This window comes from Bactrocera tryoni, chromosome 5, assembly GCF_016617805.1.
Source record: "Bactrocera tryoni isolate S06 chromosome 5, CSIRO_BtryS06_freeze2, whole genome shotgun sequence".
Lineage (NCBI taxonomy): Eukaryota > Metazoa > Arthropoda > Insecta > Diptera > Tephritidae > Bactrocera > Bactrocera tryoni.
Genome location: NC_052503.1, coordinates 19,787,603 through 19,859,691, shown reverse-complemented (window position 1 = coordinate 19,859,691; position 72,089 = coordinate 19,787,603). Strand labels below are relative to the sequence as shown.

The window sequence follows — 72,089 nt, the reverse complement described above, 5'->3', positions numbered from 1 at the left end:
AACAGAAATTCGCCGTTTGGACCACGCCAACAGAAGAAAGGCCGCGGCAGCATCATAAAAAAACCACAACAACAAGAATACATAGAACACTCGCGGAAATGCAGCCAACGGGACTACAGCCATTCGCTTATAATGTGACGCTAGCATTGTAGTGGGGAGTGGCCTGAAGGGAGCGCAACTTTATATTGCAGCATCTGAAATGGTATATGTCTGAGTAGTGTGTGTGTGTTGTTCGGAGGCCAGCATTGCGAAAAATTAGTTGCGCATGCGCATTGGATTATTGAATTAAAACTGGATATGTTTGAGTTTTAGAACACATATACCCATCTATATGTATGTATATACTTATATATTAAAATAAAATACATTTATATATGGTATATCCAAAATCAGCTCCCTGCATGCCTGGCATTCAAGAAACTTTGGAAAAGAAAAGTTGACAAATTTTTAAAAACGATAACTTCGGCTGCACTGGAGCGTGAATGCCCTTCACAGATGTATTTTTTATAGCATAAAAAGGTATGACAAGTTTTTTGTCTTGCTTTTTATCGGTGAGTTTGTATGGTAGCTATAAGTTATAGTAGTCCGATCTAAATAATTTTCTGGTAAATTATAGTACTCTTTTGGCCAATAGCTTGTGCCAACTTTCATGAATATATCTTGTCAAATAAAAAAGTTCACCATATAAGCACTTGATTTCGATGATTCGGTTTGTATGAGAGCTATATGCTATAATTGTCCAATCTGAACAATTTCTTCGGAGATTATATCTTTGCCTTGAGCAATAAGTGCTGCTAAATTTCTTTATAATATCTCTACAAATAAAAAAGTTTCCCATATAAGCACCTGACTTCGATCATTCGGTTTGTATGGCATCGATATGCTATAGTGCTTCGATATCGACGGGTCTGACAAATAAGCAGCCTCTTGGGGAAAGAACAACGTGTAGAAAATTGTAGAACGATATCTTGAAAACTGAGGGAATAAATAGACTCAGCTCGTCATAGTGAGCATTTACGACACACGATTTACTTTTAAGATCTCCGACATTTCGTCTGCTTTAATATGATATAATGTACCATATATGTATATAATATTTATTATAATCGTATAAAATGTGATTCACAGAGCTCGAAGCTTAAGAGTATCATAATAAAATATGCTATTGCCAAGTAATAATTTGCAAACAAACTTAGAACACATAACTACAATAGCATACATTATATACTTGTCATAGAAATGACCATAGAGTTGCTGGTTTACCGTAAATATTGTGAGAGAAGTTGAACGCTGAGCGCCAAATGCACCCATTGACCCATTTTTGGTTTATTTACCCCGGAAGAGGAGTTGCGCATGCGCAAACTGCAACACTTCGATAACGATGGAACGCTGACGGTGGCAGTGGCAGCAGCGCGAATGCAGCGCTTATAATGATAGTGGTTGGTAGCTAGAAAATTGCATGGTCCATGTTCTAAGCGTTCGGCAGAGGTATTTGTATATAAATAATAAGTACACAAATGTATATGTTAGACTGTGGCGTTTCGACGGTGGGGTTTTTGGGTGTCAAAACCCTCCTCGATCCGCCACTGATGTAAGATGTCTGTATGTACTTGTATTTATTATAAAATTTAGTTCAACGGAATATGCTATTATATTTTTTCAAAAAGTGACATCTACCTTTTCATTTATCTGCTTGCGACTAATAACTGTTCAAAAAGTAATCGATTTTTGTACTACTATCGATATTTTAGTTATGGTAATCTCTAAATGTCGGAAAAATAATGCATTTATGCTAGAAATATCTTCATATGATTCTTAAGTTTACAAAAAGACATCAATTTTAATTTTTGCTATCGATTTTTGTACTATTATCGATATTTTAGTTTTGGCAATCTCAGAAATATTACGCCTTTATGCTATAAATATCTACAAATGATTCTTAAGTCTTCTTAAGTTATTGATTTTTGTACTATAATCCATGTGTTAGTTCTGGTAAAATGTCGGAAAAATAACGCCTTTATGCTTAAATATTTTCACGTGATTCTTAAATCTTCAATAAGTGATCGATTTTAATTTCTGTTATCGATTAATTTACTATTATCGATATTACTGTTCGGGTAATCTTAAGACTTTGGAGAAATTATGTATAAAAATATTCATATAACTCTCAAATCTTCAAAAAGATATCGATTTAAATTTGTGTTATCGGTTTTTGTACTAATATTAGAGTAAAATATTTAGAAAATTAAACTCGTGATTTAGAAATAACTTCACAGCTCTAAAATATTAAATCAATATTAAATTTTTTTTTAACTCAACTTTTCAGGGACATTTTTTAGGGCATTTCCAAGGAAATTTCATGAGGAGATTAAAAAAAAAGTTAAAGAAAACACCCTTAACAATATATAATAAACACTTTTATATAAAAAAAATAAAATGAGATAAAAGTTTTTTGAGTTATCGATACTTTAGTTTTATAATTGATAACGTCTAAAAATTAATTGATTTTATTTATTTAGTCGAAAGTTTAGTAGTCGAAAGTTTAGTAATGTGGGTTCTAAAAAGTATAAAAAACATACGAATATATTGTAAATATATCGATTTTTATAGTAATGTTTTTGATATTTAAATGTCTTTTAGCATGTAAAACACAATATTATAAAATAAAACAATTTTTAACTGACTTATCGATACTTTAGTGAAGGTAGTCTCTATTCAAGAATTTTATAAATGTTTTCTTATAATTCATAATTGTTAAAAGATATATCGAGCTATCAGCTGAGTTATCGATAATTTAGTTAGAGTAGTATCAAATATAAAAAGTACTATACAAAAGTACCTTCTTGATAAGATTGATATCTGTTCGTAGAGTTTTCGATTTTTATTTTATTTACCGATTTTTATTTGAATTATCGATTTTTTTCGTAATGGTGGTCTAATTAGATTTACCAACATGTCATAAATATCTTTATATAATACAAAAGTGTTAAAAAAGTAATCGATTTTTATATTAGTTATTGATTATTTATTTGACTTATTTATATTTTAAAAAGTGTAGTAACAATGGAAGGTATGAAATTTAAAATGTTGAGTTTTAGAATATGATAAAATTATCTTTATGTACATACACATACTATGTCTACTTTATTTGTACCGGTGAATTTACAAAAATATGCATATAAACATAAGTACATAATATATTATTGTATATACTCCACTTCTACGAAAAGTTATGTAGAATTAAATTCATAAGCTATTTCATGCATACCATATATATAGACACACACACACAAGCATACATATGTTCAGTTAAATTTTTTGCCTTTTGAGTCTTTCGATTTGCTGCGCTCGCACGCCTACTGCAGTTTCGCGCCGCAATGCCACAGTCGCGCATTCTCAATAACTTCTAGCCATTTCTCAGTGTGATTTTGTTGTTTTTTTCTCAGTGTGATTCTATAACAGGAGTATTGTGTGCTGATCTAACGGCGCTTTGCACTGCCGCGCAGCTTCATTGCGACAACGCACACACCAACAACAACTACAACATATTTGCAGCACCACAACCATCAGCGAGCGCGCGGTGGCAGCTGTTACAACAACATTGCTCGCCGAAAACGGCAAACGGTCGGCGCAGTGAAATGGTGAGCGCATATAGATGCAATATAACGGTACATTTTCTATTGCAGTTGCAATTTATGGTATTTTTGCATTATGTCTACACTTTTCTGTTTGCTTTCCACCGATATTCGTTGCTTTCTTCGGCGTTTCTGCTTTCTCCGCTTATTCGCAATGCATTTTGGTGCGGTGCTCGTTTGGCTGCCGACGGAAAATCTGCACAGAGAAAGCAGTTCTTTTTGCTCGCTTGTAACGCGAACACAAACATGCACACACAGACACACATACACTTGCAAATATGATTGCATTCTCAGCGAATTTATTCTTACACAAGCACACCAGCAGCTGCTAAACACGCAGCACACCGAGCCGCATTTGTTGGTTGTTGCAATTGTTGTTGCATTTCTAAACTGGACAACAACAACAGTGGTGCGCTAGCAACAAGGTTGACTACAATTGCTTGGCAAAAGTGGGTGAATGTACAGTTTTGAATTGTTTAGTGATCGTTCACAGTTTTTTGTTGTTATTGGTGTTGTTGTCTGGTTGCCCGTTTGTTGCTGCAAATTGGCGAATCTAAAGTTTAGACAGTGCAGCCAGCCAATGCATACAAGTTTTAAGCTGGCTATATTTGATGTAGTGGCATTTAACTATGCATGTTTATGTACTACTGAGGGAAAAAAATAGTAAGACTTCAATTCAAATTTCGAAAACGCGAAAATCCTGTCATCGAAATTTTTTATTTTCTAGGTTGCTATTCGGCGATTTTTAGGATGAGTGAAGTTTTTCAACAAAGAAGTTATACTATATTTTGTATGTGGAATCACATTTCTGGTGCCGAAACGTTCAGAATGTTGGAAAAAGCCTTCGGTGATAATTGTTTGTCGCGAGCGAGTGTTTTTGATTGATATAGATTATTAGCAGAGGGTTGAGAATGCCATCAACTTCAACATCAATATGAAAAAAGAATTGGTCCTTGAGAATCGACGCTTAACAATCAGAGAACTTACTGGCATTGTTGGAATACTGAAAGTATGAGTGGAAACCATTTCGAAAGATTATTTGGGTCTAAGGGAATCGAAATCACTAAATTCTTTCGAAAAACTGATACCCATTAATGTCTCTAAATCAATGCTTTCCGACTACCAAGATGTCATGAAACGTATTATTACTAGGGATGAGTCTTGGATCTATGCTTCTGACCTTAACCAGACTATAAATAGACCGAATATTATAGCAAAGCGCTGAAGACTAAAAAACAAGTCAAAGCAGATCAAAAATTAAGTATTTTGACAGTTCTCTTCGATTATCGAGATGTGGTGCAGTCCGAATCCCTTCTAACTGACCAAAACTATTTAAGTGTTATGGGTCGTTTGCGCGAAGCTATTTGTGAAAAGAGCTTGGAATTATGAGCCTTACGATGTTTTGAAGTGTCTAATATCTCAGCTATCATGCGCATATTCGAATGGTGGTCTGTCCGTTTTAGTAGCAACAAGAAGTAGCTTATCAACAACCGTCTGGCGATCATATTGAAACTTTTGAAACTATTTTTAACGGTTGCCACTGACGAAGAAATAAAACAGCGCTGAGATGCGCACACGGTGACTATACATACTTATAGCTTTTAAACGCTCTTTGATTTCAATGCTTAGTTTTTCTTGAAGCAAGAATCGATTTACCAATTTTTCGTTTACCACATTTCTGAAATCCGCAGTGAAAACAAGGTCACGAGCTCAACTATAGAATACTTTTCCTTCTTTATGCTTCTAACAAGTCAATTGAAAAGTCCCCTACCTGACACATAGACGTGGTGAAATGAGCACCGAAGACGCTGAACGCAGTGGACGCCCAAAAGAGGCAGAAATTCACTAATTGGGCTTCGACTATTACCCGTTCTCAGATCTCAAAAGAATGCCTTCTGGGAAGAAATTTTTGTCGAACGAAGAGGTGATCGCTGAAACTGAGGCCTATTTTGAACCAAAGGACAAATTGTACTACAAAAAATTGGAGGGTCGCAATAATCAGTGTATTGCATTGATGAGAACAATGTTGAATAAAAAAAAGAATTTTTGCCAAAAAATTTGCTTTACTACTGTAGGCCGGGAAATTATTCAATCTTCTGATTGTTTTTTGTACATTTTTGGGTTCCACATAACTTCTAAGGAGCCAAACTAAGTAAAAATACCTAAAATACAAGTAAAAAGCAGTGTAAATAAGAAGAAATATATATGAATATTTACAGAGCAATACTTTTTGGTCACCGCGAGACGCAGAACAATATTATCGTACAATAAATTCTACTTAAAACTTAAAGTTAAGACAATGGCAAAGCTGAGTTGTAAAAAAATCAAATATGTTAAATTTAGTTCTCAACCTCTACATTGAGAGTATTTATTTCGTACTTCCAAACATAAAGGAACAAAAATACCCGCAGGTAACTCTCAGCTTTAACCCAGAAGTTAGCCTGCGCAGAGTCAGTTAGCTGCCTTGAGCTGGCCATTCTTTTTGTTGCTTGTTGTGCGCTTTAATCGTTGCATAACTTTCATTCGCTTAAACTACATTTGAGTTCGCAGCGCCGTCCTTTGCAAAGAAGCCGAAGAAAAAACAGAAACCACGATCAAACCCGTCATGCTGTGGCTCGATTGAACAACTGGTTGACGTTTGCTGTGCCGATCACTTTTTTTCTTCGTTCTTTATGGGGTCTGCCGTTCTCGCCTTTCGCTGCACACAGCAGCTCTGCAGCACCACAGCCTCAGAGTTCATTCGCCTTTTGCACTCCACATGAGCTGTGCCTCTACGGCGGATGCGCGACTGCTGCGCCGCCTGCGCGCAGCGCTATGATGCCGTTTTCTTAACGCTTTCGCATTTTGACCAACCAGTTCATGGCTGCTCTGCCCCGGCTGTCAGTTGACTCTTCGGTGTTCTTCAGATGTTGCAATGGATTCTCTTTTACTCTGATTTGGCCGCTTTGATATCTCCTTTTGCTTTCTTCTTTAATCTAAACTCTATTCTTCAGCTCTTTGGCTCTTGCTCAACTCTTAATTGCACTTTTCTCGCGTTCGTTGCGACTTGAGATTTTAGAAAGCAAAGCAATCTCGAGAAGTTTGTTCACTGGTTCGTTTTTGCTGCTTTCTTTGTGCCATACACCTTCCCTGTGGTTGTTGTTGTTGCATTAAATATTGCTCAACCACTTTGCAACTGAGTTCGCTGGCTGCGCGCTGCTTAGACGTCAAACACCAATCGATGTTGCATTGTATAGGTCAGTTTCCTGCATCGATGCTAATGAAGCCGACAGAAGGCAGCAGCGGCCGCTGCAATGCGTGTCTGGGCAATTGCTCGAGTAAATATTCACACTAACTAACTAAAATTGAGCTTGTAATTAGGTTAAATAAACATTTGGTACTTACTACCATTTTTTGTTTTTGTTATTGGCTTTATGGTTCTAAAAGCTTAAAATTTATCTTTCGATGGGTAATGCTATTTACAGCGCAAGATAAGTTAGGTTAGGTTTTCACCAGATAAATTTCGAACTTTATGTTGATAACTGTTTTATGAAGCCGGAAAGCTGGTTTGTTTTGAAGAGCTTTGAACAGTTCTAACTCTAGTTTGCGTTCTTCACAGCTTTTTATTATGAAACCAGACAAAGGCGTAACAGTGTTTCAAAGACTTAATCTTGGTGGAGTCTGAAGTCTTTGAGTCGTCATATATATTATTCTAGCGTATAAAGGTTATTCCAAAAATTAGTCTAAGAGATTCATTTTAATTTTGAAACCGAATTCCGAATTCAATAAAATAGGTGAAAAACTGGACATAATTCAGCGAGTCAAAGTCTAAGTTTCACGATTTGACTAGAAGATATGATTAGATATTTTATAACTTCGGTCTAAAGCATAAAGCTCTGATGCTCAGTAGAATCAATCGTATTCCGAAAAGAACAGAAAATAAATGTAAGAAAGGAGTTTGTTTATATATTATGTCTAATTAAAATGTGGATCTAGGACTTTGAACACAGCATGTTGAAAATTTAGTTTAAAAAAGTGGAAAATTTTTAAATAGTCTGAACTGACACATAATCTAAGTAAGATTCTGATCCTGAAGGGTCGAAGTTTGTCTGTGAACATCCCTAGAAATGATCAAGATTTTGGCAGAAAAAGACGGAAGCAGAGAAAGAACTTTTCTGAACTGCACCAACTCATATCTTATATTAGTAGAAATTTTTAACAACTAATTTTGAAACTTAGCCTCGTTACTTAAAACAATTGAACTCAATTTTCGGAACGTAAAGTCATCTGAATTCGAACCGTAAAACAATGTTTAATTTAGCAGAGAAAAAGAGGAGATAAGGTGAATTCAAGTAAATGTGAGATTAGGTAAAGAAATAACAAGTGTGGTGAATTTGTGTTTTACAAGTATTTTAAAAATAGTTTATTTAAGATGAGATGATAACCAGAGTGCAGAGTTTTATCCCTGAGAAAAAAGTGCTTTTAGATTACGATGAAGTGATTAGTGCCTTTTTTTTAAATAATTGATTTAAGGTGCGGTGATAACCATTGTGGTGAGTTTAATTGAAAAATATATTTTACGTTGGTTATGGTGGGGTAATATCTAATTTCTGCTAGTTATTGCGTGTTTCTCAACGGCTGAGTAAAATACACTGAGGTGGGTTCATACATGAGTGAAAAAATTGAAGTGAAGTACACGGCATGTTGTGTCTATTTTGAGTAAATTATTTAACAAATGATAAAACCATATAATGTAACTTAAATTCTTATCATTACGAAACTTGTCTTCACTGTAAAAACTTAACATATAGAAATTTGTTTAGAAGAAACATCATTTATCATTGATCAGTTAGACTTAGTATCCACATGAAGGACATTTAGTTCATCTCATATGAGAATCAGAGTGTACGACCAATATTTTTGGTACCTTTTGAGTCGAATGAATTTATTGCAGTAAATATATGTGTCCAGGATTTGGATTTATTAAATCAACCTAATTAAATATTCTGGTATGTTTCTTGGAAATTTACTCAGACTCAGTTATAATGTAGCCTCAACAGGGTATCTAAGTTCTGTTGTGATGCTTGTAGCACTTGGAACAAAACGTCGGGGAATTTATAAAATATATATTTTCACCTAAAAATTGAAACAACGAATCGTCAAAAAAATCGAAATTGAGTTTTTTGTTGCATACGATTCACTTCATCATATTACACATAGTATATATAGCATAAAATTTTATACAACGTTCGTCGGTTCGTTTGTTTGTATGTATATACGCAAACTAGTTCCTCGCTTTTTTAAATATCAATCTGAAATTTTGCGTACGTCCTTTTCTCTCCAATAAGCTGCTCCTTTATCATTACCGCCGATATTGGATCACTATAGTTCACGAAACCAAATAATTTTTCAAATCAGAGATAGAATCTCTGAATAAATTGTCGAGATAGCATTACTATAACCATACAAAGTGATTGCTCAAAATAAATTCTTTTATGAAATTGTAATTAATTTAATTTCTTTACTTGACGAGATATCTTCAAAAAACTTGGCAAAAATTATTTTCCAGAGCTACTCTTTAATCTTCGAATGAATTGTTCAGATCGGATCGCTGTAGCGTACGGATGCCATACAAACGGACCGAACAAAATGAAGATAAAGATCTTTTTATGCCATTTTATGTCAAAAGAGATGCACCAGGAAAAAATATTATAGCTCTGCGGTAGCCGTTTTTATGCTCTTGTAACATGTTGCTACAGAGTATAATAGTTCTTTGTTAATATATTCAAATATATCCCTCGTAATGACTAAACGATCGGAAAAGTATTTTATTTTTAGCTTTAGAAAGGTGCCTAAAAGAGCAAAGCTCAGTAAATGCAATGAAAAATATTAATAAATATTATTCTGAATGATCATATTAGTAATTATATGTATTTCTACCTAATTCCAACCACCCACTCATCTACTAATTTATTGCCCATTTATACATTAGGCAGTGCAGTGTAATTGGTGTCATACTTACATACATACACTATACAAACGCTTACGCATTGACTCATAACTAAAATACAAATATAAATAAATATGAATACTGAAGCGCTGATAGCAACGCAACAATGTTGCTAATCGAATAAATAAATAAATATATGTATGTATATACAAGCAAACATATGTATGCTAATATGCAGTGCAATAATAAATTAAATTTCAACAGAAAATGCATGCAATGAAATGTACAAAATATAAAACAAATTAAAAAAAAAAAAATTGCACAAAACGCAAAAAGTCACAACAACAAGCACACAAAAAAGCGCAGCACTCACGCTGATAGCCAGCGAAACACATAACATGCATCTATGACGACAACAACAACTTACATACATTACAACAAAAAGCACGACAACGACATTCAACTTGAACTTTTCCATTGCTGCGCTAAATCGACACACACACACGCGCGCAATGATAACAAATTGTCTATTACACATACGTTGCTCTCTTACTCTCCAACGCTCGCACACTCACTCGTTTCGCTTCACATACATATACATATTGCAAGCTCAAGATCAAGTTTCTTCCGCATTTTTTCGCTACACAATTCTATTAGCTTGCTCAATGCTTTTTGCTGTGCGCTCATTGCAGTTGTTACTCATACGACATGGTGCCGCTATTTTGGAGAGCAGCTGCAGAGTGCGAACTCAAAAGCTTAGTGTTGAGTGAAATGTGTAAATTTGTATTCACAAACACTTGTAGAACATGCCTAGTACAGGTGATGAACATAGAAAGAAGATTCTATGAGCAAAATTAGTTGCCTGCATTGAGTTTTCTCTATTTGAGTGAAGAGTGATATGCAAGTATAATACATATTTACATATATGGAGCGAAAGAGTACAGTATAATTGTTAAATAAAGAGTGAGTTTTTAGGAAAAAATATATGCATCTAAGTTTGTATTTATATGGTAGTGTAGAGCCGTTAGTGTAACTAACTATTTTTTCCTAGCCAATCACTCAATTTCCATTATTTTCCTCATTACAATGACAAAAGCAACAATTCGTGGATACAATATATCAGAAAAGTGTGAACTAATAATGTCTAACGGAAATTTGCATTTTAAAAAATCAGCTCAAATTGATGATGCATGATAAGCTCATTTAGCGCACTTTTCCAGAAAGAGTTTGAAAATTCAAAGTTGCTTCAGTAAAATAAATTTATGGTGTCAAAGTATGCTTTTAATTTGAAAATCCATGAAATTTTAATTTATAAATTTAAAAATATTTATTTATTTGCTACTTCTTTTGTTTACAGTTTTTGATTACTATTCGTTTTTATGTCAACGTAAAGGCAATGTAGGCAAGAGTAGATAATTTTTGACAAAAAAAAACCAAAACTTAGTTATTTGAATTTTTCGCTTACATTTTGATGTTATGTGGAAAAAGTCTATGTACAAGAGTTACAGCTCATTTAGTTATCTACAATATTGCCATACAATGTTTTTTTATAGATCTCGCAGTTTTGTCGGAATTCCAGATAAATCATTCTTGAGCATTAAAAATTCAAACACACCCTTCCTCTTCATTTTTCCGACCACCGATCGACCGTAAATTATTTTCCCTAATATCTGCTATTTTAACTTTCGTCTCCGATGGATTTCAATCTACTAGGAATTTCCCTCTTTTTATCGTTTTCAAAAGCGTCGGCACTAGTCTAGTAGTTTAGTATTTTCATGCTAAATAACAATTTTCTTTTATCGACAATTTTTCTCGTGATACGGAAGTTGAAGCGACTTCTCGTTTGCTAGATATATTTCTTCAAAAACGATGCCAGTAAAAACGTAACCGTCAAGGGCGACCGTTATCCCGCCATGATAGTCAACTATTTGATGTCTGAAATTGAAGCTCGTGATCTCGGCGAAATGTGGTTTCAAAACAACCGCGCCCACACATCTCATCAATCAATTGGTTTATTGAGGAAAGCCTTCGGTGAGCAGATAATTTCACGTTTTGGATCGGTCGATAGGCCACCAAGATCGTATGATATCACACCGTTAGACTTTTTTCTGTGGGTTTATGTAAAGTCTAAAGTGTATGCGAACAATCCCACTTTGCTTCAGGCCTTGGAGCCACACATCATGTGTGTCATTCGCCAGTTACCAGTCAAAATGCTCGAACGAGTCATCGAAAATTGGACTCAATGGAAAGACCATTTAAGACGTAGCCGTGCCCAACATTAGAATGAGATAATCTTCAAAAAATGAATGTCAAACAATGTTCTTTGGAATGATAATAGGAATCCCCATTAAATTTGAAGTTTCTGTGTTTTTTCTTAAAAAAAAGTAGGGAAAACTTTTTGCGCTCAGAAAGCAACGTCAGAGACTAAAGTATACATATATATAAATAATCAGTATGGCGAACTGTATCGATTTTTCCATGTTTCTCAGTCTGACTGTATAAACGCGAAATAATCCCTTAGCTTTTGAGATATCGAGCTAAAGTTTCGCATGGATGGTTTTTCCTCAAGAAGTTACTCATCTGTCGGAACTACCGATATCGGACTACTATAGCATATAGCTGCCACAAAAACTGATAGATCAAACTCAATATATTTTATTACCCTTTTCTTATATAAGAAATATCCCGAAGTTTACGGTTTTTCTTGTTATAAATATTAGTTCATTTTTTTCTGCAAATCTTTATGATTTTTTTTTTTAATTTTAAGAATTTTTTTATTTTAACCATTTCATTACATCAAAAATTACATTACGTATGGGTGTATGTATTTATTTTTGCATAACATGGAATGTCATATTTACTTTTCTCTTCAGCTGTGCTCTTGACGTTTATTTTAATTTACCATTCTCTTTTGGCAGTCTACTTTTATCGGCGAGGTCAATAAACTTTTTCGTCTGTTGTTACAATTTGCAAACTGGTTATATATGTATATATATGTATATATATGTACATTCAAAAATATATCTATTATATATAAACTGAAAGAGTATAAATTAATATGGAAATTATTTTAGAATTATTTTAAAGAAAAAGTAATTCATTTCTTAATTGAAGAATTTTTTTTTAATTTTTTTATTTAATAAATTGGAAGAGTATTTGAAACAATAATGGCAGTTATTTCAGCATTATTTCAAGCAACATAAAGTAGTTGAAAAAATTTAAAAAATACAAGAGAAGTAAAAAAAATTAACAGAAAACTACAAATGTTGAATATTAATCTTAGTTTTTTCCATACTTTTTTGTTTTGATATTTTTTCATTACAATCTTGAAAATATTGATATAAATTACCAATATTTGATTATTTTAAACCTCGTAGTTCTTCGACGCTTGCAGTCGCACGCACGTAAATGTGTCCGCCAACTCCGACGCTGCAGAAGTGAATGCGTCTGTGACTCTGTGGTGCTGGCGGTCGTTGGCCTACATTCGTCGGTTTCGTAACATTAAAGTTTATGAGCCAAAGAAATAGCACTGGAGCGCAAAATGGCAACAAAAGCTCCAACAGAGCCAACATTTGAGACTGAGCGTAAAAGTATAAAGAGCAGAAGCTTTTGTTCTCTAAGAGAAGCAATAAAAATGAGTGCAGAAAGGATGCTTTAAATTATGCATTATACAAAAAATTATCAAACTTAAAGCAAATAAAAATTTTAGAAAATTAAATTTTTTTTTCGAAATTTAACAAATGAAAACCGAATTTTTTTAAACACAAAATTTCTTTTAAAAACTATTAATATGATATATTACATCTCTGTTATGTATCAATGGAATTTAGTTCGAAATTATTTCAAACTAGCTAAGAATTTTGGAAATCCTAACTGGTCGCAATAAATTAAAAGTAATTATTTGTATTCTGCCATTCGTTGCAACAATTAAAAAAAATTACGAAATGCAGCAAAAGTGAAATTTTTCTTGGAACCCGAGTGAAGATTTCGCAGTGAAGTGCAAACATTGAACTCGATTTCCTTTTCTTTACGCAAACACGAATCGCCGAATGCACTTACACATGACAATCGAATGCATTGCACATGTTTATTAATTACAAGCGCGTAAGCCAGCGCAACTTGCGCTTGGAACCGAATGATAAATTTATTTGTAATTTAAGTTCCAGTGAAAAAGCTGTAAAAAACAAAAGTTTGTTTGTTAAAATTGATAAAATAATCTGTCTTTGACATTTATCGATTTTTTTGGATAGTAATTTTTCGATAATAAATGAACGGTTTCAGGATTGCTCAATATAAAAATGAAGAAAATGAAAAGATTGAAATATAATTTTTTCTTTAATTATTATCGATTTATATTTATTTCGATAAAAAGTAATCGACTAAAAATATACAGAAAAAATAATAATAATATTAATAATATTAACTGCAGAAAAATAAAAGATTGAAAAATTATTCTCTTTAATATTTATCGATTTTTATCGAATAATTAATTTTTTAGATAAAAAATAATCGATTACAAATTATTTTATGCTTATAATAACCAAAATAAATCGGCTAAAATCGCGTAAGCCGTGTCTACGCCAATTAAGAAGAAGAAGAACCAAGAAAAACAAAATGTTGTAAAGTGAGTTTATCTTTCATATTTATCGATAATAAGTTTTTAAATAATCGGCAACAAGTATATTCGTTATAACAACTGTAGAAAAGGAAATAATTGGAAAATTAATTTTTTTTTATTATTTATCGATTTTGGTATAATATTTTTTGGATAACAAATAATCAATTACAATTTTATTCGTTCGACAAGTCAAGAAAAACAAAAATTTGATTTTTTGTCATATTTATCGATAATAATATTTTTTCGTTAACAAATAATCGATTTCAAGCTTAATCATTGTAAAAGTTATTGAAAAAGTAGGATTACAAAAAGGTATTTTTCGATTTTTCGAATAATATTTTTTCGATTACAAATAATTCACTGTGAAATGTAATGGAAAAATTGATTGAACAATTAATTTTATATTTAATAATAAATTTAACATTTATCGATTTTTGTAATGCTATTTTTTTGATAACAAATAATCGATGCAATTTTTTTTTCATTGTGAGAGTTATGAAAAATGAAAATTGGAAATTTAATAATTTTTGTTCATATTTATCGATTATAAATTTTATTTTCGTTTTCAAACAATCGATTTCTAGCTTATTCATTATAAAAATTGCGAAAAAAGTGAGATTAGAAAATGTATTTTTTTCACATACTACTATCAGGAAAGGATTCCCTCTGAATTTTAATTATAAATCAATTTTAATTATATATCAATATTTTCAGTCAAAAGTAAGCTGAATGTATTGAGTTCCAAACATTTTTTTCGCCAAGGAACTGGCATATGAAAATTCGTCAAAATATCTCAACCTTTACTCAAGTAACATGGACAGACAGACAGACAGTCATCCGGATTTAAAATTTTTCGTCATCCTGAACATTTAAATTTATTGGTTGTCAAAAAAGTCTTGCGGTATTTTCGCTAGTTGGCGCTGAAAGCCCATAGTTCTAGTTTTATTCGTCGCATCGGGTCATGCTACACCTTTTTGGAAAGCACATTTCAAGGGCACACGTGTTTAATTGATTGTCGTTTCTTTTAAGTCGTTCGTGAGTTATAGCGTCGCACACATGGAGCAAAATAAAGAGAAAATACGGCATATTTTACAGTACTACTAAGATAAAGGCAAAAATGCAGCAGCCAATAAAATTTGTGCAGTTTATGGACCTGATACAGTTTCCATTTCCACCGCAAATGGAAGGCCTGTCGTCGAATATTGCGATAAAATCGCTGAATTGGTCGAAAGAGACCGGCATGGTAGCAGCCGTAGCATCGGTCAAGAGCTGGGCATGATTTATCAAAAATTCATTTCAATTTCAATAAAAAAAAATTCAATAAAAGTACCGCAAGACTTTTTTGACAACCCACTATATATACCCTATTTTTATGAGTTTTAGATAATGCGTACAACCGTTAGATGAACAAAGCTGTCATATTCTGTAAGAAATTGAAGAAACTTCTACTAAAAGTATACTATCGTGAAAACTAACCCCCCTTAAAATTATGAACTATGTTGAGCAACTAAATATATTAACCTAATGAGAATTACAAACTGAAATTATACACGAATGTAGCAATACAAAAATGTAAATATATTGATTTTCAACTTATAACTCCTTCTGAGCTTATTTCTAAAGCCAAATACCGATAGTCTAATGCTGCCCGAATCGCTGTAGCCAGCACAACAAACAGAGTCATTGGCGCATGCGTAGAATGAAAGTTTGCGCAAATGCACAATCGACGTAGCGCTGCATGCGCCAAAGTGAATGACATAAATGGCGCATGCTGCAGTCAGCACATACAAATGTATATAGATATAGTGTCTGTATATATATACATAGCTTTATATGTGTAGACATAAGTGTGTGTATTAAAGTGTGTGAAGAAAATCTAATAGAAAAGTCAACGCATTTGCAACTGCTAAGCTGTTGATGATTTATATGTGTGTGTGTATAAATACAAGTATATATATGTATATGCATGTATGCATGCTGTCAGTGGCAAGTTAGACTGCCTTGACTTTCCGTTTGTGGTGGTTTTGTTCGTCTTTAGCATTTTTATACCCTGAACACGGTATATTAAGCATGTCACGAAGATTGTCACACATAATAAATGATAAGCTCGTCTCCAGGGTTGATTTAGCCAAGACCCTCAAGTACCACTGACGGTATATACGCGAACTAGTCCTTCAGTTTTCAAGATATCGCACGGAAATTTTCAACACGTTCTTTTCCCTCTAGGAAGATCGTAATCAAATGCTTGTACGGAAAAGTTTTTCATTTTATGAGATATCGCTACGAAAATTAGCATACATTATTATTCAAATCAACGCTATAATACCCAAAAAAAAATTCCAAATCGGTTCACTATAGCATATAGCTGCCATACAAACTGACCAATCAAATTCGAGTTCTAGTATAGAAAACCTTTTTATTTGTGAAGGGTATTACAGCCTTTTATTGTTTTTGCATTTTTTTTTTTATTGCATAGTGTGCAAACAAAGGCAATGCACGAAAGCGCGACACAGAAGCGTTGAAGCGGTCACCGCGCACAAAATGACTTGCCTTGCACTTCATTTCATTTTCTAAATTCTTATGGCCGTTTGTCGTCTCCGCCATAAATAGCAAGCGAGCGGCAAGTGTTGACTAGCTGCCATATGCACACACTCACTCACACGCAAAGAAAAGCTGCTTGCTATTCGCTAGCACTTGCTAAATGCAGCGCACTTGCAGTTAGTTGCCTCCTTTCTTCTTTGATTTACTTTTATTTGGAGTTTTGTTTGCATTTTCTTGTTGTGATTGTTGTTGCAAATATCATTTTCAAGCTCAAATCAGTTTCGCTTGCAGACACCGACATATTTAGAAATGCTTGCAAATGAAAGTTTGCTTTGCTTTCTTTTCGATTTTTCAGCAGCGCCGACTTTTCTATTTGCCACAGTTTAGCCGTTTTTCCAAGACATTCTTGCTTGCCACAAACAAAAACCATAGCACACACTCACGCATACACACATATGCACATATGTGCGCAGTTTGGAGAAATTTCCGTCTCTCAACGTCTGCGGCTTCATAAGAAAGTAGCATTGCAGTTGCTTACTTTCTTCCTGCGACGAGCAGACGAAGAAGAAGCAGCAGCAGCAGCGACGACTCATTCCGTTGACTTGATCAGGCAGCACCCGCTCAGCGGTGGGCTACGCTGTTGAGGCTGATGATTTTCCAATGGCAAGTTTATTGACCGAATAAAAAGCGAAACGTACAAAGACAGGCATCCACATGCACATATGTGTGTGTGGAGACGTATGTGAATATAGATATGCTTAAGTGTGTCCGTGTGTAAAGCGAAATCATGAAAATTTGTTAGACATGCTATTATAAAGGAAAAGTTATTAGCGTTAATTAATCAATAGAAGTGTAAATTTATGATTTTTTGTATGTAAAGAATGAGTGTTCTTTCTAGATTTTTTCGGTGAGAAGATCATAAGCATTCAAAGAGTAGACTAAAAATCATTAGCAAATGCATTGTTTATGGTTACTATGTATAATAGTTCAGTTCCGTATCGCATCATAATACATAACGACTCACAAAAAGACTCTTTTTCGAAAAAATGGATATCGTCGATTTTCAAAAGCTTCATCTAAGGCGAATTTTTCACCACAAATTTATACAACAAAGCGAGGAACATGCATAAATCACTTGGTTCCAAATCTCGACTATATGGTGGATGAATAGGAACCTGAATACCAAGCTTGCAGAACAACTACTGGAACACTATCCTTCTTCCATTGGCCAAAGCTGACCGCTTTTGGGCGATTGCTCCTTCAGACAGTTCAATTGTTGACAGCATTGAAATTGAGCAGTATAAAGTGAATGATTCCTTACCAATCCCACCAAACTCTTAGAAAAAGTATCCTAATAGTCTATCCTGATTTGACCGTTGTTTGTGCCGACTCATCTGCATTCGAGCACGTAAAATACAGACTCTCGACAAAAAATATTGCTTGTGTTGAACACTAAAACTGATACCTGCAACGGTTACGCGATCTTTTCGGATGCCGAAATATTTAGGGATGGATGGCGAACTTTCACATATCAACTAAGGGCTTTGAGTCCATTAAAAATATTGCTAGTCTACACATTTCGACTCCAGTTGGGACATGTATGAATAAAGTCGAAAGAAATTCTAAACAAAATTTTGGTTTTCAATAGATTTCTTGCGCTCTACTCTAAGCCGGGATGGCCTTACAAGAACGCAGTGATTTCATGAAATACATCCATTCAATAGTAAGCCTCGTGAAGTTTTTCACAAAGTAGTTCGGTATAATTTTTAATGATACCAAGCGCTTCATAATCATAGTTGTATTTGATGAAGGTTCTCTTTAGAATCCAATAATCCTATTGGGTTATGCATTATTATGAGCGGGTAGCAGCACTTTTATACCCAAAAATAACGAGGAAAAGAAGGGGGTTTTCTTGAGATAATATTCATATTTTGGTTCCACAAAAAGATTTCTCTAAGCTACCAGCCACCAATTCTATTATGGAATCATAGTTTTATCAACAAATTTTCGCTCATAATTTGTATTTATTTTCTATAATATAATAAGTCTTCCAGTAGCTGCTTGAGTCGGTACACCTTAGTAGTGCGTTGAGATTTTCACTATGGATAAAAATATGGAGCACAGAGTTTATGTAAAATTTTGTATTTCTAACCGAATTTTGTATGCGGAATAGTTGCGCATTTTGGAAAAGGCTTACCGTGATTCAGTTTTATCAAATACACAAGCCTACGAGTGGTACAAAGCCTTGAAACACGATCGAGAGGTCGGCAGACATGCCTAGTTTTAGACAACTTTCAACTTTTTCAACTGATGAAAATATTTAAAAAGTGAAGAATATGGTGTTTGAAAATCGTCAGACAAGTATTAAAGATATAGCAAGAGAGCTCGACATCTCTCGCTAGTGTATAAAACGCGTTCTTGGTTGACTCATTCCGACGAAGTTGAATTTTTTTCAAAAATACTACCCTAAACAGGTCTATTTGGACATACTTGATCGTTCGAAATCCGATCCCATAATGCTGGAGAGCATTATAACTGCCGATGAGACATGGATTTATGAGTTTGATATACATATAAACACGTCAACAATCATCGGAATGGAGTGAAAAAATCGAATCGAATCCAAAAAACCGCACCAAAGTCCTCAAAAATAAAGGTGAGGCTCATTTTTTTTTTGATACTCACGGTTTGATGCATCATGAATTTGCGCCGGAGGGACAAACGGTCAATAAGGAATTCTATTTGGCCATATTTGAAGAACAATTCATGAATATTATACGAAGATAATGCACTATCGTATCGAGCCACGATTAAGACAGAATTCAAAGCGAAAAACGCAATGAATACCATCGATCAACCACCTATTGACCAGATTTAGCTCCGTGTGATTTTTTCTTGTTCTCCAAACTGAAATTGCCGCTCCATGGAACCTCATTTCAGTCGATCGAAGAAATTAAACAAAATTCGCTGAAGGAGCAGAAGGCCACCGCAAAAATTGCTTATGAAAAGTGTTGCGACGACTAGAAAAATCGTTCGAATAAGTGTGGCGGGTGAGAATCGCGTTTTATTTTCAATTTCCGTTTTTGTTTTGTCAATAATATGTATATAATGGTTTGTCAAAAAAGTCTTGCGGTATTTTTATTGATTTTGTTTTTATTGAAATAGAAATGAATTTTTGATGACTCATGCTCAGCTCTTGACTGATGCTACGGCTGCTACTATGCCGGTCTCTTTCGACCAATTCAGCGATTTTATCGCAATTTTCGTCGACAGGCCTTCCGGAGCGTGGCGCATCTTCGACCACCTCTACACCAGAACGAAAACGTTGAAACCATCGTTGTGCGGTGGAAATTTAAACTGTATCGGGTCCATAAACTGCACAAATTTTATTGGCGGCTTGAGATACACTTTTGCCTTTATCGTAGTAGTACTGTAAAATATGCCGTATTTTCTCTTTATTTTGCTCCATGTTTGCTTCGCTATAACTCACGAACGACTTAGAAGAAACGACAATCAATCAAACACGTGTTAGCGCGTCAAATGAGCTTTCCAAAAAGGTATAGCATGACTCGATGCGACGAATAAAACTAGAACTACGCGCTTTCAGCGCCATCTAGCGAAAATACCGCAAGACTTTTTTGACAACCTATTATATATATATATAATATATAGAGCATAATTATACCTCTTAACGCGATAAAAAGCTTAGAAACTTTACCAAATAAAAATCAAAATAGACTGCGAAATTAAATATTTGTAGTTATAACTCCCGAAAACTGGTGGGTAAAAATATAGCATATTTTGAACAAACACTTCTTTAATTATAAAAAAACTAAAATGTGTCTAAAAAAATCAATAAAATTTTTGATCAATTCATTACATTTCGCTGTAAAAAATGGAACTTAATTAAGAATTATTATTGCATATAAAAAATGTTCAACTAACACTCATTCACAATCTGCCCTACGCCCTCTGCTTCCGCTCCCAAAACTATTTTCCAAATTTGAACCATACAAAGTAGAGTCGAATACGACATCAAGAAAAGTAACACCGAAGTTGAATGAACTCCAAGTCAATAAGTAAAAAAACCGAAAAGAATGATTCGTCAAAAATACAAAATAAATAAGTAAAAGATATAAAACGAAAGATTTAAGCAACGAACTTCAAAAATAGAACAATACTTAAGCTGGAGAATATATAATATGTATGTATATATACCTACAAGCATATATGTATGTATAATATACATGCGAGCACAAATGAGCAACAAAGCTCATAAATACGTGTGTGCGCTTTTGAGGCTTACTCAAAGAAGCGCTAACGCATAAGGCATACAAAATCTGGCATATTTGCTCACACATATATACCAAAAAGAGTGCTATACATTCAGACTATATATGTATATACTCGCACATACTCTATAAACATATTTATATAAATATTATTATAAAGCGCCTGAAGAACATTCTATCTGCCCTACTCAAATTGAGACTCAGAACTTTCGACTTTCTTTGGTGCAAGCACAGCACCAACATATATTGTCTAGACTGCAGAGCAAATGTGGCGAAGAAAGTTTACCGCTAAAGAGCACATACGCACGCGGGTTTAAGCACACTTAGCAATGTAAACGGTGATATAATCGGATTGAATCCAAAAACTGGGGCGGAGCGTAGAAAGAGTGTGAATTGAGGAAAATTCTTAAGTCAAAAAGTGAACTCATATTCGCTGGATTTTATAATTATTTACTACCAAACCGCCATCGTAGCTGTGAAGGAAATTCTTAAATTGGAAGGAAACATTCAAAGAGTGTCTTGAACATACCTGTCTTCTCTCAAAATGAACTTGTCATTCGGAAATACATTTCGAATACTCCAATTGAAGGAAATCGGAGGATAGGTGCACTCAAAAACCTAGCCGAGTGGATCAAAATCGAAAATATTTTAAAATATTGACTATCGAAGTACGAAATTGTTGATTATTCATAAATGATAAGCGCTTTTATACACATATAAGTCGAGTTCTAAAAGTATTATTTATCTGCATGTTTATTAGTCGGTTCAATTGCTATAGTGCTATAGTGATCTGATTTGAACACTTTATCCAGAAATTGCCTGAAAACTGTAGTGTTCCCTTGGTAAGTAATCCATTGCCAATTTCGTGAAGATATATTGTCAAATAAAGAATTTTCTAAACAAGAACTCGACTTTGAAAAAATGATGGTTATATATTATAGTGATCCGATCGCCTCGGTTCCGAAAAATCAGCAGTTTTTTTCTGAGAAAAGAACGTGTGCAAAATTTCAGAACAATATCCTAACAATAAAACTTAGCAACGGGTTCGAGAGGGAGTTGGTAACTTTTTAAAAACCTGAATATATTAAAATTGAATCCATATGTTGGTTGACGCTACCCGAAAATCGAAATTTGACTTAAATTACAAATAAGTATTGAGCGAAAAACAACAAATTAAAAAAAATATATACTATATATAAGTCTAGATGGCGCTGACGTCGAATTATTAGCAAATCTTGTACTTAAAGTCCGATATCGCTGCCATTCAAGAGATAAATGTGAATATTTTTACCAACAAAACGTCTTTTTGTGTGTTTTCGAACTCGTCATTAAGTTTTCTCGACCTTTTTGAGAATTTTTGAATTCTGCATTATATTTTCTATATAAAGAATAGGTGAAGGTTCGTTAAGTAATAATAATGCGAAACATTTTAAATGCAAAGAAGACTTATAATGAAGAAAGTCTCGCTGCTATGAAGCACGAGACTTGAAAAGTAGGCCCCCAAATGGATGTATATATAGAGATATTTAAAGGTTCACATGTGTTTACGGATATCAAACAATCGAATTTTTTATCGGCTTATAAAATTCTACAACAACTCTTAAAGATTGTCCCAAATTCATGTTGATCCGAGTAATAGTTTCGGAGATACAACCTTGAGAACTTTTGCGCTCGAGGCTAGCTAGGCTAAGTATGTGGTCTTTAAACTCGCTTTTCTCGCAACTGTGTGTATGAAGTTGTTTGGCCAAATTTTTCGAGAACTATTCAACCAACCTTCATGAAATTTTACAAGGTCCTTAAGATGCAATTCTTATAGACTTGGACGAGGGATTTCTCTTAGATTACAATTGTTTGAAACAAAGGCGTCGCAATGGCTGAGCTTAAAATATTTTTTTCCAAAAATTTCAGAATTTGTTTGTTAATAGTGTACATATGTTTGCAATAGTAAACAATTCTAATAAAATATTACATTTTTTGTGCATATATGAAAAAAAATGTTGAAAAAAGGCAGTCTTTCACCCGAGGAAACCCATGTAACTCTTAAAAAAGGAGCTTGGCTTCTTCAGTTGTATACGAGATATTTCGATATAATACTTTGCTGTAAAAGAAAACTGTAAATTTTTAGTTCGACGTTCCTCCATCATCTTCAACAGACCTTTGAATTACATAAATACAAATCTCTACTTGTCAATAAGGCGAAATAATAAACCAACGTGATCGATATAAATTCCTTCAGTTTCGGTAGAAAACGTCTAAGGTATGTCTTCATTCTTAGTAACGTGTGAAGGTATGTATAAAGTGATTTAGAATGAAAATTAGTCAGGTGCTCAGATTAAGGAGCAATTCTAAAGTGGTGTCTTGACTAGAACATTCAAATGCGATAGATACTTTTCAAGAACTCAACCTTTTTTCTGTCAGAAAGAGACTCGAATGCTTGTCAAATCTGCTGTGAATAATATTGCTCTGAGAAAACCTCGCTTTAGAAATATAAATGTGAGACCTAGTTGTAAAATAGCTGGCTTAAAATGATCTCAGAGGTATTTTAAAAAGCTCTTTACTATATAAGTTTACATATTTTGAACTAAATAGCAATAAACAACAATAATTTCCAAAAAAATTAAGAAAAAATTTAATAAACTAAAAATACCGCCCAAACAGTGACATGATAACTGCACGCACTCCGCAATTATACTGAAGCCAGCACTCGCTCACGCACTCGTAAAACTTTACACGCTGTCCACAGGCAAACCGACACATCGAGAGCAAACATTCACACACTTATATAAAAATGAGAAAGTATGTGTGCGTATATAGAAAATTTTGTTGCTTCTGACCAATTCTCCATATTTTGTGATGTATTTATGTTTTTGGGAAAACGAATTTGGTCAATGACCCCCGTAGAAGCGAGTCTACATTTCGGCATGATCACCAATACCAACAAAAAAGCGCTTTAGCCAGGCGTAAGAGTGTTTTTTAATGGAGCTTCTTCACACACAGATGATCACTTATGTATATGCTTGTGTATATGTGTGTGTCTACTTATATGTTCGTCCACATGTTGTTGTATGTGCATGTTTGTATGTATGTGCCTGCAATGGAATTCTGTTGATTACCACTTGTAGTTGTTATCTTTTTAGCCTTCAAAGCCGGCCGGTAAAAGTGAAATGTGTCGACGGCGCAGTCGGTGTCGCAGCGTCAGAGAGTGAGCGGCATATGGTTGGGCGGCCGAAAAGCAACACAAATTATGGCAGCAAACGTACACACACACACCCTCGTGAGGTATGAATGATAAGTATTTTTGTCGCTGCCCGGTTACTTTGGGCTTAAACGCCATTCGCTGTGTGGCTTACAGCTTGGAGCATGCGTGAAGAGCGAGAGAAAGGGCCGTGGCAGTGAACGCATTTCATTTCCTGCTCATTCGTTAATTCGGTTATGCTTTTTTTGTTATTGTTGTGTATTACAATGTACTGACATTAAACGATGTCAGTGAACTCGACTTGCTGTGTGGTTGTTGTAAACGCATTTTAACGCGGTTCTTGTTAGCTTTGTTTTGTAACAATTTTGTGTGTATTTTTTTATTGTATTTTTTTTTGTAATTTTCTATGAGTTAATTTTTCATTTGAGTTTTTCATCGAAACCCAGCTGTTCTCATTTGCACGCAGAGGTTATTGACTCATCTCATCGCCGTAGAAAAGTTTGAAGCTTAGCCAAAAGTTCAGATCGCATTAAGTTACGTGATGCCTGGCGCGCATGTGCGTAGTCGCTACGCTAAAATACCATTTGGTGTTCAAAGCTTAAAAGTGTAGTTTAACAATTTTTGGAAAATATTTTTTTTCTTTGATATTATTTAATTTTTTTGTGGTGATTTTGGTAACTGAGCTACTTTTTATCCTGTAATCAGCTTTTAAAATCATCCTTAGTATGAACCCTGCTATATAGCGCAGATACAGACTTTTATAGTAGCTATAAATTGTTGCCTATAGTTAGGCGCTCTATAGAATACTATTTCAAAGCATATGCTTAGATATTCAGCAACTTTTCAAGACGCCATAATAATCACACACATTTTTTTAGTTATCACACATTTTTTAAGTAGTTTTTCGTATTTTAGTAACTTTCTGCTTTTACTAAATTCCTTTCAAATGAGCCTACAAGTAGGCAAGGTAATATATGATACATATAAGGTATAAGTACTAAATTTTTGCCTACAATTAGGCGAATTTTAGAACTCACGGTATTTCCTTAAGTCTTTATTTAAAATATCAATGTCAATAAAATATCCAAACTAGTCGGAGGGTAGTAAAAATCTAGTAATATCAGATATATCAACCATATAAGTAAGTATGCTTGTAAGAACAAACCTCTTCGAACTTAAATAATTTGAATTTTCACCTTGGTCTTTCTAATTTCATTATTTAACGGCGTTCTATTACTTTTTGAAAGCGTAAATAAGTTCTTGGGGTCTTAGCTGTTTTCTTGGATGCATAAAAAATAATCCTTTGAAAATTTAAAAAAATTTCTCAAGCAATAATCTTCACTTTCATGTTTCTCAGTTTTATAATCAATATCTCCTAACTTTTTTTGCCTCATAAGTCCAGGAAAGTAACTTTTGAGACCTGGAAAACTAGAGTCTTCTTAAAGAGGCATTCATATTTGACAGTTTTAGACAGATTTTACCAGTTTTAAAACCACTTTGTCTTATTTCACATCTTCTATTGACTTTTCTCATAACATTTTATCTTATTATATCCTGAAGAGGTTGAGGTATCAATCTGAAACTTGACACACACTCGTTTCTTCTTATTCAAATACTTATTTATCGGAATCGCTGATATCGGACCAATATAGGTTATAGCTGTCATACAAACAGACTTATCAAAATCAAGTCCTTGTATAGACAACTCATTTCCTTGACGAGATAACTTTACGAAATTTGGTAAGCTTTCTTATCTAAAATAATTGTACAATCTGCAAATAAATCTTTCAGATCGAACCACAATAGCATATAGCTGTCATATAAACTAACCTATTGAAATCAAGTCCTTATATGGAAAACTTTTTTCTTTGACGAGATATCATTACGATTATTATCCAAGATATTCCAAAGAATTTTTCCAGTTCGAACCACAGTAGCATATAGCTGACAAATAAACTGACCTACTGAAATCAAGTCCTTGTATAGGAAATTTTTTTGTTTGACAAAACCAAATTTAAGTTATTGTATGGAAACTTCGTTAATAGTGAAGAATTTTCTGACTTCGGCACTATCAAAGTTGACGCCTTATGTTTTTGTTGTTGTTTTTTTTTCTTAAATATTGCCTCAGAAAAATCCTATCTTCTTCAAAAATTATTTCAATTATTATTTATTTATTTATTTGTATAAAAGAGATAGAAACCAGGTATTTAGGTATTATATCGGTAGTATTCAATACACCAAGTCGCTCAAATTTATATATTTTCTTACAAAAATTATTTTTTCCGCGCTTAACTACTCGCCCACCATTAAAACAAAGTCAACTCAATTTTCACTCAACTCAAATTAAGCTCTTTATTCTGTCATCCAAACGCAATTAAACCCTAAATCATCTTCTTTATGTTATAAATAACACTTTTTACCTTTTCACAATCCAAAAGGTCATTGTACGCAGTTCTTTGATTTTGGCCAACTCAAAATACTTCCGCTTTTGTAAATATTTAAGCCACACACTCTACTCCATTTACCACTTGTCTATCTCCAGCCAAGCTACTCATCATTTAACCAGCTCTCTTACAACAAACCTCCAAAAATGTTCTCTTCATCTCAAAACTTTCAACGAATTTATTTATTTTTTCGTGTCTGCTTGGCATCGATTTTATTTATGTCAACATTACGCATGCGCTCTACATACTCACTTACAAGCACACACGCTTCCGCATTCGCTTTTAATTTTTCACACACACGCTCAAAATGCACTTTTGGCATTGCTCGCTGCAGCAACCGATACATTTCATTTTACTTTTCATCCCATATTGACCAGAAAAGTTCATTGGCCTCTTTCACTTGTTGATGCTCACAAACACACTTACAGCCAGATCACTCACACATAAACAAGGAATTTTGTTCCATCCCCGTTTTGTTGTTGCATTTTTGTTTTCGTTTACTTTTTTCGGTTTGAATTTTGTTGTTTTGGTGCGTTCATCGATTTCGTCATTCAATCAGCTGATCTCCATTTGATCATTTTCTCTCGTGTCTCCAGCCGTTTGTTGAATTAAATTCCCGTTCATAGCGCACCGGTGCATTAGCCGGCGACTTTTATTGCTCTGCTGTTCTTGTTGTTGCACTGTCACTGGCTTTGTTGGGAAAGGTTCATTTGTTCTGTGAAGACCAAACAAACCGACAAAAAACAGAAAGGTGTGTGACAAATCGAGTTTTTGTCGAAAGTTTAGAGTTCATTGACTGCTGCCAACAGCGCTTGGAGATAAATCTCATTGCTTGTGAAGTCAAAAATGTTTGGGTGAAAGAAACTATTTAAGCAAGCATTGATTTTTTCAACGTTTGGGATCAATATAATGTCATGAGATGAGAGGAAAAGTCATGCCTAGGTATTTTCCATAGAAAATAGTAATTAATGTATCTCTTATGATTAGTCGCTAAAGACTCGTAGAGTGAATATTCAGAAAATTATTCTTATGATAGCTTCATGAAACGTCACCAAATCATTTTCTAAAGCAAAATAAAGGAGAAAGAAGCCTAATGCCGTCATACCTATTGAATACTTTCAGTTCTTCGCTCTCCAAGTTGCATACAGTCCAGCGTTCTTTCTTATAAGTAAAATACTTTGCTACATCAATACCTTCATTCTGGTGTTTTGATCTTTCTGCGAGAAAGCAAGTTAGAAAAGTATTGCTTCCATATTTTCACTACCCGCTAGTGATCTGTGACTAGATCGCAGTGTTGATAATGTTTGCCATGTGAACATACCTTTCTTTTCTTTTTCTTCCGATCTCATTTCCCGATATCGTTCGTGACTTTGCGACACTTCTCACTATAACATTGATTTTATTGAGAGGGATGTAGGAAGATCAGAACGCTTTTAGCAAAAGCGTATAGGAAGTAGGAAATGTGGCAACAGTGTCCATCAGCATCAGTTGGTCGGGAGCTTAGATTCCCCAGTCAGAAAGTTGAGAAGTAAGGGCATCAATTGTCCGCTGTAATCGCAGCTTTGCCACGTCGAACTTTCTCTGTGTGCTAAGACATGCATTATTGGCTGTTAAGTCTTAATAATAACGATCCGAGTCAATATTTGGTCAACGAAACATACGCACGTGTAGTATGTTCTTATCTCGTCGTTCACGTATTGATCAGTCTGATTTTTTGTTGACGGCTAAAGAAATACCCATTTAACATTATGAATATCACCGTGGAGGAGTATGGTACCACAGCCAAACATGTTTCAGGCTATGGCGAAGTCGACAAGTCGCAGGTCGTTGTTCGATCTTGCCTTCTTGAAGCTAAATTTCCTCACTGTAACGACAAAGATACATTCTTGCTCGACCTTTGCATCAAATCTCCGAAAACACATATAACATCGTGTATGAAACAGTCGTCTTAGGTGTTCTCGAGTTCAGCTTGGAATCCAGCTTCAGACTCATCGTCCTTTTCGTCCATCAGGGTGTGGGTGCAATTATGGAGGATGTTGAAAAAGTATCATTTGAGACAAATAGTAGCTAGTATTTTGTTCGCTAGTGTGAGACCGCGAGGCAAGTTGACAACCACAAATCTTCATTGAAAATTCGCACTGCTCTTTATATTAAATGAAGTTTCTGTCATAAGTTGCCCTCTTCGTGCAACATTGTCCTAAGATGTGCCTCTATCAGTTGCATTCTATTCGAACATTCCAGGTATATATCAATAAATCATAGTCCCTTTTCTTTTTGCGGTGGTCAACAATGCGTAGTTCCATTTTGTTTGCATTTTAGTCTTTCACTGGATTTTGTTTTATAGAATAGGCTCCAAGCCCTTTCCATTATCCAAATTTGATGTACATGGGATTAGACAACGCTGCTCATATTACTAACGCATTACCCAGCGGATGCCGAAATAGCTATCCAGAGTCTCCGAAATGGAGGCTATACATATGACTACGTAGGTTAAGTAGAGCCAAAGATCATGCTGATGGTTTCCAAATTGTTCAACTGTTCATGCCCGCGCCCAGGACGAAGCAATTAATGTTTATAATTTGATAAAACTTTAATGTTCTTTCACAAAAATAATCAATTTTGCACTGCAAATGCGTCATCTGGGGATTCTCTTCAGTTACAACGAACAAGTTCTTGCATGAATTCTAAATGCTCGCATAATGAATCAGCTGAACATGTCGGCCACACCTCAAAGCAAAAGTCACACGCAGTTTTTTAACGAAATCTTAAATTAACACACCTCACACGCCTACAGCAGTCATATTCCTATACATACACACACAAATATATTATATATATTTAAAAATGTTTTTAAACTTAGCACATCAGTCAGCACGCAAAAGTCCCACAGACTCGCACAAATATTTATAAAATAACGCAGTTTTGTTTTCAATTCATTTTATTTATTTTTACTTTTTAATTTTTTTCTTGAGCCCCCCAAAAAATATGTAATGAGGATATTAAAGCATTTTTTTACGAGGTACGTACTCGCACGTAACTTTCACATGCCCGGCCTGAGTGGCAACAAGTCAAGCGATTATGTCATAATTTGCTTTGCTGGTCAAGCGGTCAAGCCAAAAGAGGAGGGATAGAGAGAGCGAGCGGGCGCAGGCGCAAACAAATGAGTGGCGTGAAGTAAAGTTGTTTCTTTGCTGTTGTTAGCAACGAAGTCGAAAGTCAAATGATGCGGTACAACAACAAATTTACCTTCACGTGAGTTATTATATGTGTCCATATCAGTAGGTGTGTGCTTGTGCGTGCCTGGTTATAAGGTTGTCGGTAAATTGCATGAAATTGTAATTATTTTGCTGTTAGTAACAAAAAGCAAGTGCCGCGTGTTATTGTTGAAGCTGCTGTTGTTGCTGCTGGTAGAGGTGGTCATTAACACTTAAGATATTGCCTTGACGTCTATATATTAATTTTATAAGATTGTTGTCAGCGAAACTACATCACAAATCATTGGCGTAAGTGCCATCGAGTTTTCCGGAATTTGAACGGAAATAAACTTGTCTCTTGTGTACTCGAATATATCCATCTGCCTTGGGGGACTTCTATCGCCATTTCTATCAATGATCACTAGTGATATTTTTTAAGTTTATCCTAACAGGTGAACTGAATTTTTTTTTATTAAACATATCCTTTCAATAGGCCTTTGTTATGGCGATCACACCTTCATTCGCCGAAAACTCCTTTCCAGCGAGCTTTTTTTGAGATTTGATAACAGCAAAAGCCGCTGGAGGCCAGATCTGGAGAATACGGTGGATGAGGAAGGATTTCAAGTTACGGTGCACTGTCTTCGTGAAACAGCACTTACTTTTTCTTCAAATAGGACCGTTTTTCGACGATTTCGTTCTTCAAACTATCCAATAACGCTATGTCTATGACCCTCCCTTCTTCAAGGTAAGAATACAAACGTCATAACGTTCCCTTTCGAACGGATTCAACGTGTCATTTCACTTTGATGACTGTCGATTGGACTTCGGTGTAAAAAAATGGGGATATTTTTTATCCGTTCTCACATATCGACGCAAAAACTCGAATTTATTTCGCTTGAACATCTCCAAACAGTGCTCCGAATAATCAACTCGTCTTTGTTTTTGTTCAAAAGAACAGAACTCTTTCATACACAAATATTCGTGAATAGTATGATATATATGTACATTTAGTTGTTATCTTTAAAATGCCTACTATCTCGAACAACTTTACTTTATGGTCATCCAAAATTATTTTGTGGACTTTTTTGATGTTTTTTTGTCGATTCCAACCTCTTTTGGGAGTCCACTGCATTCACCTTCTCGGTGCTTATTTCACCATGCCTAAACTTAGCATACCAATTCTTTATGGTTGATTTTCATTAAGCAGTATCCGGAAACTCGTCATGTCGCCAAGTTTTTGATCCAACCTTATTATTTCCCTTCAAAAAGCAACATTTGAACACCACTCCATTCCATTTTATCAATTTTTTCACAATCACATAAGTTCTACACTCAAAACCATATAATTCATAAACTAACGATGCGACAAACTAATGATCACGCCGGGAACTTTTCAATTAAATTTTTGTTGACTCGATTTGTTCAAACATTCCAACTCTGTTCTAAGCTTCTTTAAAAAGCTTTGAAGCGGCTGGAATTTCAGTGCGAGTGTCAACATCAGGCTAATCATTCTATGTTCCCATCATCTTCTATAATTTCATAACCGGATATTACCATAAGCAGAATCTACTGTCTCATTTGGATTAAGTTGTATCTTACCTATTTGCCCAAAGTACCACCTCGTCGTCTACTAGAAAGCTTTTCAGGTGAAGAAAAATTGTACCGTACGGCTGGGCAAGCAATAATTTGAGTAAAAAAGATATCGTAATGGAACTTGGTGCACGAGTTCCTTGGAAAAAAAGTGAGGTCGAATTCGTAGATTCGCTTAATCAGAAGGCTGACACGCCCACAAAACGCTATTAAAAGGAAACCTATAAAGTGCCATAATGAAAATACAGAACTCTTATTTGACACTGGAGATCGCAGTAGCAAGAGGCATCTGTTTGAAACAAATTTTGAAAAAGTGGGTATGGCTCCGTCCCTAATAGGTTTAATGCACATAAGTAACCAAGTATCAAAATAATGAAAATCCATATCTCAAAACTAACGCGACCGATATTAACCAAATTCGGCACATAAAATTCATCTTATATTTCTATATCATACTGTGAAAATTGAACTACAACCACGCCTACTTTCCATGTAACACAATTTGACATTCTATCTGATTCTTTCATATTCCAGTATACAAATAAAACACCAATTAAAATAACTGAATAAAGTTTTGTATGAATAATGCCTTTGAAGTGTACCATCTTATGACCAAAACTTTGCCAAATCTAGCCGAAAGTGTTCAAGCTTCTGGGTAACGAATATGGGGACCCCTCTGCCTGTAGTTGATTTCTACGGAAAATATCGGTCAAAAGTACCCAGAAATTGTAAATAAAACGCAAAATCTTTAAACCTATTTCTCATCGGCGCTTATAATGCTCTCCATAAATGTGGGATCGCAATTAAAACGACAGCATGTCCAAAGAGACCTGTTTAGGGTATTCTTTAAAAAAAAAAATCAGTTTTATCGAGGCGAGTCGAGCAAGAACTCCTTTTATATCCAATATCCACCAAAATCACTCGACCGGCCTCAATCCTTCACTTTTTTTAATATTTTCATCAGTTTAAGAGATCGAAGGTTGTCCAGAACCGGACATTTCTTTACTCGTAGGCTGGTGTTTTTGGTAAAACTGAATAACGGTTAGTCTTTTTCAACATCCGCAACGGTTTCGCATACGAAATTTGGTTAGAAATCCAAAATTCGAGACAAACTCTTTGTTCTGTTTATATCGACTTAAGCAGCTGCTGTAAACAAGCTGGTTGACAGATCGCGCTCATATTTGCCATAGTAATTAACGACAGTTTTACCAACTTAGCAACATTTTTTTTAAATATCATTTTACCGGAAAATCCTATGTGTCAAAAACGGTTTGAATCTTCCCTTAACCCCCATATACCTAATGTAAAGATTTTCGAGTTTCCGGTTGACTTTATACCTCATATATCGGCTAATATGTGAGTTATTTCATTAAAGATGAGAGAGCATGTTTTACTCACAACAGTGTATATTTGTGTAACGTATAGAATCGGGCGAAAGCTTGGCTTATCCTCTATATAACTATTATCAGCATTTTCAAACACCCGGCTGGCTTTGCTCCATATTATTGGTGATTGTTTGTGATGAAACCCAAAGAGCATTTAATTAGTATGTGGCATGTTAATAGTGCGTGGTATTGCATAAATAGGTAAAATCGATAGATGATCATTTAATACAAATTTCGTTTTGATTGTAATCTATCATATTCACGATTTCGTCGAACAATGAAGTTCCACCCTTTCGCTGCATTTTCTAATATTGCCAATACCTGAAGGAAAGAATTTCCTTGTCTTTGTTTTCCGCAAGTTGCAAGGGTATACAATTTTTGAACTTAGCCCTTTCTTACTCGCTAATATTAAAGCCACCAGCATAAATTTGAATTTGAAAATTAAAGTTTATTCTGATTCCGATTTGCATTTTCTATGTGCGCGCATTTCTCTGTTCTCCATTGTATGTACATGTGCTCCACTAGTTTTTGGGCATTACATCATTTCGGATGCGCATATTATTTAGTTGCGTAAAAAAAAGGTTTGTAGAATTGTATGTGCCTATGTTAGTGGTGAAATGTTTAGTAGTTTATTTTCCCTTTTTGCGCTGGAGCTTCTACGCCTCGCTGAGTAGCTACCACAAATAACGCCAGTGGCTGTCTATCAACTTCTAGCTAAATAATGGTCGAAAACTGCCGAAAATAGTTGAATGCCCGCCAGCTCTAGCGTGCTCTTTGCGCTTTTCATTGTTGTTGTTGTTGTTTTTGTTGCGTTTTTTCATATATTTTGCTACATTAGCGCTTTGCTTTTAGTTGCTTTGTTTTGTTGTTTGTTTGTTTTTGGTGTTCTTGTAACATTTGCTTGAATAAATGCGTTTATTGAACTTTTCTACAAAAATGGTTGGGCTGAAGAACCGAAACTGAAGAAAAGAAAAAGTGTTGTTTTGCGTTGTTATGAAATTATCTCACCTTTCCCTTTGAGATTCTTTCGCTTTCTTTCATTCGCTTCCTTTTCCTTCCTTTCACATTTCATAATGCGCAAAAAGTTATGACATTGAAAGGTTTTAAAAGTTTACCTTTTAGGTTTCTTTGTTTTTTGATGGTTGTTGTGAATTTGTGATCTCCAACTGACAATTAGAAAGTTTCTATTTCGGTATGCAGCAGCGTAGAGGCAGGCATTCTTTGTGGCTACATTTGTTATGTAAATGAGGCATAAAGATCCATTAAGTGGTCATTATTCCCGGAGGACTCCGTGTGCAATTAAACTTGTTTGACCTTCAAAGCTTTTGTAAGAATTCTTTATTTTTTTTTTGCTCAGATTTTAAGAAAATCACAAAGCTTTGAGATTTAAGGGATTAGTAGCCGGCTTTTTATTTGTTACCACACACAATATTACCATTATTAATATGTATGTATTTAGATAAGTTAAAAAAATATATGCCAGAATGAAGCTTACTAATAAATGTGTGAATGTTCAATAATTGAATATATATTTTTTTCCTTCGAGTCCAATTTTCGATGACTCGATCGAGCATTTCGACTGATAATTGGCGTAATGTTTTGCCCCACAGCCATAATTGATCCTGAATTGTCCACAAAGACTTAAGACTTTACGTACCCCCACAGAAAATAGATTTATGGTGTGATATCACACGATCTTGGTGGCCAATCGACCGGCCCAAAATTTGAAATTATCTGCTCACCGAAGTGTTCTTTCAATAAATACGTTGAGTGAAGCGATGTGTGGGAAGTGGCGCCGTCTTGTTGAAACCAAATGTCGCCGAGATCACAAGCTTCAATTTCGGGCAACAAATAGTCGGTTATGATGACGTGCTTACGGTCGCCATTGATCGTTACATTCTCACCGGCATAATTTTTGAAGAAATATGGACCGAAGATTCTACAAACCTCGCCGGCATAATTATGAAGAAATATGGACCGAAGATTCCACAAACCTCGCCAATCCATTGCCTTTTATGTATGAAATGACAGCTCTTGAATCTCTTCAGGATGCTCTTCGTTCCAAAAGCCAGAAATGGGCCTAATTGCAGAACAAAATTTGGCTCGAAAACGTTGGATCATCTTGGATAGTTTGTCGCTTGAGAATGTTGAGCGGCTTCAGCTCTTGCTTAAGCTGTGTTTTGTACGCTTTGAATTTAAGATCTCGACATAAAATTCGTCAAATCATTCCTTACGTCCGTCCGAGTTGCTGCGAACGGCGATTTATAAACTATATTCAGGCGTTAATATTTCCATGATGAAATGCCAAACAATACTGAACAAAAATAACTTGACAGCATGACACGATTCAAGCGTAATCTGTCAAAAAAGGCTATTGAAAAAAGTACCAAACCAAACCCATTATTTCTATTTATAAACACTTAAGTTAGCTACTTAGTTAGAATTAGGAAGCACATAAACAGTTGTGGCATCGAATATAATCGGTTAGAGGAGGAATTAAAATTTTGATTAAACACAGGTAATAAAAACATAAAGACCATCATAAATCGATAAAGCGATTTAAACCTATGCCACCTGGTTCACCGAAGGTAATACTAACGAGATATTTCAACCTCTGTTTTGCAAAACTAAGGCAATAAAGGTGAAATTATATATGTATCTGGACGCTTCTTCTCAAACGTCACCATGTAAATTTGACAAATTACGCCCGACAAAGTTTTTAGCCTTACCGCATGTGAGTCCATTGAACAATATCCAATAAGAACTCCTACAGTTGAGGCAAATTGAACTTGCTAAAGGCAAGTAGTTGGATAGATCTCCTGTGTTATCCTGTAGATCTGGCAGCCTACTAATCTCACGCGAAATCTATACATAGTTCCAATGCAAAAACGCAAGAGGACAACGGATATCCAAGTTAATCCAACTCCGATGTTACACCAATACAACAGTGATCCAGTAGCCAAAACTAAACTTGAAACAGAAAACTTCTGTTCGAATTTGAGCATGTTCCTGTCTAGACCCTTTCAAATGGATATCTTAAGCAATGGAAACTAGACTTTATATTATAACTGTCATAAGTTCTGTTGCAAGTTCCGGCCGTTATAAAAATAAAACTATAATACATTTTTAATTAAGTTAGTTTGATTTTTAATAATGCTTGTATTAGATAAGTGACATTCAATTTTTTTTAAAAATGGCCACCTTTCGCTTTCACACAATTCTTCAAGCAATTTAGCCATTGATCAGTAGCAGAACGCACAGGTATTGACAACGCTGTGGGGTATTCGAGCCAATGCTTTATGTCGAAGACGCATTGCTTAACTGCTTTAGCATCACTTCTAAAACATTCTGATGGTACAATTAACCTTAAATTTAAACACTTCTAAGTAAAGAGGTGTTACGCTTTTACAGGAGAGCGTCTACGGTGCTGCAGCATGGTTTACAACCGTACGGAAATCCACCTACCGGAAAGGGTTCGGAGGCTCGCAGTGTCATGCATAGCGGGAGCTTTAAGAAGAACTTCCAAGGCGTTCCTGCCAACAATAGACCTCTTCGCTGAAAACTGCGCTGCAAAACCGGCGGGACGACTACTGACCACAGGATGGTTGGCGTAAGGGTTAACTGCGCGCAACACTCTAAACATTTATAAAAAAGGCTCGAAAATTGAGGATGGAGTTTGTGCGGGCATATACTATCCAGAGTTAGGCACAAGTCAACCTTAAGTTACCGGTCCACTGCAGTATATTTCAAGCAGAGGTCTTTGCGATGGATCGAGCTACTCGGGTGCAAAACTGCATGTGCAAAGCGGTACATCGGAGGTACACAAAATTCCTATTAGCACGCGATAGAAGAGACTGTAGGTAGGAGTCTGTGGAAATTCACGTCAAATGCAGGCATCCTAAAGGATGACTATTCCTCATATACCTAATAACTGAACTCAATCTGGTATCGCAAAGGACCAAAACGATCTATGCGTAGCTAATTGGCTTACTAGACTAACCTAACTTTACTTAATACTTCTCATAAATTCCTGGGTATCTTTGATGATCTCACGCCCAAACTTAGCTCTTTCATATTTACTTACTTTATTCTTTCTGTTTAATTTCCCACGAATGGTAATTGCTCGGCCCGAAAATCGCAAGTTTTATTTATTCCAGAGGCATAAGAAAGAATTTTAATAACTGACAATCGAAAAAAAGCTACCTCTGCATTTAATTAAAATATTTTTAATCATTACAAATAACTTTTCCAATAAATCATTTATCATATTTGACTGATGATAGGTTGGGCATTCATATATATGTGTGTACGCGTCTATTTAGCTAACTATTAAGACAATAAAGCTTTGAAACTGCCATGTGACAGCAAAATCCAAGTTGAAGGTCAGAGCCAACTCGCAAAAAAAGCCAACAAAAACACTTTCGCAGGCTTCAAAAGAAAGAAGAATCGCAAGAAAAGCAACAAAAGCAAAGAAACACTCTCGCTAAGCTATTCGTGAATAGCCACCTATCATCAAACTATGAGTTATTGGTCTATACATCTCTATAACACACACAAGTACACACGGGAATATTTCAAATTTTGTTACTGCCTAAACGAAACGAAAGCCGAGAATCAATGCAAAATGAATCAATTTTCATTATGCTAATTCCTGTCTACAAGTAAAAACTAATCTACACACAAGCGCGCGGGCGTTGAACCAAGCAGCACGACGGAGTTGCGGAGCAGAACGCATGAGATTGAAAGTGCGTGCGCACGCGTATATTCGCCAAAGCCCCTGGCGGTGGGGATGTAGGTGAAGGGTACGCAAAACGCAAAAGTAAATTCACGATTTCACTTGGACGCGCATAATAAAATTTTGTAGTCGTTGTTTTTGTGCTTCGACAGCATGACTATCACTCAACTTGATGCCTAGTTTGCTGGCTCGCCTATGAGCTATGTCACGTTGAATGTGTGTGTGTGTGTGTGTGTAGTTCCATTGGTTCATTGTCCGTCTTGCCGTAGAAGACAATTTGATTAGAATTTATTTTTGGTGGACTGCCTAATTTGTGTGTTTTTGTTGTATTCTTTTTAGAATTTTTGATGATTTAATCGCTATAGAAATCATTTGATCTCAACGGTCGTAACCACGGTCATGGTCATGACCATGGCACGCTGACCTTTACCTGTAGTTCTAGTGAAAAAATTGAGTGACTGAAGTATGCAGTTAATCGATCCAAAATAGTTTCTCATTTTAGGCATATAAACGCTAATAGTTAGCTAATACACAAATATGAGTAACCAAATATGTAGGGTAGAGAAATATGAGCGCAAATTTATTTTTGAATTTTAATTATTATTTCACCAGTAATTTGTTTAGTTTGGCTCTTGAAAACATTAAGCCTTGATAAGAAAATTTGAAAAGCTCTTGAAAATATATAAGAAAATACTAGCATACATAGGTCGTTCCCTTACTATAGAAACTATAGAAACTCGTCTTTTCATCTTTTCGATATAATTTTTCCTTTGCTTCAAAATAGGCCCCAGTTTCGGCGATCACATCTTCACTCGACGAAACTTTCTTCTCAGCGAGCACTCTTTTGAGAGCTAAGAACCATAAATAGTCACTGGGGACTAGACCTGTGGAATATGGTGGCTGCGGAAGCAATTCGGTTGACTGTCAATTGGAGTTTGAAGTGAAATCACGAAGCCATGTTTCAGCCATTGTCACATATCGATGCATAAACTCGAATTTATTGAGCTTGATCATCTCCAAACACTGATCTAAACCATCAATTCGTCGTTGGTTTTGATCAATAGTATGCTCTGCGCGGGACTCACTTTGCACAGAGCTTTCCAAATATTCGTATATGATATGATGTATATATGTATGTATATGTAGTACCCGCTGGGTAAGCAGAGGAAGAGAAAGACTTCCACTCCGTTGGAAGGACTAGGTGGAGAAGAACCTGGCTTCACTTGAAATCTCCAATTGGTGCCACCTTGCGAAAAGAAGAAACGACTGGCGCGCTGTTGTTAACTCGGCTATAATTGCGTAAGCGGTTTCTACGCCAGTAAAGAAGAAGAAGATATGAGGTACACGTTCAGTTGATGTCCTTAGAGTACCTGCTAACTTGAAGTTTACGTCGGTAACATTTTTTTTTGCGTCCATCGTCTTCCCCAAATGGAAAAGGTTTTCCATACACAGGCAGCTATGTCTAAACAGACTCAACTCGGGACGATGAACTATCTCTCTATGACCTCATCTTCCTTCAGATAACGTTACCTTAAGATCGCTTTACCTTCAGATCGCTTTTAGTTGTTTTAGTATTTTGTTCTGTGACACGTCTCTCGATGAAATACTAAGTACTCTAGTTTCGAAGCAGAAAAAATCAGAGAACCCCCAACAAAGAAGGCAACTGCGCTATGAAATTGAGGTTAGTTATGACTTTTTTTACAAATCTTCTTCTTAAAAAAAAATTCGGGTCCTTTTACCTAAATCAAAATATCACAAAAGAGGTTTAGAATTTCTGTCACCCTTCAGTGGTGGAATTGATTGCATTTTAGCTCAAATTAATTTACTTTTTTCATGTTGTGCCTATTGTTTTTACCTAATCTCCGCTGTGTGGTAAAATTCAAGTTCGAATCGAAATCCTACCGTTAGATGATACCGATGACAACCAGGAAACGTGCTATTCCGACGGGATTGGATCTTATGGAGACATGAGGAGGTATTCTGTAATGGTAAGAGTGCTGTATTTTGACACGTCTGAAGCTTTTTTGTCTGCGCTTCACTACATCCAGGCGAACATAATAACGTTGTTTTCCTGTAGCTGCCAGCAAACGACTTAAGGCGTTTTTGCGTGAGTAAGTGGTGAAGGAGCACAAGCTGTCAAGTTTAAAGCATAAAGCATAAAGACTTAGGATTGCTGACAGTCGGAATTTTAACGTTTCTGATGTTAAGGTTCAGTGTGTACTTCTTCGTCCGGTTAGTGCATATGGTTACTGTGGATTTAGTGGTAGAGGATGTGAGGCTCTACTCAAGTGCTAGCATTTTCAATAATACTTCATCATTGCAATAGTTCCGCGTTGCAATTGTACTGGAAACACACAATTTCAAACTGATTAAGTTATTTTTATTAGAAGGTACTAGACTGTATTTTTTGGGAGGTATCTCAAAGCTATTAGAGTCAAAAGCCGTTTCAACTTGACACGAAAAAGTTTTTATTTAAGTTATTAAAAATTCCTTTCAAAACGAGTTAAAATTTCTTGTATGAAGTTACAATTAAAAATAGCATAAAAAACTTGTAAACTATCAAAAGCGTTCGCCTAAAAGTATGCAGGCGAAAGTAAAGTTAGTGATCGCACTCCGTACAGTACAAACGAAAAATTGCTAGCGCGGTTCAAAACCATAATTATCGTTTGTGTAAGGCAGCGTATTCTTAGCAAAGTTAAACACCAAACTGATCGGTGATGTATGCATAAACTTAAATTTCGTTTTTCTGATATTAATTAAGAAAAAACTCATTATTTCCCGCCAGATATTCTTATCTTTTAAATGAACAATATAACTATATCATCATAAATCTAAAAGGAAATATATATTTAATTCCGACAAATAGTATTTTTGTTTAACAAAACCAGTACCATATACATACCTGTGGCTCTGTGAAGGACGTCCTACTAAATTTATATCATCTTTAATTCTTCTGGCTTTTACTACTATTGCAAGATCAGCGAATAGTGGTTTTTAAAAGTCTTTAGCTTCAACTGCCACTCAGAAGCTTTAAACACGTTTTTTTAAGTGTTTAGCATCCGTATGCCTCAAAGCAGATTTTCAGCAGTGCTCCCGTCATTGGTCTCTTGGCTCAGTTTGGTTCCCAACAAAATCAAATAGCACCGCGTGGCTCTGAAAAAACTTCCTTTGCGACACTACTTTTTTAAGATCGACAAGCAATTTGACTTGCGCTGGCTTCGCCTTGCTCACTGGTGGCTGACATTGGTGTAATAAACATTGCTTTTGTTATTATTTTGGTGGAGATATACATAGTTCTGGGTAGGAAGCAATGTTTTATCATTCCGAGCACTTTTTTATTTCAAATTATATAGACGTTATTGTCAAGTAGAGCCGCAGTTAAATTTTTAAGTCATGCCTGGTCTAGATAGCCGGTAAAAGCGAGAATTCGTTGGTTGGTTAGTTGAAAAGAAAGACGCAAGATCATGATCATTAGGCCCATTCTGCTCCCAAATGGTAATCAAATTAAACGTTATCCAGCAATTCATTTTGATTTTGATAAACAACCTGGTTTTTTCCAACCCAGCTGCCCAATATCACTTACTTTGGAGCATTTAGAGTCGTGGAAGATATCCCGTCTCAGCCAGCAAAAGGCTGGGCATTCATAAAATTAATGTTCCTGCGTTACAATATCGTCCGCGCTTGCTCTTCATTCCGCCGAATGTACTTTTACAATTTTCTGAAAAGGAGCTCCGTCATACATATATTCGGGGTACTGTGATTATCCCTACAATGTTACTTATTTTCCTCTTTACTATGAGTTGCTAATGTTACAACACCTGAGGTGTTCCTCTAAGCTAATTTGCTTTTTACAACCCTTTGAGGAGCTGAATGGTCTAACGCAGCTTAATGAAATAGTGTTCCTTTCTGTCGAGATAAAGAAGACAAAACTAAGCAAGGCTATTGATAAAAAAATTCAATTTAAACAACAAGAACAGGGCTACTACCTGAAACTTCCACATAACGAAGAGGAAACCTTTATTATTGTTTACTTACAGTTCAAAATAAAAAACACTTTTTATATTTTTTACATAATTTCAAAATTTTATTGTACATATATATTTTCGAAACTTTCAATAAAATATTTCTAAAATACTAAAACTTTTGAAGTCAGCAACAATGTGCAAATACATACATACTAAGCACTGGGCTGGGAAAAAGTTGCCATATAAATACATAATACTAGGAACTACAGAGAATTTCACAACTAAAAATTTACGAATACAGACATAAGTCGAGCCTAAGGCACATCAATACTTTTCCATAAAATCGTTCACTTACATTACATTATACTTTCAACCACACATGCCACAAACAGTTCATTTCAATACCCACTCAAACACACCGTTAAAACTACCCTTTGGAATAAAGTTGTCTATTTTAAACACCCACAAATATAACATCCCACTACGCAAGGCGCCTCAATGTCGTTTCAAAGCTTTACGCTGTCGCTGATAGAACTCCTCCATTGCACGATATTCCGGCTCGTAGACGTCCGGTATCTCCCTGTTCAACGATTCATAGTAAACCATCTGCACCGAACAGGAACCTCTCAGTTGTTCCTCGTAGCAACGCAATTGCTGGAAGAAGCCTGTATTCGGACGTATTTGTGGACGTATGGCCTTGACGTGCAAGTAGGCGGCGCGCAGTGACATGCCACCATACTTCATAAGATATGCCAAGCAGAGTGTGGCCGAACGGCTGACACCGGCCACGCAGTGCACCAGGGATTTGCCGCCGAGCTGACGCACCTCTTCAATCATATCGGCCACCTCGTCGAAATGCACCGACAGATCGGTGGCAGGGCGATCGTATGCGTTGATGCGCAAATATAGCGGCTTGGTGACGCTCGAGAGCGGTGTATCGGGTAGCTCTGGTGCGACATTGATGATGAAACGCACCTGCAGCTGATCGAGTATCATGGGCATGACAACGCCAGCGCCGCACAAATAGAGGCTCGGCGTCAATTGTGAGATGCCCGGGAAGGGTGTGTGCGAGTGAATTGGCGTATGCAGGGAGCTGGAAGTAAACGAAGAGAGAAATGAAGGAAATTAGTATTTACATTTTTTTAATAAAATAAAATAAATATTTTAAAATATGAAACTAATTTAGCATTGACACTAACATTAACATTAACATTAACATTAACGTTAACATTAACATTAACATTAACATTAACATTAACATTAATTTCGAAAATTTCGTAAAAATATTTTGAAAAAATATATTTCCAAAAATATCCAGTGCATTCTTCTCCACATTCTTATAGCTTTCTGTTTACAAACAACATTCCGAAGTGCATATTATTAATTCGTTTTTCGCGCATTAAGTACCTTGTTGTCGACACTTCAATTTGCTTTGCTAGCTGCCAAAAATGTTATTAATAAAATATCTAAGTGTTTTTATTCGCTTATTTATAGATCGTTGATATATGTATGTATGTATGTAGAAGTATAGTATTTTCATTTTTTTAAATATGTGCGTTGTGAAGCGAGAGCAATCCCTCAAAATTGAGTGAAAAATATGAGCTCGTTTTTAAAAATATGAATGCTTATTTATAGAAATATTGAAAAAAACAAGTTCAAGGTAACAATTTTTCAGCTTCATAGTATATTTGAAATTATTTACGATCCAAGTTCTTCTTATTTCCACCCGCTGTACATTTATGTATGTGATGTGACACCTGAAGTAAATAAGATATAATTTCTTTTTGAAAGAGGGATAATTTTTAGCTCAGTGGAGGTGTTTTTTGAGATTTGCCAACGCAGTTTTAACTTCCAGAATAGAAAACGGTTATCAGTTAATCTCAGATTAAAGCACTATTAAAATCGGAAGATGTTTGTCAAGATAACACCAGGGAAGTGAAATTTGATTTAGATATGAAATTCAAAGCTTTTATCGATACTTTATCATTCCATTTACCAACTAAAATAGGAAATAGGAAAATTTTTTAAATAATATAGAATTTAGTACATTTGCAATTATAGACAAATCTTCTAATTTCAAGTATTTACGACTGACTCTAACTTTGTTTATGCCTTTTTTCTTAAAGGAGAGGAACGCTGACCACCGACTAGTTATCAGAGCTAACTTAGTGTTGTTGTTATTGTATGGGATTATTGGGATCGCGATCGGGTTGTTCGTATTTAAAATATTTTCCGTTGGCTTTTTGTGGCTCACTACTGGATGGTTGGACCTCAGACCAGCTTAGCAAGCGTTGATCAACATCCAGTAGCTATGCAATCGCATGGGTCTTTTGGTACATGTTAAATCGTAAGAGGTCTAGTGAACTCTTCGCTCTCAGCAAGGTCCATCTTTTAATGGTTGTAGCTTAAACGGATTTGTATTGGGTTCATGGCAATTTGCCGATAGCTGATAGTTGAGTGTTTGAGAGATCAGCCTCAAGCAGAACCTTACCTAACCCAACATAAACTTACCTAACCTAACATCAGAAAAAATTTTTTACTGAATTTATCATAACCTTTTTGATTTATATAGTCCAAATTACATGTTTATTGGACTCAAATGTGGATTTAAAAAAATATTTAAAAATTTTGCATTTTTAAATAATTTATTATTTAATAAAATCTTAAAAGTCTCATCAAAGGAAAAATTCTATTATTTTAGTATTTATTTTTGTTTGCAAAAAAAACACACAGCTACTTGTTGGATTTTTATTTTTCGCCACTAAGACGAAACTACGCACTGATTCCCTCTGTTTTTTTTATAAGATTACATATCATCAGTGTTTACTATCAAGGCCGTGGGCGAAGTGTAGCAAATTTGTTTACGCTAGTAAAATAAAATAAAATAAAATAAACAAAATAGTTCAATATGCCAATAACACTATAAACTTGCTATAATATACTCGGACATAAGTATGTTTTGTTAAAACATATAAGAAAAAATAAAAATAAAAGATGAAAAAAACAAAAATTAATGACCAAAAACTTAAAAAATTTAAAAAATAAACAATGACGTTGAAGAGTGGGCGCTTTTGAGGCGCGACTGCAATGAAACACATTTTTGAATGACGTAACATTTAGATATATGTATGACTCTATATAAACAAACAAAATTAGGTATTAAAAAACATTTCTCAAATAGAAAAAAAAGAGTTTGTAGCATTTATTTGGGCGGTGAACATAAATAACCCCATTTGGGTATGCGAACAATGCAAGCAGTGGAGGTTTTGAATAAACAAATCAAGAAAGTTTCGAAAATAGAAATTATAATTTTAGAAATACTTTTGTTTAAACAGAAAAAACCTACGCACTTCACCAAAATACTAATTATTACCACAAGATACGTTTTTTCGTCATATTTTGCTTTATTTCCACATAAGTTTGTTTATTTTCTCAAAATTCGATTTTTTCATTTTTCAAAAATTGCATTTTTTCAACATTTCAAAATTTTTTTTAAATATTTCCAGCCTTTGTGAGTTATTATTTTTGCGCATATGGCAACAAGCGTTTTTGTTTTGTTTACTCGCACTTTTTGTAGTTTTCTTTATTGGGATTTTCATTCCGCGGAAATTTTCGCGCCACCTTTGATTTGCGAATATTTTTGAATGAAAAGTTATTTATTTGCTTTGCCCACTTTTTTTACTTGCTGTTTTTATTTCTGTTCACTTGCGGTATTCCATCATCCCTTTTGTTAATATTTTCACTTTTGCTTCTTTTCCCACTGACGTCATTGAATTATTTGTTTATCTGTTACGCTTCAGGTTTTTTCCGAAAGTAGCCGCCGGCTGGCTCATCAGACAGCGCATAAAGCAAATGTAGCTTGTTATATGAGACATATGACTTTTCCGTCTGCTATTTGTTAAAATTTTTGGTAAATATGTTTTGACAACGCATATTTAGTAATATCTGTGTTAAAGTAACAGACGAAGGAACCAGAGACTAGTTATAAAAGAAGTAGTTTGAGTGTTAGTCCCCGAGTGAAAGTATAGTAGACCAAATACGGGTCTCACTGTTGAATATCATATCGCTATTCTTCGGCTATATAGAAAATAGTATTGCCAATAGATCAAGCGAAAGTTTCATCAGTATCAACAACAGCCGAGATTTTAATATATCTATCTACCTATTTTAACAGCTGGTGGCATCCTATCTGACGTGTCGATTGTAGCGAACTCGCAAAGTGGGATTTTGAAAATTTTAGCATCTTATATCGAGAATTATTATGTTCTCAACTTATTCTCATTTGTGTCATAAAAACCTAACCTCATACTAGCCTAGTCCGAGCCAGTCTGACACTAGTTATAAGTAGTTAACTAGATCTTTTCACCACTTGGTGTATATAGTTATGTAGTATGAGCAAGTATAGGTTAAGTGCTCGCAGATTTATGGCATTACTGTCAGGTAGAAGTTGTTTTCAAATTCTCAAAAATATTATTTTTCAAAAAAAAAATCAATCTTATTTTTATCAGATGAAAGTATAAATAGGTTACAGCATAAATAGTACGCCTAAATATTCGCGTTATGCAAGAGTGTGATTGTTTGTACCAATTCTGCAATGTGTGGGCATTTATAACGAACAGGAAGTGCTAATAAACTTAATGGATTTTACGTCAATAAGGTGATTTCGTTAAATTAGAGATTTTTTTAAATTGATAATTATCTATAAAATATTACAAAACCAAATCAAAATAAAATTAAAAAAAAACAGTTTTAACCAAAAGTATATTTATGCATATAGTTAAAATTTTATAAGAAGAAATTACAAAGATAAAAATGTAAATATATTTTTTAAAAAAATGTAAATAATAATGTTAAAATATAGTTCAATATAATATTTCATAAATAAATGTATTAGAGGAAATTAAATACTAATTAATAAAATAAAAAATTATTCAAATAAAAAAACTATTAATTGATTTTGTATATATATGAATATTTAAATTGATAATTTTCTGTAAAATATTATAAACAAAATTATAAAAAGATCGGAAGAGCACATTTTACTAAAAAAATTATATTTATATAAAATTATTATTACACTTTAATGGATATTTGTATAGATTATACAAATATAACAAACACAGAATTATAATAAATTTAAAAAAAATTAACAAAATTAAAAAAATCAGTTTTACACAAAAAAAATATTTATAATTAAAATTTATAAAGAATTACATTTCACAAAAAATATTTTAAGTTTTTTGAGAAAAAAATTTGACAAAATAAATAGTGTAGTAAATAAACTTAAACAATAAATCTTGATAATACATTAAGAAAATGTTATTAATAAATTAATTTTAATTAATTAAAAATAATAGTACATTTTTTGGACTGGATAAAAAATATTTAAATAAATAGTTGGAGATGCAAATATTAAGAACTCAAGTGATAATATTAAAAAAAATATATAAAAGTCCGATTAAACAAAAATATATATATGTATAATTATTAAAGAGTTATAAAATTAAAAATTTTAAAGCAAAAATAACAAAAAAACAATTAAAAAACAATAAATAAATAAAAAAATATTTTTTTAAAGAAATTTAAAAAAAAATTGACGACAAATTTTCTACAAAAATATTAAAAATTTTTTACTTATTTATTATATTATTTAGTATATTAAAATATAATATATAATATTTTAGCCAATATCTATAGCAAAGGTATATTAAAAAAAAATAATTATCAAATTGTAGTTATGAAAGTAAAAATTAAAATAATTTTTTAAACAGAAAAAATAAACAAAAAAATAATATTAATGATTTTTAATAAAAATAACTTAACAAAAAAACCATGAAAAAATTAAAATTTAAAAAATATATTTAAATAAAAAAAGCTTCTGGAACTTTTAATAGAAATTAAAAAAAAAAATATTTTTAATATTTTAATTAAATTTTTTTAATTAAATACATAAAATATTTATTACTAAATATTTCATTGCACCCATAAACACTTAAATTTCAAAGTGATAATAAAATTTTACTCAAAATCTTCAACACAATACATACAACAAATACAAAATGTGAATAAATTCCCGTAAATGCGCCATCAAATCACAGTTCATTACCCCGTTGCGCCAATAAAAATAAGTAATAAGCGAAATTTCCCCGAGCAAAACGACCAAAATGATGAACAACTCAATCAAGTCGGCAATAAAAGAGATTGTAATAAATTGCCGAAATTTTCTTCGCCGCCGCAGCAATTCAATTGTCATTCACAGTGATGAGCAGAAAAACACCAAACACACACAAACACTAAGCCATACATATCTAAATACTAAGCAATGTAACGGTAAACACTAGGCTGCAGCGTAACAGCAAGCATTTATATGCAACATGTCATTTTCTGTGCAATAAAATACAAATATTTGTTTGTCATGACTACAAAAACAGCAGCAACAAACAAATATTAAATAATAATTACGTCGTTGTTGTTGTGCGTGCTTTGTGAGCAAATATGAAGCGCGAAATTCCTTTGGCTTGCGGCCAAATTTAATCATCATCAACACTTTCACTAGACGACAACGTGCGATGACAGCTACAACAAAAACAATAAACAGCGCAAACGGCGAAGCGAATGTCAAAAATTATTTGAATAAATTCGTTGTGGATAGTTTTGGTATTTTTTTCATGTGGTTTGTTGAATATGTTTTTCGATTTCTTTGCTTACATTTTGATAAATTTATTTTTTTAAGAAATTTTCTTTATTTTTATATTAAAATTTATTTGTAGATCTACTATCTGCAATAATCTCATTTAAATAGCTTAAGTCGACTTTAGTCAGTGGCGATAACTTGCGTTGTACCAACCAACTATTTCGAGACTCGAGATTATGTTTGGTCTTAAACAAAGTTTAGATTTCATAATCTTTATTAATAATAAAACACACAGAGCTGAAAAATGTGTTCCGATTTTTATTAGAAATTATTATAGCGAAACAACTTTAAATCGATTTAAACCATTTTGTCAAAAATAATATTTTTTCCTTATTTATTTTTGGCAACAACTACAAAAAGTGTATAGCGGAAGCGAAATGTTCAACATAATTTTAATTAACTTGTTTTTGACCTTGTGGCAATTTTAATTAGCTAAAATCACTTTGTACTTGCTTTTGTTGATTGACATATAATTTATGTGTGAAACTAGACATATTGGTTAATTTAAATAAAAATTTTATTTTTGTGAATTTTTGTATAGTAGTGTCAACAACTATTGACTAGATACTAAAAAGTGCACACTGACTAGGTCTTCTAGTGAGTCCTTGTCCGCCCACTCTTCGCTACTTCCGTGAATTAGACCAAGCGAGGCGGGGCTTTTAGTGAATAGTTTCTAAAAACTCGCCACCTCCTGAGTCTTTTCAAATCCACACCAAAAGTTTTTCCCGGATTCTCGCATTGTCCTGCACACCAACCTCTTGTAGTCCCTCACAAGATTTTAATACTCGTTCCAACAGTCCTCGCTTTCTGCTAGATTGACCCAGTTGAAGCATACCGTACCCCGACTGCAATACCCAAGCTCCTTGTTCTACCAAGGGGGCTTCGTTTTGTGCTTAAGTCACAACGTATGGCATACATAGTGAAGAGCTGTATTTAGGGCATTCATAAATACAGTCACGTCCTTTTCAAGCTCTTAATGTGAGTTGTACACGTCTAATAGTAACTGTCTGTAGAGATCCCAGTTTGTATTCCTGTGATTTCTCCCAACCTCGTTCTTGATCTCTGCTCCCGACCTAATGGAAAAGTAGATGTTTCTATGGTCAGAGAACGACGGTGTGATTAGTTTTCTACCAATCCAGATTTCTACCAATGCTCTTCTACTTTTTTACAGTCTTATATCTAGAACGTTTCTGGAAGTGGGTCCTATGTAGATAGGTTTCTCACCTCGAAAATATAATATTTATTAAAAAATTATAATGAATTAAGTATTAAAACAAAATGTGTATAAGAAGAGATGTATTATAAAAAAGTATTCCCAAATCTGACTTAAATTCTAATAATTTTTCAAAAACAATATGTTTTTCAAAAATGAAAGGGTTCTTTTTAAAATACCACATTCTTATTATAAATATGTAAAAGCCTGTCCTTTCTTGTTTACACACAAAAATGCATAAAAATACAATTTTATTGTTACATACACACATATAGTCCACGTGATGACTTCTCGACAGTCGCAAAAAATTCATTGTCATTTTATTTTTGAAATGTTTATTTGGCAAAAAGCATATCAAGGAAAAACAAGCATTTTCCAGAAATAGGGTTAAGGCTATTAGCCGAAATTTATTCGCTGATAAAGCAAATAAAATAAATGATGAAAAGATAAAAAGATAAAAAGCGTATACGCGTGCATATGCACACAGCTGTGAGCGGTAAAATTTGCAATGAAATTAATTTTTCAACTTTAAGAGAACAAGATAATTTTTGAAAATCTATTAAAACATTATTATGAACCAAATATGAAAAATATACATAGATTCAGATTCATAGTGCAGAAAATTGATCTTTCTACCATTTTTCAAAAAGGCATTAAACATCCCGGGCTTCAGAACTAATTTAGAAATAGCTGAGGTTGCCATTTCTTGGTTTAAATTCAATCTGCTTTATATTATGCTGCTTTTACACTCACTGCTGTTCGTAAATATAGAAGTGACTCAAAATGTTTAGAAATTATCTTTCCATCGGGTTGGCAACAAAGTGTTTTGAAATTTCAAAATATTTTTTTTTGTTTTCTAGTTAGTCAAATTAATGCCATTTTTGAAAGCGCAATTTCTGAACTATTAAAATTTTCTACATAATGGGGTTGCCATATAGCCTCAAGAATTTTTTAGAAATAAACAAATTGCAAATTTTAAAATGAGACCATGAATAAGACCCTTTAAAATAATATGGGCTATAATTTACAAATAATTAAAAACAGTGATGCCAGACTAATTGTTGTAAAAGTATAGCCAAAAGTTGCACCACGGTTCTTAATGTAATGCTATTTTTGCAAATACTATTGCTAAAATATTTTTTTGCGAGGCTGCCAACTGGTTTGAAATTAATTTGTTTTCAAATTTCGCTATGACATTTCATTGCAAAGTGTTTACTGCGACTTTTTAGCATAAGAAGGAAAAAAATGAAAATTGCAACCAAAATTTTATTAAATTCGAAAATTTAACTGTAAAATTTTAACAAAAATTTTGGAAACTTTCACATTTTTAATATTTGCTACTAATATTCAATTAAATGCTTAAAATTTAATTTCCAAGTTTGCTATAAAATTCTAATATTTTTTTCTAATAAAAATTATTATGGTTTCGAGCACCGTGATATACTTTATTTGTTAATGCATGCAATTTTGCAATGCTTCTAATGAAAGATTTCTTATATAACACTAGTTTAGCTCTTCGCATATAAACCCCACCCTCCCTTGCGACTTATGAGCAAGGCGCACATTATTTTCGCATTAATTATAGCAAGTTACAAATATCCGCGCTTGTGTCGCCTCACACATTTCATTCACACCTGAAAAAAGAAGATTTCTTGACAACACAAAAGACTATTCTACTCAAGAATTTATTCTTAAAACTCAAGAAAAATGTTAGCCTTTTGTGCTCACTCAACACAAAGGCAAAAAATCAAATGTAATTAACGCAATTTCAGCGAGACTTTTCACTGACAAGGTCAAATATTGCTGAATAGTTGCATAAGTGGCAGATTTTCTAAAACTAAAATAGACATATTCGCTTCTTCTTCCTCCTATTTCTTATGTATGGTTTCAAATTTGAATGTCAACACTTAACGGCCTTTTGGTTTGACATTGCGAATTTCTTTATTACTCTTACTTTCCATGAGATTTCTTTGTCATAGTCAAGGTTGGCGGCGGCAACGCCTCCCCCATAGTGACTGAGTGGCAGCATAAAAATTAAATAATAATGGAAATCCGATGCAAATGCTTTCTAATGCTGGTGAAAACTAAAATCAATACATTTACTGAGAGAAAATAAAAAATGCAAACGGTTGAAATTGTGTAGTTCTAATGGCGTTGAGCGACGTACGGTGCGTATGAGTGATTGCTACACGAGACCGCTGTCGCTTTGGAGGCCACTTTTAGTTGAAGCACATGTTTATTGCTACATTTTTGTTGTTGTAGCAAGTTAAGTGAATTTATTATTAATTTGTGTGGCTGTATGTTTTAGGAATTTAATGTGATTTCGCAAATAGGCGGCAAGAACTTTCGTAAATGTGTTAGGAGGTATTTATGGATTTATTTTTTTTTTCATATTTAGCGCTATTTCCGTTAAAAATATGTTTTTTTTTATTTATTAAGGATTAAAATATATTTTTAAGAAATTTTCAATTTTTTGGCGACAGTTTTACGTCAATAATATTGGCAATATACATAATTTATATGAACCGTCAGTGGTAATTAGTATTGAAATAAATACAAAAATATTTATTTTAGAAAAAATTCTGTGTTTCTAAGGCAAAAAAAAAACTTGGCATGAAACAAATTTAATATTTAAAAAATAAAAAAAATGTATTATATATAAAGATGTAAAAAAAAAATTTAAAAAAATTAATTATTTAAAAATAATTAAAAAATAATTAAATTTTAAATAATATTTATTTATTTTTTTTTATAAAAAAAAAAATATTTATTTTGCAATGCTTTTAATGAAATTACTATTTTTTATTTTTTATATTTATTTTTTATTTTTTTAATGTTCTTAATTTTGTAGAACTATAAAAAATTATTTAAAAATATATTTATTTATTTAAAATTTTTAATTAAACTTTTTTTTTCTTTTTACATTTAAATTAAATATACATATATTATAAAATAAATATATTTTTTTCTTTTAATTATTTATTTTTTAATTTTAAGATTAAAAATAAATTTTAATTAAATAAATAAATATTCTTTATTTATTTTTAAAACATATTTTAATTTTAATATTTCAAAAATAAAAATAAAAATAGAATTAAAAAAATATAAGAATATTCCAAAAATATTTGCCCACATTCTTCAGCTCCTTCGACTAATAATAGCACACAAATGTACATCCCTCTATTTAAAAATAAACTCACACACACACATACCCACATATCCATCCAACTACTGACACACTTTCATCATCACCATAATTGATGTTGTCATAAATGTCGCTGGCAGTTTTTCACCTCGGCCATTTGAGCCGTAACGGTAAACAGCTGCCCGTCTGCAGCAGCCAGCAGATACGTAATGAGCCATAAAAACTGCGCTTTTTTCGTGGAATTCTAATAGTCGAAAGAAATTAACGCACAGTCTTTGAATTGGTGCACATCAGCAACGTGCAACAAGCCAGTGCAACAATGTATTTACGCAGATGCAACTACATTTGTGAGTATGTGTGCGTGTACAAAAAGCATTTTGTGCAAATATTTAGAATATTGAGCAGTGACTGATGGCTTGGAGAATGGGTAAATTTACAAAAAGTTTAAAAAAAAGTGCGATAAATTGAAAATAGACAAAATGAGGGTAATACAAAAAAAGGAGAGCAGGTGGCGAGCATGAAGAAGCTAACTTTAAATTTTTAGTTTTTCTGACCACTGAACGTCTTTCTATATTTTTTTAATTAACGGAAGAAAAACGTTTTTTGATGGGAAAAATATTTTTTTTTGTTTTTATAAACTTTGTTCATTAACTAAAAATTACAAAAAATAGAAATAATAGCACAAATACCTTAAAAAGTTGTTGAATATTTTTTAAAGTAATATATAAATAAATAGTCCTACAAAGATAAATATTTACTGAAATATGAATTTAGTGAAAAACATTTTTTTCGAATAAAACTGTCCACAAGGACTTTCTTACATGGAGAAAAGCTTACTTTTATTAGAAAAAAAAGTTTTTAATATCCATGTTTAAGCTTTTCAACCATCTGATCAATTACGATTCGGACTGGAGCTAAATTTTATCAATTTTTTTTTAGAAAAAAAATTATCTACAGAAAATGCAAACTTTTTTCGTTAATTTTGATTTTTCCTACATGAAGAAAAGCATATGTTTGCTAAGAGAAAAATTTTTTATATTTACACAACAAATTTTCTAAAATTTTCTCAACTTTTTTTATTTTTATTGTTTTTGAGTTTTGACATTTTACTATACCAATATGCACTTCATATGCAAACAATTAGTTCACACCGCACAGCAATTACATCAGCTGCATATAATTACCGTTGCTCGCCACAAAACACATAAACAGCTAAATTACCGCTATCTGCAATGATATGTGCGCTCGTAATTGCATTAATTAAAGTCACACGGGCGTGTCTAAGTCTCGTGGCTAACCTCAAGGCACACGCCGCGCAGCCCTAAGCACTCCAGCGAGTGACCTCCGGCATTGCGTCACTAGCACACACTAGTCTCAATTGCTTGCTGATTGCAACTTTTATAATTTCCACTCTTATAACGTCAACCTTTGTATTTATTTGCGCTCGTAATTTGTTGTAAGTGGAAAAGTGTAATTATACTCACACTTGCCACACACTGCCGTCCGTACCTTTTCAACGGTATTGTTTTGCAGTCATTTAGTCATTTTTGTTCGCGTGATCACAGCCATAAAGTGTTTTTATTGTTTGCATTAATTTTCTCTTTTTGTTTTTGTTTAAGCTGTCGCGGCACAAGGCATGACGCCATTTGGCCTTGACAGCGAATTTACTGGAGCGTCGCAAAAACAAAGCTGGTCTCATACGCGAACATATGTATGTATGTATGTTGGAACATATTGAGGTAGTCGCGCTTATTCTCACACCCACCGGACAGTCGACAAATTTCAATGATAATTGAAGAGACTTTTGGTGTAGGTGTTTGTGTCAATTTGTTTATGCTGGCGCCATTTGGCTGTCAATTAGATTGACGACGCACTTATGGCAATGGCTAAACCTGAGTGTTGTTCGCAGAAAAGTGATCTTTCATATTTGCTTTCGATGGCGGCGTTAAAATTAATTTCCACTCACCTGTCTGCTTTTGCTTTCAAGAAATTGTTCTTAACTTTCCTGATTATATAATATAGTATATTATGCGCAGTAAATTTGCTGATAAGTGCTCTTATAAGTTTTTTTTTTTTGAGTTTCTTATAATACCTTGTATTCTATACCGTTAAGAAATCCTACTTAAACTGCTAGAGACGTTTATCCGCTGTGGAGCTCAGAACTCCTAGGTTTGAATCAGAAAACCATCGTATATTTGCAAAACGCCTTCGGCCAGCCACACACTTTTTGAGCCGACTAAGATGTATATACTTTAGCCAATTCGATTGGCTCGTAAAAAGTAAGGCAACCGACATGCTTCAACCTTAATCTGACGAAAGCTGGACAGTGGAAGAGAAAATGCATAGATGTTTCCACCACATCTTTCTCATTGCAACTTTGACAAGTTGCGTCCTCCAAATTCTTTAGTCTCACCGCGTGAGTGCCAATGGGAGAGTGTCTAATACAGACGTGAGTGTATTTTGAAGCGTTTGGTTAGGTTAGATGGCAGACCTAAGGCATGATGGAGGATCACATTTAGACTTTTACGTACAATCCTTTGTGAAGTCTGATTCAAAACTCTTGTAGATGGATATCAGCTACCGGCAAAACGCACTGAATCTATGACAAATCTGCTTTATTCCTGTTTCGGCTGTAACATCCGGATATCTAAAAGGATGACAGCTGACGTTTTTTGCCTTGTTTTGGTAAAGGTGGATTGTACGATTTAAATGTGATGGTTTTGGCTAGGAACGTTTCGGCAAACAAGTTTGAAGATGAGGAACTGAAACTAAACTTGATGAAGATTTTTGCCAAATACAAGAAAAGCTCGCAAAATCTTTGGAGGTCTTACAAGCAGCCATTTAAAAACGTTTCAAAGCACCCGCATGCGTATTTCGAGCTTCCGAAACCGGGTGAAACCTTTAATGGAGAACACTACCCGCAACAATTCATCAAACTGAAGCGTACGAATGCCGGAAATCGGAGTTTGCGATTGAACACGAAGCAATAATTTATTATCATGAAAACGTTCGGTTTCATGTTGCAAGAGCGCTTAAAAACTATGTGGAAAACAGCGGCTGGAAGTTTTGCCTCACCCGCCTTATAGCTAGCTAGCGATGCAGAACGCTCTCACTGCAATACAGTTCACATCAGAACAGAGTATCAAAAATAGGCTTAAATCAAATGTTCGAAGCTAAGCGAGTATTATTTTGGTATGAAATCTACAAACTGCCAGATAGATTGGAAAATGCTATAGCTTCAAATGCGCAGCACTTTGAATAATACCTATAAACTTGTTTTCCTTAAATAAGCCATCAAATTTTGAAAAAATAGCCGCACATACATATATGGTTATAGACCCAAAACCTAAAATAATTGCATAGTACATCTGAAAATCATTACATTGATTGTATTCTTGAAAAATTATTCTGTAATTTTAGGATTTGTTATGATTCGGCATGATTACGATACTATTTTTAAAGCTGCAACCCGAATAATTATGACTATAATTACAGTAATGTTAATCATACAGTTGTATTGAGTATAATGCATATTTAGGAATCATGTACTTCATTACTATGATCGGAATAATGGAAATTAATTGAGTTATAATTATATATTATTTCGATGTAAATATATGTACCAACAACGAACTTAAGTACAATATAATCATAAACGTTGGGTTTAAGTAATCGGTAGCTTCTAAAAACATTACATTGAAAGTAATATTGGTAAATTACTCTATACTTTTTAAAATTTTACGCTCCTCGTGATTACGACACAATTTTTAAAATTCTAAGAATGTGATTACAGTAATCATTGCTTTTTTTTTAATTTAATATACTTTTAGGAATCATGTATTTAAATAGGCTAATTATATTAGAACTATAACTGCAAAAATCTAAATTTGAATGAATTCGTAAGTTTTTTAAGTAATCTTCGAACATCATTACATTGTATTGATTCGTGAATATTTAATATGAAGGTGTTAAAATATCAACTTCTTGTGCTGACGATAAAATTTTTTAAATTGTAATCGCAATATATATGATTATAATGGTAATCATAATTTTCTTTGGCATCGAGTATATTTTTAGGAATCATGTATTGCATTACTCCAATCAGAAAAGTCTTAAAATTTTACAAATTGTAATCATAATACATATAGCAATGGTAATCATTAAATTTTTAGGTTGTAGTGTATATGTCGATATTAATTTGTTTAATTACTATTGCAGTAATCGCAATTTTGTAATTATTAGCATATGTTTATGTAATTACATTAGAATTATAACAAAAATTATCGAAATTGTAGTGTAATCATAAACATCCGATTTTTAAGTATTCGATACCCGAATAAGCTGTAATTTTCAGGTTTGCAATTATGTATGATTACTATGCAATTTTAAAACGTATATGTATATATTTCAATAATATTTAAATTATATATATTTATAAAATAATGAATATGGTTACAGTAATGGTAATCACTAAACTTTTTAGAATGCATTACATTTTCCAGAATCATATATTGCAATACATTTGGAGTAATGACAATTATGTAATCATAGTCATATAAAACAATAGTAATCGCAATGTAATCCTAAATATCTGTTTCAGTTAAGTTTTGCTTAGTAATAATACTAAATTAAGTAGATATATATGACTTTTTTTCTCCTTAAGTAATATATTTTCAAGCAACAATTTATTGCTGTTTATTTTATCTACAATTTTATGTACTTGAGTTTAAGTACTTGATTTCGCCAAGATAAGATGTCAGTTGCTATCAGTAATTGAAAAAAAAAATGCTAACTACGCCGCAATCGAAATTAATTGAAATGAGTATTCAAAGCAAAACAGTAAAAATGGCTTAAGTCGACATAAGCGATAATTATGAATTTTGTATTATTTTACTCAATAATGCTAAATTATTAAGGTAATAATATAAACTCAAATAATTATATTAATTATTTAAATAATGGAAGTGTAATGCAAGGTGAAAAATATAATTTTTGTAAAAATTATTGTCAAATAATGCTCTATACTTAAGTTGACTTTACTCACTTTTTATCCTAAGCATATATGTACATATATTGCCTTATTACAATTTAATTAACGATATTTTAAAATAACAACATTTTAATTAAAACTTGTTTAGCCGGTAACAGCGCAAATTTTGCCTTTCAATCATTTTAATTATTTTTTCTTTTGCATTTCTTTAATTCTAAATTGAAAAATAAAGTGAAAATAAGGTTTTCTGTAATTACCTTCCCACCGCCTTGTCGCCAACATTCAAATTGCTCCTCTCACTGTTGTTATTGTTGTCATCAAGTTTAGTGGCGTTTCTGGTTTTGTTGTCACTTTTCATTTCTTCAACATTTTCTTTATTGCCATCATGGGCCAAGCTGGTGCTGCCTACTTTAGCCGCCTCCAGCAGGCTTTGGATCTCATCGACGACTTTTAGCTTGTCGCTTACCGCCACTGTGGTTCTCGGTGACAAGTTTGGTTCCGGCAGTAAAACTTGCATTTCTGTTTGATTTATTTTATCTTTATTATTTTATTAGAATTTTTTCTTTAGCTGATATATTGGTTCTTATTTTAGAATGTTTAGAGTCTTTTAAATTACTTAAGTAGATTTTTATTAATTTCTGACGTTTTTTATGTGACTGCGTATTAAATTTTATAAATAACGCCAAATTTTTACAAACTACAATAACGAACACGATTTTTTTCACGCAAAAATTTCGAAAATATCTTTCGAAAAAATGTTTGAGCTGTCACTGTATTCTTGAAATTCCTTGTTGCCTTTTCTTCTGCTACGTTATATCGTATTTCAAGATAAAATGTGTATTTTCTAGAGGAATTTCACTTCTTTCACTGTTGCTGACTGCCAGTTGACTAAATTTGCGACGCCGCACGACCGCCCAAAAGACCAAGTTTCCTACCTCAAGCACTCGCCATTCATGCATTCAAACAAACAACAACGCTTGCTGCCAATGTTAGTGGTGAATGCCTGCGTTACACATTCACACACACCACAAGCACATATGTGGTGGAAAACACCGCAAGACTCACCACAGTCGTCATCAAGTCAATTCCACCGGCGACCGTTTCCCTCCAAAGCAAACCACGGCAGCTCGTCGTAGTGAAGGCGCAGTGAATCAGCTGCGTTGGTATTCAAAGGTGGGAAAATTGCGTTATTTTGTTTTCATTTGGTGAGTATGTGTGACGCATCAGAAAACTCACCACTTGCCGTGCCAGCCAACAACCACCCACTCCACAGCACTTTGTGGGTATGAGTACTCAATATTCGAGCGCTTGTGTGTGTATATGTGTTTGTGACGCGAATTCTTTTTGTATTTTTTCTTTTGTTGTAAGATTGTAGCTACTTTTTTGGCGTTTTGTTTATTTATGTTATTTTTACATGCAAATATTTTTACCATATTTACATGCCTTTGTTCTGAACACGCTCGAATTTTCACACATTCATCGGCTTTTGGCTAAGGCATTTGGGTCTTGTGCAGTTTTTCAGGTGTGTTTTGCAACTCAACATGCGAGTTGTGGGTTCTGGTGCCAGAAATATTTCCGTTGGCTACTTTTCAAGCAGTCGAAACATTCAGAAAGGCGCACACAAACATATAAATCGCCGATATGAATATTTTTGATGGCTAAAGTGCATTTTTATGATGTTGAAAGGCATTGCAGGCAAGTTATGCGAATATAAATGTGAATTGGTGAAAATAAACAAAATTTAAAAATTTACGACTACATCAGTCATGTGAGAAATATCTGAGAAAAAAATTATTTACCTTGGCTGAAATAGCACATGAAAGATTGAACGATAAATGTCTACAGGATCGCCGCCCACACTCTCTTAGTTCGTTTAGAATTTTAATCTATACTAGCGATACTATAGAGTTGTGAAACACAGAGACGAAGGACGAAACAAGAGCACTTAAAACTAGCTGTACAACAGAGAGTTAGACACGGTTTGTCGCTTTATCCCTCTTCAAATCAAATATATTAAGGTGGACCGAAAGAAAGCTCTCGCAAAGCTTTTTCCATGTTATAAACACTTAGACACTTTTACCTTCGAAATAGTGTAGAAATTCCAGTTGTATGTCTAGTAGAGGTGATGTTTCATTCGCCTAAAAAATGTCCTCCAATTATGAAATTTTTGTTGCCTGGAGACCACTTGCCCATTACGAAGTTCATCAATTGTCGCTGACTTGCTAGCATAGACGATAGACTTGACGCAGCCCCACAGGAAATGGACTGAGCCATTTCGTGAGATAACACGTTCACCAAACTTAGTTTTCAATAAATCGTTTATTACATTCGATGTGTGGCTTGTGACGCCGTCCTGTGGGAACCACATATTGTTCAAATCCATATCATCCAACTCGAGGCAAACATATTTTGTTATCATTGAGCGATAGCGATTCGCATTCACTATAACTTGGCGGTCTTGATCAACACGGAAGAAGTACGGCTCAATGCCGCCGCCGGCCTATAATCCGCACCAAATCATAGTTTTTTTCGTGATGCAATGGTGACTGACCTCACCAATAACGCATATTTTGCTTATTGACGAAGGTATTCAGCCAGAAATGGGACTCATCACTGAAGACGATTTTCAATGAAAATCCGGATAATTTTCAAGTTTTTTCTCAGCCCAATTTACGAACATACGACGATTCTGGTTGTCAAGCAGCTTCAGTTCTTGCGTCAATTTGATCTTTTCGCAAAATTCGCCACAACGACGTCACAGATATTCCCAACGCTTGATTGAGGCCACTGACTCCAAATTTCGGTAGTAAATTTTAATAATTTCGACTCGTAGTTGGATCGTATATTTTTCCATGATGAAATGGCAAACCTTACTGAAGAGATATGTCAAAATAACGGAAAAAATATGGCGTCGTTTACTGTCCCTATCAGTCTACCTTTGTATCGTCCCTATGAAAGAACTCAGTATAAGCATGCAGTTTGTTCTATCACAATGTTAGCTTCGTTACCTATCTATCCGAGTAGGGTATCTCCAAACCATTCCTGAGGTCTGGTCCGAAGAACATGGTATGGCTTTCATAGATTTTCATGTTAGCTTATTGCTTTTCAAGAAGATATAGATCTTTTAAAGAATGATAACCTCAATGAGCTGGTGAAGGAAGTGGCAGTTAACATATATCGATTCGTTCCGAAAATGGATTGTCTTGACTTCAAAGCTTATACACTTTAGGTCATTTTACTTGCGTAGGTTTCCACTAAAAACAATATACGCAAGTCAAGTAACTATTGCTTTATCAGATCCCTGATTTACTTTTGATGAAATATATAAAATAAATAATCGAAATATGTAAATTATGTGCAGCACAGTATAGATATTGATCAGCGGAATGATCATTAATTATAATCTTGTTGTGGATCTTGGGGATTTTCGCCAGATATATAGAAATATGTTGAATCTTGCATATTAGCTTAGATCATGTCGTTTATGGCTCATTTATATAAATCTATAACTTCCGGCAATCCAATTCTTAGCATTTTTAAATACCAAGTCGTCGCACCGTAAATGAATATGACCATGAAATCATACAAAAGTGATCGCTAATATATACTACTTATTTGTTATTTAGTGCAATTATACTCCTTGGCCGGAGAACTTACGATAAAGCTTTCGGCATAAAATCTCTTGAATTTCAATTATGAAATTATGTGCAAAAATTTTTTTAGACGAAAGTTGTGGATATTTTCATTAGCTAGAGGTGCGCAATTTGACTCTTTGCCATAGCACTTCTAATTTTTCTGAAAACCGTGCAAAATATTTTTTTACCTTTAGCCAGCTATGTACCCCTTCTTTCCACTTCCCGATCCCTCATCGCTCATGAAATATTTTTCCTTTGATTGTTGTTATACCATATTCTCTTCCTTTTCCAATGAGTTGTGTTAGTATTATTTTTCACACTTTTTACCGGTAATTCAGCCCTGCTCTATATATGAGGTTTAATTCAGAAAAATATTGAAATTTATTTAGAGAATACGATCTGGTATGTCACTTCTCAATGTTGACTTACGAGCTCTATCACTTTTGAGAATCCGACGAAAAGAAATATAGTTCTCCTAGGGACGGAATTAACCACTTAAATTTTGAAAATTATTGGAGTTAGATGTTATAAAGTTATTTCCGATATTTGTTTATAAAAAAGTCTCTTAAGTTGAAGAACAGTTATGAATGAAAAATTCTGAGAAACCTACACTCTCACATGGCGATAACTTTGTTGTAGATTATGAAAAATGGATACCAGTGGCTTTTATAACTGCAAGGAGAGGCTATAAAGGATCCTTCCTGGACCTCTACGACTGGCTGTAGTGGTTTCAGACTCAAAATCACACAGCTTTTGCCATTCTCCATCTTTTAGGTCTTCTGATCAAATCGTCTCAGTGATCTTAGAGACGTGATCAATTTACTTAGATAGTGAGAAGCCGACGCAAACGGCATTTTTAGAAACTTCTCAAGTATTGCATCAATTATTGAAGCGACAGGTGGCGCATACAAAGAAATTTGCAACCTGTTTGATGTTTTTTTTTCAACACATACACACACACGTAGCATTTATATAATATCAATTTGTTTGTCAACCTTTGCTGTAGTCTCTTTGCGCGCTTGCCAAATTATGCCATACGAATTGTATTGTTTCTGTTGTTGTTGTTACTATTAGACAACAATCGAATACGATTACCACATTACTTCGCTGAGGCATGTAAATCATTGCCAAAATGCAAATTAATTCGTAATCGCAGGCGGTAGACTAACTCTATAAATATATATAGCTTGTTGCCGATATGTACGCGTGTGTGTAAATGCTTTTAATTTGTACGTAATTAGCATAAGAAATGCAAAAATTTGCTCTCTTTTTAGACGTCTTTATTTGGATTGTATTCGCATTCGAAGGTCGCCTAATCGCTTTGTGTCGAATATTTATATCTGCTGCGAGCGCAGCAGGCGAAGGGAATTCCTATTTTAAAATTGAAACACGCAAAGTCAATAGTCAGTAGTTGTCAATGGGCAATTGAAACAGAAATAGCGGACTCGTCGATAAATGTGGGTTTGGCATGCGGAATGTCGTCGACGGGCAGTGGGTCAGCAAGCGGTGTCAATAATTAAAGGGTAGAAGGAAATAATGTATGTATTTCTATTTTAATCTTCTAGGAAGAGATAAATTAGAAGCTCTGTAGAAAGTATCTTATAAAGAAAATGAAACAAATAGTTCAAGAAAAGGCATATTTAGATAATAAAGCTCTTAAAGAGTTCGAAAGAATCTTCAGAGATTTTCAAGAAAAGAAAAAATTTGAAGAGCAATTCCAAATAATTTGAAAAACTAACAAAAGCACAAACTGATCGATAGAGGGCTTGACTAATTAGTGAACCGTTTTCATCTATTTTCAGCACTAAGCTATAATACATGATTGTTACCAGAAAAAAGTATTCTCTGGGCTTGATAATAAAGGTCCGCAAAAATTCTTCTTAGCTGTATCCTCCGTGCAAGTGTCGACTGGGCAATGGCTGTCGCTGCTTACAATGTCATGATCTCAAGCCGACTTCTTGCAGATTCATTACATTACAAGCAGACGGCTGCTAGCGAAGGCTGACGTTTTTCCCCAATCATCCATTGGGGCCATTGCTAATAAGGTGCCTAGCGCTAGGTATAAAACGCTAGGGCTAGAGATCCACAATCTAAAACTGGTAATGGAGGACGACAAAGGAACGAAATGGGCTGGGATATCGGTCCAAATGTCGATGGAAGGCGAGGCTGCTACTATCGACGTGCACAGGGATCGTAATAGCTGTGTCGCCAGCGGCCACACCACCACTGCTATGGGAGTAGATTGCGGTGGTTGTACTGCTACTGCCAAACCAACTTTACAGTGCACAGGTACCACAGTCCAGAGAAGACTCGGACTAAGAAAGCGCTGTCAGAATAAAAGCGGAAAGGGAAGGTAACAAGAGTGAGCTCCGGAGGAAGCCAAGCAAGGACGGGTTAAAGCGAGAGGCAAGATACAAGGCGGCGGTCCGAATATGCAACCGCTTCGAAGGCAAGTCCAGCCTGAAGGAAGAAGAGGTGAAACGGCTGGCTTGGGCTAGAGAAGAGGTGAAGTACGGCCGAGCACACTTCACCACTCATAATTGGTGTTATGTCTCGGACTCAGCGTATGCTAATCGCATTGAGGAGCGCATCGATGGTAAGAGGTAGAGCTCAACGGAGAGTGAACCTAAAGCTTCCACGAAATAGAGGAAGTGCAAAGACGTAGCCAGGAAGCTAGACGTCACGTACAACAGCGGAAAGTAGTGGAAATGAAACTATTGGAAGCCCAAGAACCAGATTTAACCCATTTTCACCTTAAGGCATATCTTATCAAGAAAATATGTTCTCTGAATGTCTTTCATAAATTTTATATATTGACCGATATTTTCGGTAAAAGGTTAGCCATACTAAGGTCTACATATTCCAAACTGGATCCTGAAATGTTATAGTTCAATTTCGACTAATTTTATATGCGTTAGAGGCGATAGAATATTCCTTACCGTGGTGTCCTCACCTTTACTGGACTTTTGGTTAACATTTAAAGAATATCCTTATATGGGCGGATATCGCTATATATTTACTGTGGGATTTCATACTTATTTAATAACTATACCTTGAACAGTTAGTTTCTTAACACACAGAAGGAAAAGTCGAAAACCCAATAAAAATATATCTACATTATCAGCATGACGAGCCGAGTTGATTAACTCATGTTCGTCTGATTATCCATATGTCGGTATGTAAGTGAACTAATCCTTCAGTTTTTAAGATATCGATCTAATATCTAGCATAAGCCCCTTTCTCTTCAAGGAGTTGCGCATTTGTCGGAACCGGAACCACTATAACATATAGCTGCCATTCAAACTGAAGAATCAGAATAAAGTGCTTGCATAAAAAACTTTTTCATTTGACGATATTTCTTCACCAATAAAATAATATTCGAGGAAACTTTTCTGATCGAGTCTATATAGCAAATAGCTGCCATACAAAGTGACAGGTTACAGTACTTGTATGTACTTGTATCAATTTATATAATATCGTTATCGCTATTATACTATGCTTAGAAATAGCATACTCAAAAATATAATAACTTTTTAACGAGCACGACCCCACTGTGCATAAAAAATCTCAGCAGAATGGCATTTCAATGCTTGCGGGATATGTCAATACAAATAATGCTAAAACATGTAAAAATATTTCTATTTCATCCGAGAGTGCGTGTTTCCCACAGCTTGGAATGTGGCACAGCACAGCAGCTGCACTTAGTTGTTGTTGTAGTTGTTTCACATTCTTCCGCACTTACAACGAATTTAGGAAAATATTTTTCCGCACACATACACACACACGCGTGCGAATGAAATTCTCGGCGGTAAATGTGGGTGACGGCAAACTATTAGCATTTGGCCCAAATACAACTCTACACGACGCATCAAAAGCCATTTGACGAAGCAGCGAAAACATTTTCATTTTCGAAAAATGACTTCAAAAGCGCCAACTGTTGGTGCTGCTTCTCCCCAGATCAATCCACAGGCGACAAAAGCGGCATAAACTAGTGACAACAACAACAATGGCGGCAATGCAGTGTCGCCGCGAGTGACAGCGCTCGGCTGACACCCATTACTCGCTTCATTTTCGTGCATTAGTGCTGGCTACATTTGGTGATTTTAATAATGACAACAACAACAACACTGGTGTAACAACAACCAAAGTGCGTGACTGGCGCTAAACTTTTGCTGCGACATTTTCCGCGTGAGTGACACACTTCAGCCACATCCCCTACGCCGCGGCACGGTGACGTTTCTACGCTTATGTTGCTCTGTGTTTTCTCTGCAATGTTAGTATGTGTGTGTGTTTTCGGTTTACACATATGTTCGCCACGCATCTGTTGGTAATGCAACCAATGTGGCAGCGTGGCAGCTGGCGCCACTTGCATGATTTACTGCGCTGAGGCCTCTTTCTTAGTTGCATTTTGGCCAAATTGCTCATACATTGTTGATGTCTGTCACAGCGGTGAGTGCATTGGTGTTGATTTTTCGAAATTTTTGTTTACGTTGACTACTTACATTCGCACATCATATACATAGAAAGCGACAGACTCTTATTAAAAAAATTTTCCCCGAGTTCCTTTGAAGTTTACAGTATAGGATAGAAAGGTGACATTGCTACACGGCGTATGAGGAATTGTGTTTGTTTATTCAACTGAAGAGTGGACAAGAAAACTTCAACTTCGGCTGCATCAACGCCATTATACCCTTCACATGTGTTTTCCTTATAGCATAAAAGCGTATAAAAAGATCATTTTCTTTATTTTTATAGGTTAGTTTATATGGTAGCTATATGCTATAGTGTTCCGATTTTAACAACTATATTCGGATATTATAGTCTTGCTGTGGATAATAATTTATGCCGAATTTCGAGAAAAGATCCCGTCAATTAAAAAAGTTTTCCCATACAAGAACTTGATTTTCGTCGATAAATTTGTATGGCAGCTATATGCTATAGTGTTCCGATCTGAACAATCTCTTCAGGTATTATTATCTTGTTTTGGATAATAAACCATGCCAAGTTTTGTAAAAGTATCTTCTCAAATAAAAAAAAATCTATACTAAAATTTGACTTTTCAAGTCGCGAGTGCGGCGAGACTGATCTGAGACCCATCTGCTTCGCTTCTTTGTCCATTCTGGAGAAAGAAGAACTGAGGCTATATTAAAATCATCGACGTACGTCAGCTGCTACACTCCAGCACGTATTATTTTCTCCAAGAGCTAATTCAAGAAGTCGCACGATACGGAGTTGCCTTGTTTGAAATATCGTTTGATATCGAAAGGCTCAGGGAGCTCCTTTCGATCCTGATGGAGCTTTTGGTATTGTGCAACGTTAGTGTACATAGTCGTGTTAGTTTTGCGGGTATACCAAGTTCAGACATCGCGAAATAAAGGTTGCTCCTTTTCGGGCTGTCAAAAACAGCTTTAAAATCGAGGTGAATTGTGTTGACAATCCTTTCACCGGTCTTTTCTAAGATTTGGCTCATGGTGAGTATCTGGTCCGTTGTTGATTTTCCAGGCCTGAAGCCACACCGAACTTCTTTATGGTAGGGTAATGAAACGTCCGCTTCATCCATCTCCTGGTGTTATTTTTTCACTGCCACTCACCAGGAAGAGAAGTGTTCCCTCCATAATTTTAGTATGCTCTGGGCATCTGTCACTAAAACACCTCTGGAGGTTCTACAAGAGTATTCTCCAGTCTTGAAACCTTCTGTTAGTCGCCGCATCTTTTCGTAGAACTTTCGAGCATTATCCTTGTCCTCGACCTCTTTTTTGTCTGCAAATGCGTCTCGCTTAACTATTTAAATCTTGGTGTCTTTCCCATCCCGCACGTTTTATGGTCGATCGTAACATTGACAGTCTGTTTTCTCTTCACTGCGACACGGAACTCCTCATCGAAGCTTCCTTGTGTTTGTGCGTATCTTGGATGCAACAGTCCGAGTGTTCCGAGTCAATGTGAGGACCTCGAAGCCCTCTCGGTTTGCAATGCCAATCCTATGAGTGTGTTTTTGACTTACTAAAATTTCTCTTGAAATCAGCTCCTAGCTCACTTGGGATCCTTATGGCATTAAGTTGGAACCATTTGAATATAATTTCGCTCATTTCCTTGGCTTGTTTTTTCAAATAAGTGTTCGAAAAACGAGAGAGCTCTAAAACAGCGCTATGTGTTGAGCAATGGAATTACGTTTCCACTTGCAGTGGCTGTCAAAGCTATCTTGAGTAATCAGTCGGGATCATAAAAGATTAATCAAGAGACTTTGGCAAACAACTCGCCAAATAATGGCTCACGCAGTATCGCAGGAGACGATTAAAAACTGGCTGGAATGTGACTCAGAAATCTCAGTTGGTGAAAAAACATTAATGTAAAAATTAAAAAGGGTTGGAACAAATAAGGCAATCTATTACAGAATACGCTGATCAGTCGACCAATTGTAGGGATAATTGGGATGTCAGTAGAGACAAACTGGAAAGTGCTTTCATACAACTTTGAGTCAACGACACCGAGTGTCTCTGATCAGAAGAGAGAAAAAAAGGGTCACTAACCAAACGAGACTCAGGCAACATGTTTTTGTGCCAAAACTAACAACAAGATACTGTCATGGCGTTCTTGTCCTCGTTTCATAGTAAGTCCAGCTCTTGTGCTGAGCAAGCGCAAGCCAAAGAGTTTCGAGTGTATGGAAAGTCGGAAAGTTTAGGTGCCCTTTCGTTCTTCGATTTTTAAATGTGTCCAAGCGTTACAAAACTAAATATTTTCTATACGGATATTATGCTGAATTCAGATTTTTATTTATTTTAAAGATTTATATCGCCCTTGAATTCTGAGGTTTCAGCATAAGAACTATAAATTATAAAATCTACCACACACCTACTCACCAATATAAACCAAATCATGCCACAAATAACATTGTGATGCTCGTACTTACATTTAAAAGACATTCCAAAAATTTATTTCTGTACACAAACACCCAAACATAAAACACACTACAAAAAATATTGCCTCAAAGGCCCTCAAAAGTGGCCCACGCAAATCCTAAGCAGAAATATAAATTGTTTAGACCCTTAATACATTATTACAGCGGCCACAGCACGCACAAGTCCACACACTTACATTGTAGCAGCCTAATGTAAACAGCCTTCAACACCTTACACAGCACCGCCACCGCCAGCTGCTTCCCGGCGGCCCAATGTTCCAACTCATTTTCTGCTGATGATGTGCAGCTCGCTGCTTCGCTCATTTTCCGTTGGAATTCCAAAAATTTGCCAATTAATTTCAATAAAATTCGTGCTTGTTGTTGTTGTTACGTTTTGGCGGCGTGCCAAATTCAGCCGCATCTAGTGAATTGTTTTGGGCTTACATTTTTATTTATAAAGGTGTGTAGTATTTTTTATTTCAACACACACACATACGCATACGGATTTGCATATTTCATACTCTCAAGCACATGTATGTGTGTGGGTTTGTGTGTGTATATTTTTATTAGCTGCGCTTAAATTTTCTCGCATTTGTTGATATGAACTCTTTTGCGTGGCATTTTTCACGCCAACCGAGTGTATTGGCCTTTATGATTTGTTGTTATACATTTTTGTTGTTGCTGCGGTTTTTGTTGTTACGATTTTTCACTTGTTGCCGTTGTTGTTGAGATTTTTCGCTTATTTCGTATGTGTTTTGGTTTGCCTTTTGGTGGATTTTTTGATTTTTTTTGGATTTTTGAAATGAGGTGTTCGATGACTTGATAGTTCTTCAATATTATTGATATAGTTTGGATTATGATGGTTCAGATGTATAAGAGAATGTCTGCAAGGATTGTGTATAGTCAAGCCGTACTACAATATTATTATGTCAACATCGCTACTAATTTTTAAGGGCTAGGTAACGTTTTTTCATTAGAAGACATTATGATGTTCTTGTCATTAGGAGTTCACTAATGATCTTAGAACTTAAGAGATGCAAAATAATTGAGGTTTTGCTCTGCGACCTATGGTATATGATGCATCTAGCCCTCTTCTATATCACATATGGTCACAAAGGTCTAGTTCTCTGTATAATTCCAGGAGCTTACTGGGCGCGACTGAAGTGATGTGATCCCGGTCCTCGTAGATAGATCCTAGGGCTTTGAGCCTGCTTCTACAAATTGCTGGGCAGTCAAGAATCATGTGGTCTGGAGTTTCCTGTTCCATATCGCAAAACCGGCAGAGAATATGCCCATGTTGAACAAGTGTTGCTTGAGCCTGCAGTGCGCTGTATAGAGCGCTTAGTGTTGTAGAGGGATAAGCTGGTGACTTGAAAGCACTTTATAGAAAATTTCCTTCAGTGATATTAAGGTTTTGCATATTTCATTTATGTAGCTCTTTATGAAATATTTTTTCATCGGGAACTTAAGTCAAAATTTAACACACTATGCAATTTTGCACTGATTTTTGTTAGAGGTTTTTATGGTTCTTGCCTTTAAATTAATTATTATTATGTACGAATACAGGTAATGGTAGTTTTTGTGAAAAAATTTACATTTTAAAGAAACTTACGAAATCGAAATAATTTCTTTCTATTACTATCCTAAAATATACATATTTCTAACTTATATTAGTGAAAAAATTTTATGTCGACCGGTCCATCTGTTTCGGAGAAAATTTCTTCATTGACTCTAAACACAGCTTTTCGATTTTCAGAATTTTCAGAATTTTCGAATTCATTATTGGATAATATTCGACTGAATGGACCACTACCAGAACGCAGTAAAGAAAATACAGCAGCCATAGCTGAGAGTATACACGAACGCAGTAGAGAGCCGTTCGTAGCAAATCGGATTGACGTATTAAACGACTAGGCGCATTTTAAGTGGACATCTTAAATAGAGAGTGTACAGAATACAGCTTACGCAAGAAGTGAAGTTCGCTCTAAGGGCACTTGACAAGTTTCAAGAAAAATCCGACGTTTTCGAGCCAAATTTTGTTCAGCGATGAGGCTCATTTCTGACTCAATGGGTATGTAAACAAGCAAAATTGCCGAATTTAAGACGAAGCGCAACCGGAAGAGATTCAAGACCTGCCATTTCATCCAGAAAAAAACACGGTTTGGTATGGTTTGTAGGCCTGTGAAATCATCACCTCCATATTTCTTCAAAAATGATGCCGCTGAGAATATAACCGTCAATGCTGACCGTTATCGCGCTATTATAACCGACTACTTGTATTTGACACCTGAAATTAAAGCTCGTGATCTCGGCAATATTTGGTTTCAACAAGACATCGCATTAATCAATGTATTTTTTGAAAGAACATTTCGCTGAGCAGATTATTTCATATTTTCGGCCGGTCGATTGGCCACCAAGACTGTGTGATATCACACTGTGAGACTTTTTCCCGTGGGAATATGTAAAATTTAAAGTCTATGCGGAAAATGGCAACTCGATTCAGGCCTTGGAGCAAGACATCACACGTGTCATTCGCCAGTTATCACTCGAAATGCTCGAAGAAGTCATCGAAAGTTGAACTCAAAGGATGGACCATCTGAGACGTGACCGCACCCAAAATTTTAAAGCGATAATCTTTAGGAAATAAATGCTAAAAAATGTTCTTTCGTTTGATACATTCCCCATTAAATTTTCAATTTCTGTGATTTTTGTTTGTAAAAGTAGGGAACTTTGAAGTGAATCACAATGTGCTGGATCAAAAAAAATTATTATTTTCACGAGCTTGCAAATATTGCAAAAAAAGTTTCGTTCAGTTTTTCTTCTATTATTTAACTTCTAGAGTTCATTCCGCTATTCAAATATAACAGCAATTCAATTAAATTATTTTTATTTTTTGACCTTTAGTAATTTTTATACATTTTTGCAAATGAGATTTCAGATTTTATTTCAATCAAAGCCTTGAAAATTTAATAGATAATATAATAAATTTATAGTAAATAACATATATGTATGTATGTGTACATATAGCTTGGTAAGTATATAATCACGTCGCTTTCCAATTTCCTACTGGGCAATATCTTTGCACTATATGAAATAATATTGCCTACTTTTAGGCCTTGAAATAAACAAGTCAGCGTTCTTCTTTAAAAATTGTTTGTTATATTTACTTTCGAAAGTCGTTCAAATATGATTTGTTCACTCAACACTTACACTTAAACTAGGCATATATCTACAAACAAACGTTTTCGCTTAACTAATTATTACATCATTAGGACAAATTTATAGGGATATGCACAAGATTCGCCTCTGCGCTGCTTCTTACACTCTGTATCACAACTTTTCCGTATGTACACACACATCTATGTATATATGTATGTATGTATGTATGCTTGTGTGTATGTAAAAATGAATTATTGCTCCTTGAGCTCAGCTGCCGTGTTCACATAACCCTCCTTGCCATTGCTCTTAGCCAACACAGCACGTTGACGTTCCTCAGCCTCTGCCGCCTTTTGTTCGGGTGTCTTCGCCCATTCTTGAAGTTCACCCGAAGCCCACAACCAATAGATGACACAACCGATGAGATAGATACCGGCCGAAATGAAGAACACCGCTTTCCACTCTTCAGCCGTTTTTTCTGTGACCAAGTAGCCAGTCAACAGGGGGCTGACAATGCCGGGAATGGTGGCGAACGTGTTGCCGATGCCCATCAAAACGCTGGCGTGTTGGGGTGCAATATCCAAATGGTTGACACTAAAACACAAGAAAAGTTCAATGAGTTTGATGAATATAATAGAGCAACTTTTAAGATACTCACGCGAAACCCGACCACGCGAAGGCACCCAAGCCCACTGCTATGGTGATGCAAACCACCGACCATGTTGGATCCGAGAGGTAGGCAGTGAGTATCATAAAAATGGTCTGAGCGAGGAAGGCAGCGCAATTGAAGTAGCGACGCACTTGTGTGGTGGTCAAGATCTTCTTAATCTGCAACCA

The 72,089-nt window shown here is 34.7% G+C and overlaps 2 protein-coding genes across 4 annotated transcripts in view; both read right to left on the bottom strand.

Annotated features, from left to right (window-relative positions):
• Positions 1–41,634: 41,634 nt before the first annotated feature.
• LOC120778513 (dual specificity protein phosphatase 18) lies at positions 41,635–58,470 on the bottom strand. The gene is made up of 2 exons (XM_040110347.1): positions 57,824–58,470; positions 41,635–42,617 (listed from the first exon to the last, which is right to left on the bottom strand). Exons 1-2 carry the CDS (start codon positions 58,081–58,083, stop codon positions 42,020–42,022), a joined length of 858 nt encoding a protein of 285 aa, XP_039966281.1. The 5' UTR covers positions 58,084–58,470; the 3' UTR covers positions 41,635–42,019.
• Positions 58,471–71,232: 12,762 nt separating this feature from the next.
• LOC120777575 (sialin) overlaps positions 71,233–72,089 on the bottom strand; it is a 24,289-nt gene continuing 23,432 nt past the window's right edge. For all 3 annotated transcript variants that reach the window (XM_040108981.1, XM_040108980.1, XM_040108983.1), the window contains exons 6-7: positions 71,911–72,089; positions 71,233–71,846 (exon numbers count right to left, since the gene is read on the bottom strand). The exon at positions 71,911–72,089 is cut by the window's right edge and continues 98 nt beyond it. In XM_040108981.1, coding sequence (XP_039964915.1) covers positions 71,507–71,846; positions 71,911–72,089 — 519 coding nt within the window. In that variant the 3' untranslated portion in view covers positions 71,233–71,506. The remainder of the gene's footprint in view (positions 71,847–71,910) is intronic.

What these genes read in the sequence shown, in the direction of transcription:
- LOC120778513 (XM_040110347.1), bottom strand. Translation starts at nt 58,083, where the DNA reads ATGCAAGTTTTACTGCCGGAACCAAACTTGTCACCGAGAACCACAGTG. An exon ending in GGCGACAAGGCGGTGGGAAG is followed by an intron (nt 42,618 to 57,823) that starts GTAATTACAGAA and finishes GTTTACTTCCAG; the next exon opens with CTCCCTGCATACGCCAATTC.